The sequence below is a fragment of the Zootoca vivipara genome, chromosome 13 (assembly GCF_965207765.1).
Source record: "Zootoca vivipara chromosome 13, rZooViv2.hap1.1, whole genome shotgun sequence".
In the NCBI taxonomy this organism is placed as follows: Eukaryota; Metazoa; Chordata; class Lepidosauria; order Squamata; family Lacertidae; genus Zootoca; species Zootoca vivipara.
The window spans coordinates 46,178,193-46,250,281 of NC_142596.1; the positions used below are offsets into that span (position 1 = coordinate 46,178,193).

Consider the following 72,089-nt stretch of genomic DNA (forward strand, 5'->3'; position numbering starts at 1 on the left):
TGAGCACAAGAGCCCTCTCCCTTCCTTTGTTTTCCAGCAACTGGTATTCAGAAGCATTTGTTTCCTCTCATGGTGGAGGTAGAGCATAGCCATCACGCCTAGTAGCCACAGATAGCCCTCTCCTCCATGAATTTGCCTAGCCCTCATTTAAAGTCACCCAAGTTGGTCATCATAGAAATATAGAGTTGGAAGGGACCCCAAGGGTCATCTAGTCTAACTCCCTGCAATGCCAGAATCTTGGTCAAAGTATCCATGACAGATGGCCATCCAACCTCCACTTTAAAACCCCCAAGGAAGGAGAGCCCACAACCTCCCAAGGGAGACTGTTCCACTGTCAAACAGTACAGTACTTAGTGTCAGAAAGTTCTTCCTGATGTTGAGTCAGAATCTCCTTTCTTGTTACTTGAAGCCATTGGTTCGAGTCCTACCCTCCAGAGCAGCAGAAAACAAGCTTTCTCCATCCTCCATGTGACAGCTCTTTAGATATTTGAAGATGGCTATCGTGTCACCTCTCAGTCTCCTCTTATCCAGGCTAAACTTACCCAGCTCCTTCAACCATTCCTCATAAGGCTTGGTTAGCAGAACCACAGAGCCTAGGGCTTGCCGATCAGAAGGTCGGCGGTTCAAATCCCCGTGATGGGGTGAGCTCCCATTGCTTGGTCCCAGCTCCTGCCAACCTAGCCGTTCAAAACATATCAAAGTGCAAGTAGATAAATAGGTACCGCTCCGGCAGGAACGTAAACGGTGTTGCTGTGCACTGCTCTGGTTTCGCCACATGACCCAGAAAAACTGTCTGCAAATATACGTCGGCTCCCACGGCCAGTAAAGCGAGATGAGTGCCGCAACCCCAGAGTCATTCGTGACTGGACTTAACTGCCAGAGGTCCTTTACCTTTTCCCCGAGCTTCTTTCATCGTGGACACTTGCACGAAGCCTGAACGTCGTGAAAGTTCGGCAGATAGCACGTGATCCAGAGAGAAGTGCCTTTTTTCCACCCAGTGGAGAGACATAAGCTCATGCTTGACTTCTCTGTCAACGTACAAGAGGGCTCAGGAGGAGGAGCCGAACTCTGGGCTGGATCGTGCCCATCCTGTGTGCCATCCATGCGCACCCTCCTGACGGATTGGGACACATGCATTATGCAGAAGGGAACTGTCACGGCGGAAGCAGAGTAATTTATAAAACTTTAATCGGATGCTCTGAATAATTCAGCCCTGTACTATCCAGAAACACCACCCAGCCACCCAGCTCCGAGGGCCGGAGACGTGAGGTACAATGGCATCTTAATTCACACTGGGAACTCACAGTCCAGTCTCCCAACAGACCCAGCGCTGCGGATAAGGCATTTGAGTGCAAGGGAGAGAGGGGGAGAAATGCCTTGGTGGATGGTTTCCCAGCTCCTGCAGGGTTTGGGAAAAGAAATCCTTGTGCCATTTGCAATTGCAAAACTCGGCAGAGATGCCAATCGGGCGTAGAGACTTTTGGAGGAAAGATTGGGGTGTGTGTCACTATTAACTTCTTCAAACTCGGCATAAATGCCAGCTTTGTTTAGAGATTTGCAACAACAAATAGAATCAAATATTTAACTGTATCAATTATACAGAGGAACAAGGCAGCTCGACAGAAGTGCCTAATGCTACTCTTGGCTCCAATTCAGCACTTTTCTTCCAGCCTGAAGCTTGCAGGAATGCAGAACCTGGAACCGGGCATGCCGATCTTCCTGGAGTCATTGCAAGCCATATTTGCTAGAACAAATTAGCTATTTAAAATAAATTAAAATTACACAGATGCAAACATTGCAGCTTTTATCCAGACCATAGGAACACAGGCCACTGTCCTACAGAGTCTGATCTTTGGTCCAACTGGCTCGGTTTTCACATGATGATAATAATAATGTTATTATTATTTTTTGTTTTTTTAAAATAATTTTTATTAATTTTTAGAAAAAGAAAACACATACAAAGTATACAACATAAACTCTGTCCCTTCATTTTCCCTCCACCCACAAGCCCACCTCTGCCACCAGTGAGACCCATGGGTATTGGGGAACAAAGGGGTCCATTTTAAGCTGGGTTTGACCTCCCCCCTCCTTCCTCCCCCCTCATCCCCCCCCTGCCACTGAGAGGACAAAGGCGGAGGATCTCTGGGGATTGGCTTATCCCCCAGCTATTTCTTCACTGTACTGAAAAAAAGAAAAACAAGGAAAAAAGGGGGGAAAAAAGCAAAAATATAAAAAGGGGGGAAAAAGGAAAGAAAAAAAAGGAAAAAGGAAAAATATTAATGGCTTCCACGACTCTCCTCCTCCTGGATTTCCCAACCTCTTTACATAGTTATGGCGGGTTTTCTAATCCAATTCAGAATCTTATTCTTATAATATTAACACAATCCTCCTCCTTCTTCATGCTGTCCCCCTCTGAGCCCCCCCCCCTGCCACTGGGGTATGCCACCCATCTGACTGGGTTGCATCCCTTCAGGTGATGTCGGATCCCTTCAGGTGATGACTTCCTCCCACCTTGACCATAGATAAGAGAAACAGTCTCTTACCAGTAACAGAAATGTTTAATGAAGGCAGCAAAAGAACAAGCGACCATTCTCAGAGTGAAGGTGTTCCCAATTAAGTTCCACCCACTTCCCCCTAGTCCAAGCATCCCCAAACTTCGGCCCTCTAGATGTTTTGGACTACAATTCCCATCATCCTTGACCACTGGTCGTGTTAGCTAGGGATCATGGGAGTTGTAGGCCAAAACATCTGGAGGGCCGCAGTTTGGGGATGCCTGCTCTAGTCACTTCCGTCCTCTTGTCTCCTAGCCACCTGATCTCTCAACCACTGAGCCTTTTGCAAAGCTACCTTATCTAATCTCCTAGCCTTGGGACTGAGAAGCAGTATATTTTCCAGTGAGAGAGAGTCGGCCAGCTCTCTCTCTCTCTTGTTTTTCTTCTTCTTGCTGTTCACCTCCCAGTTCTCAGGGCTGTCTTAAGCTTATGCTGCGCCAGGGTGCAAAAATCTGCCCAGCGGCGCCCCCTGCCTTCTGGATGGAGCTGCTGCAGCCAGAGCTTGGTCGGATGCCAAGTGTTGGTGACAGGGAGGGGTTACAAATCAAATCAAATGGCCAGGGACTCCGCCGAGCCGATTTCTTTCTCACCTGTGTTGCCCTCCCTGCTCACATGTTGCCCTCCGTCTCCAGCAAGGCGCCTAAAATTTGGGAAGCAGAGAAAGGGAAGGAGGAAAGTTAAGGCTGGTGGCCGCTGGGCATCCACCTCTGTGGGTGGCTCATGAAACCCCATCTGGGGACCCGGAGTGCCTGCTTGCTTTGGTCCTGCGCCGCTAGGGCACTTTAAGACTTTGACGATGACTCCGCCATCAGGCGCTAGGCAAGAGGGCTGGGGGTTGGGGTGGAGAGCCGCCCGCAGCAGAGGAGCCTGCCATGGCACTCCGACCGACGGGCAGGCTCTTCCCCGGACTCAACTCTTGGGCACCGGACTCTCAGCCTGGCGCCCCTGAGAGCCCGGCACCCAGGTGCCCCACACCCTTAGCACTTATGAGTAAGACGGCCCTGCCAGTTCTGCCCAACAATTGTCTCTGGCCGATGGGCGGGCTCTTCCCCTGACTCAACTCTTGGGCACTGGACTCTCAGCCTGGCACCCCTGAGAGCCCGGCACCCAGGTGCCCCACACCCCTAGCACCTACGAGTAAGACGGCCCTGCCAGTTCTGCCCAATGATTGTCTTCTGAACTGTGTCCCTCAGCAAACCACTGTTCCAGGGCGAAAGTACTCCCCTGCTCCCTTCTTCCCATCTCACCACAAAGATGCTCTAGACCAGACTCGTTCTTTTTATGGAGAGCCTCTGTAGAGTGGTGGTTAGAGTGTTGAGCTAGGACCTGGGAGACCAGGGTTCAAATCCCCACTCAGCCATGAACTTCACTGTGCAACGCTGGGCCAGTTGCTTCCTCTCAGCCAAACCTACCTCACAGGGCTGTTGTGTCACATAAACGAGAAGAGGGAGGACCACATACACTACCTTGAGCTTCTTGAAAGAAAAGGTGGAACCAGGCAGAGGGCCTTCTCGGGGGTGGCACTCTCCCATCAGATGTCAAGGAAATAAGCAACTATCTGACTTTTAGAAGGCATCTGAAGGCCGGCTTGTCTAGGCAAGTTTTCAATGTTTGATGTTTTATTGTATTTTTAATATTTTGTTGGAAGCCGCCCAGAGTGGCTGTGGAAACCCAGCCAGATGGGTGGGGTATAAATCATCATCGTCGTCGTCATCATCATTGACTTATAGAGTTGGAAGGGACCATGCAGGTGATCTAGCGCAGCCCCCTGCAACGCAGAAATTTTTCACCTCAGGTAAGACTCGAACCCACGACCCTGAGATTAAAAGTCTCATGAATAAACGACAGGAGCTATATTGGCACAACTCTTCCCCCGAAAGCATCTAGTTGGCAACCATGGGGGGAAAAGCTGCCGGACCGGATGTAACAGGAATCCACTTTTGTTCTTATGCTCCCACACACAAATAGTAAGAAAGAGTCCGATTTTCCCTATAAAGCATTTGCAGTGGCAGCGAACTGCAATGCCACTAGAGGCAGCCCGGGGCAGGCTGCCCAATTAACTTTGCCCTTTGATGAGTCAGCCAGCCCATTACCTCTGAGGCAGTATCTCCTCTTGAAATGGATCTTGGTGGAAGGGGCGGGGGAGAGAGAAGAGGCACTTATTTCAGCTGCCTCTGCCGCGCTATCCGTGCCTTTGAGGCTGCTGCACGACAACTTTCGCTGCGATATCGTTCGTGGGCCCTTTGCCTTTCGGAGTTGGCCTGCTGCTGCAATGTCGTCAGGGAGAGCTGGGTGTGCGGGAACCGGAGCCTGAGACCTGTGACTCACACCACGACCCGGAGGAAACCAGAAGCATGTTGACAGTGGCAGATTAGGCACAGAGCCTTATTTAGGACGTGGAATTAGCAAACTGATTTTTTTGTGACGTCCGTTGGCTTTTAATACCAGCTAGCCTGGCAACTTCCCTTCTTTTCTTTTCTTTGCCCCAATTAACCATGCAGATCCCCCCCCCAGGAGACCCCAGAATGGGACTGAAACATATCTCCCACTTTTGACTCTGAACATCTGATCCTCAGTGCTACGAATGGAAGGAGCTTCCAATTTCCGCTCTGCATGCACTCAGCCGAAGATTTGTGCCGCCCCATTTTGTTTTTCAAACTGGTGTTTGATTTGTGAACATTTTCCTCTAAAAGAAGATTTCATTTTATTTGTTGGCTTTCTTGCTTGTTCTTTGTCATAAGTTCCCAGGGCAGGCTAAGACAATATCAACATTGCATATTAACATTAAAAAGTAACAATATTAACATCAAGTTAAGCCCCCAAACAGATGTGAACTCTTAGGGGGCTTTTCATAATATATATATGATCAAGCAATGTCATGGTTGGCACTAAATATGGTTTTTTTTCAGGCGATGTTTATGACTACTTGATGTATTTTGTGTATATACGAACCTTGCATTCCACCATGGAAATATATTTTACACTGTTTTATCTTGTGCTGTTATTCTCTTTGCCTTTATTGTTCTTTTTATGACGGATCTTAGCTCGTCGTTTCATTTGAGCTCCTTGGAGAGAAATGGTGGGATATAAATGAAATCAGAGACGGCTCTGCCATTAGGCAGGCTGAGGTGGCTGCCTCAGGTGGCAGAAGACCCCAAGGCAGCAGCCCCATGCCTGCCATGCCACCTCTGTCGCAAGAAGCAATGCCAACATCAGGGCCCGTTTCAGCAGAAATCGTGTGAGATCTTGTGGAGCGAGCAAGGTATTGCACTATTTTGGTAAGAACTTGCTCCAATCAGGTGAAATCTCACATGAAATTGGCGCTGATGCCAGTGCCATTTCTCCCCCAGTGGTGGAGGTGACAGGGCAAGCACAGAAACATAGAATTGTAGAGTTGGAAGGGACCCCAAGGGTCATCTAGTCCAACCCACTTCAATGCAGGAATCTCAGATAAAGCATCCATGACAGATGGCCATCCAACCTCTGCTTAAAAACATCCAAGGAAGGAGAGTCCAGAGCCTCCTGAGGAAGTCCGTTCCACTGTCAAACAGCTCTTACTGTCAGAAAGTTCTCCCTGTTCTTTAGTCGGAATCTCCTTTCTTGTAACTTGAAGCTATTGGTTCGAGTCCTACTCTCCAGAGCTGGAGAAGACAAGCTTTGTTCCCTCTTCCCTTGAGATATTTGAAGGTGGCTCTCATATCTCCTCTCGGTCTCCTCTTTTCCAGCCTAAATATACCCATCTCTTTCAACCGTTCCTCATAAGGCTTGGTTTCCAGAACCTTGACCATCTTAGTTGCCGTCTTCTGTCGAGGCAGCAGGTATGAGGGCGGCAGCGAAGGGCAAGGCAGCGCTTTGCCTCAAGCAGCATCACAAGTCGCTGCACACGATAAACAATAATGAGCACTCACACTATATTGTGGGTGCCTTTTGCGGGATCGCGTATTCCCAGGGAATTTGCTAGTAGAAGGGGGCTGGCCTGCTTCTCAGTGTATTATTCAAAGGTTCACACCCAGCCTCACCTTTAAGTTTCATTTCCTGGGAAGTGGGGCCAGACCCATCATAAATAGGGTCTGGCCCTTTGTTAATGTTTCTTGTTTACAGGTTAACTTTTTCTTCCTGTTTAGCGGGCGCTGCTCGGTCTTTGACTGGTTGCTGTTGAAGGACCGGGAAGAAATTTTCCTGCATTGGCAGGTTTTGTCTTCCCCATAGCAATCCGTCACAACGGGTTGGCGATTATGGCCTTGGGTGGAATCCTTTAGTCTTTTCTTCCCTATAATGCGTGTGTGCGTGAAGTGGTGACTCACCCCCCTGCGGTGGCGATTCCAGTGTCCCCTCTTAAAGGGCTTACACAAATGGGAGTCACGGGCCATACACTGAAAGGTGCATAGCTGCCAAGTCTCCCGTTTTTCGCGGGAAAACTCCAGATTTTAATCCGTTTCCCGCTGTTATCCCGAATAGAAAAAAATCCCCGTAAATCCCCCTATTTCCTATCTGCCAGGGAGGCTCCTTCTGCACCTGTCTGGACATGCACAGAACCGATTTCGGGTGCCACCCTGCCCATGTCTGGGCACCGGAAATCGGGCAGCGCCAGCACCGGAAGTTGCTTCTACGCATGTCCAGACATGCGTAGAAGTGACTTCCGGTGCCACGCTGCTGCTGATTTTCAACGGGAGACTTGGCAGGTATGGAAAGGTCGTCAGTGAACTACCCTGTGTGCGGGGATATGGGCTCGGCTGCCTGCCTACACTTGCATCACACAGAGCACCCCCATACCCCATTTACCCTGATGTGCCCCAGTCTTACCTTCCAAGTCCAGGACTGCAGAATCCGGGACCGGCAGCCATGTGACACCGGAAGTTGCGTCGACGTAACTTCCGGTGTCACTTTGCCCTTCTATGGGCACAAAAAATGGTCGCTGCCGGCTTCAAAAGTAGCTTCTACGCATGACCGGAAGTGCGTTGACGCAACTTCCGGTGTCGCCCTGCCCATCTATGGGCACCAAAAATTGCCGCCGGCGACACCGGAAGTTGCGTCTACGCACTTCAGGTCATGCGTAGATGCGATTTTTGAAGCCGGCGGCAGACATTTTTTGTGCCCATAGAAGGGCAAATCAGAAAGGAAAAAAAAAAAGGCCGCCGGCAGGAGAAAATAACGGAGAAAAACGGGAGATGAAGTGATACGGGGGACCACCGGGAAAAGGTAAGTAAAAACGGGGGTTTCCCGGGGAAAACGGGGTACTTGGCAGCTATGGCCCCAGTTCCCTGGCTGGGGGGCTGGGAGAGATACATGCCCAAGGCCTAAGTCAAGGTCTTCCTACATTCGGAAGTTTAATAAAGTTGTGGCCTAATTTTAATTCCGTAACGTTGTCAGAGTCTTTATTTCCTTTCCCATGTTCCCTGGGGGCTGGGGCTGTCGCCTCTGGTCACACAATAAATAGCAAATCAACAAATGCTCCACAAAAAGTGGACCTTGCCTAACTTCTGAATCCTCAATGAGCAGGCCACCTGGAAAAGCCCTTCAGGAAGAAATACAACCCCCCCCCCACTCCACACAGACACCAGAACCTCATCTCTCGCCCTGTGCTTGCACGCTCATGTTCACACATTGTAAAGGCATCGGTTTTTGTGTTGTTGTTGTTTTGCCAGCTCTTTCCTTTGCCGGCTCTCCACTTCTTTGATGCTCCTGAGGATTTTAAAGCATATGCCGTTTCCAGACCCCAGCCACCAAGAAACAGTAGGATCACGATGAGCCCGATTCGTGTCTGCACTGCCTAATCAATCTTGAAGTTAATTTAGTACTTGCACTATAAGTCTATAACCTTCGTATAGGCATGTTGAGTAATGAAAGGATGAAGTTTCTGCTGGCGTGCAGTGAGGGCTTCGTGCCAGATGTTAGCAGTAACAAGCGGAGGCAGTCTACAGTGATATCCGCGGTGTAAAGAATATTATCAAAGGGGATAGCTGTCAAATCTAATGAAGTCAGGTTATGCAGATTTATTTTTTTAAAAAAGAAGAAATATACAGGTAAGTAGAACAGAGGGTTTTGTGTGTGCGTCGTTGCCGCAGATCAGAATTAATTAGCCGCATTTAGTATGGCACGATGAGACTCCCCCCAAAGTCATTGTTAATGCAGGCTCTGTCAAATTACCAGAGTCACGGCCAACATTTTCACAAACAAGGCCCTACTAGAATCAAGACAATTAAAAAACGAGTCAACAAATCCATAGAGTGTAATGATAGATAGCACTGAAAACTATCATGGAACCTCCATATCCAGAGGCAGGATACCTGCAATATAGATCTAGTCACCTTCACACACTGCTTGTGAACGTCCAGACATCAGTAGCTGCTGGAAACATGAAGCTGCTTCCGATGGTGTGCTAATAATAATAATAATAATAATAATAATAATAATAATAATAATAACAACGAATCCTGTTTGCTTAGCTCTGACTCTTACACTTCTTTCCATGCTCCCCCACTTCTGAAATTTAGTCTAAAAGAACCTTGAGGCCAATCAGCTGGTGACTATCACATTGCTTTGATTGGCTCATGGCTAAGGAAAAAATGTCCTGTTCTGAGGCTTTTTGAGGTGGGAGCCTAGGAGCCAACTCCTAGGGGCTGAAGGGTCCTTAAAATATTTGAGTGGGCTGGGAGGGGGGCAAGTTGATGGGCATTGCCATTCAAGTGGTTTCCGTGTACCACAACATGCGATCGATTATGCATGGCACGACTTACTTGCCCCCCCCCAATAATTTATTCAAGTTGGCACCCCTGGGTGGGGGGATGATGGGTCCCACACATTTGGGGCGGAGGAGGTGCCAGCTGCCACCTGATAGGAGCAAGGACGCCTCTCCCCCCCATGAAATTGGCACATTCAATCACCCCCATAACAGCAGGAATCCTCCTCATAAGACTATGGAATTTACAGGGTTTGTGTGAGTGTGGAAGCTGCTTCAGTTGGGGAAATGAACTTCCCTCTGCTATTAGCCAGGCCACACCTACTGATATGCCTTCTCTTACTTACAACCCCCCCCCCTTCATGGATCAATGCCTTGTCATGGCGAAGGGGCTTGAATAACTCAGAGAAGCTATGAGAGTCCCATGGACTGCAAAAAGACCAAACCTATCCATTCTGAAGGAAATCAGCCCTGAGTGCTCCCTGGAAGGACAGATCGTGAAGCTGAGGCTCCAATACTTTGGCCACTTCATGAGAAGAGAAGACTCCCTGGAAAATACCCTGATGTTGGGAAAGATGGAGGGCACAAGGAGAAGGGGACGACAGAGGACGAGATGGTTGGACAGTGTTCTCGAAGCTACGAACATGAGTTTGACCAAGCTACAGGAGGCAGTGCAAGACAGGAGTGCCTGGCGTGCTCTGGTCCATGGGGTCACGAAGAGTCGGACACGACTAAACGACTAAACAACAACAACAACAACAACACTTACAACCCATCATAGGAGCATCACTGTCTGTCACCTCCCATCCCGCCCCCCGATCTTAAATTTGCCCATTGTAGAATTCAACAGCAAAGAGAACAGGGATAAAGGCAAAGTTACCTTGCTCTGCCTGTCATTGGCTTCAGTGCTGTCTGTCATTGGCTCAGGCCCCATCTGATGTTGCCTCCCTGCCAATAGCAGTCCTGTGGGCACCAACAACTCTTGAGTTCATCATCATCATCATCATCATCATCATCATCATCATCATCATTTATACCCCGCCCATCTGGCTGGGTTTCCCCAGCCACTCTAGGCAGCTCCCAACAGTATATTAAAAATATGATGAAACATCAAACATTAAAAACTTCCCTATACAGGGCTGCCTTCAGATGTCTTCTAAAAGTCAAATACTGTAGTTAAAGTTGATCTCCTTGACATCTGATGGGAGGGTGTTCTACAGGGCAGGTGCCACCATCGAGAAGGCCCTCTGCCTGCTTCCCTGTAACCTCACTTCTCGCAGGGAGGGAACCGCCAGAAGGCCCTCGGAGCTGGACCTCAGTGTCCAGGCTGAATGATGGGAGTGGAGATGCTCCTTCAGGTCTACTGGGCCAAGGCTGTTTAGGGCTTTCAAGGTCAGCACCAACACTTTGAATTGTGCTCAGAAACGTACTGGGAGCCAATGTAGGTCTTTTAGGACCAGTGTTATGTGGTCTTTGCGGCCACTCCCAGTCACCAGTCTAGCTGCCGCATTCTGGATTAGTTGTAGTTTCCAGGTCACCCTCAAAGGGAGCCCCACATAGCCTTAACTTAAACCTGGGTCTCCCTAGTCCTTGTCTGCCACACTCTTGCATACATCACATCCATTCAGCAAAGAGATGCTGTGGCATCAAGAGCCAAGGTTCCCCAATCTTCTCCTTTCACCCATTGCCCAATTTGCACATTCAGAGAGCCTGAGCTCACACAGGCACAAGCTGGGCCTTGCATGATTAACCTCCCCACCCGGTGGGCAGCTAGCTAGTAAACATTAATGGTCTTTCATTGAGGCCCTCAGTGCATAGATCATTTCCACTCTCCTGGACGTAGATGTCAAAAGCTCAGTGTCCATAAGCAATTAATAGCTTTGGTGCAGAAGAAAGGCAGGTGCTTTTGGCTGACCTCCAGTGGTTGAGCTGGCTGGTCGTTCTCCACAGGAATAACTCAACATTTTGGACAGGAAGCTGAGGGAAGGCATGGTTGCAGCTGGGAGGAGGAAAAAAAAATCCCTGCACCAACCTGCCAGCTTATCTGTTTCCATATTTCAAATGCTGGTGTGCATTAGAGCTTAACTGAAGTAGCTCCTATCTTTTAATGCTTTGCACATAGAATCATAGAATTGTAGAGTTGGCAGGAACCATGAGAGCCATCTAGTCCGGCCTCCTGCAATGCAGGAATCTTTTGCTCGATATGGGACTTGAACCCATGACCATGACATTAAGATTCTTATGTTCTACCAACTCACCACCACCACCTGCAAAACTCTGAGTAGGGGTATGCGAATCTGTCAATTTTAGTCTTTTTCAGTTCCCCCCTCTTTTTTCAGTCTTAAATTCAGTTTCCCACACTCCCAAATCAGTGTGTGACGATTATTACTATTTTAAAAAATGAATCACCATGAAAATTCATCTGCATTCTGGTGCAAATTTCTCCCAATTTATAATGTTTCGATGCAATTTCAAGCAATATGCACATGCCTGGCTGGAGAACTGCTCTGCAAAATTCAGAGAAGTGTGAATTTTCAAAGATTGGTGCATTTCAGTTTGCCTGTTATACATTGTACATTTGTTTTGGGGAGTTGGCCTTTGGGACAAAATTATTTGGGGTCCAGTGCTGGAGATTTGGGGGGAAGTTTATCAAGATGTTAGGTTTTATGAACCATTATAATTGAGGGTTAATAGTGTTATAGCCAGTAGGTGGCAGCGATAGGAACCCTCTGATTGGCTTGCAACACCATTACATTCCTAAAAGAAGAACTCTCTGAGGTCCTTGCCAGCTATCTTCTGCCTTGCCTTGGATCTGGTCTCACCTGCCTTGACTGAATGACTGGATTTCATCTTAGCCCTCCCTGGACTTGACTGGACCATGAGACTTGCCTTGCCTTGCCTTGTCCCTACTGTTTGAGACCTACTCCCCAACAAGATGCTCCATGCTTTCAACCCAGCATCCCCTGGGAGCCCACTTGAGTAGAAGACACCATCTCACTGAAATCTTCTTGTTCTCTTAATATCAAAGAAACGATGAACTTTGTAAACGATGCAACCAAGAGGAGAACAGAGGGTGCAAAGGAAAAGATCTTGAATAACAATTGAAATGGTTGCTGACCCTCATTTCCAATCCTTGACCATTGCTTCCCAGAATTGCTTTCGTTAAGTTCCGCTTCCGCCTGCAGGAATGGCTGACCCTTGTTCCATCCCTCCGACCTTCATGAGGAATTCGGCGGTTGCCAGGGGAGTTAAAGGCAACCCCCTTACCTCTCCGGGGGTTACGGAGAGGGCCCGCGGGCCCGCGATGCCCCCAAACCCACTCCGACTGTTCAAGGAGTGGGGGGGGGCTGGGCTGAGAGCACTCATGAAATGTCGGATCTCCCGGACGCCAACTTGCAGAGCGGGATCTCCATGATTAAAGAAGATAATTAGGCGTATTCATGGACATGCTTCGGAAGGAGGGGAAGAAGCTCTGTTTACTGCCAAGGAATTTGTGCTGCTGAGGGTGAGAAGTCAAAGCTGTATTTTATCTGGAAGAAAGATTGATGGGGACGTAACGAGAAGGGAAGCGAACTTTTTTATTTTTTTTCATATACTCTACGAGTTACTCCATACCTTCCCGGACGGGACGTCCTTGTTTGTTTGGAACAAATGAGAGATAAAGAATACCTGAGTGAGTAATGAACTATAAACTATTCTACTGAGCATATCCTTTGAAGTTGTAAAACTACTGAAGAGAGAGGCCCCCCCTTTAACTGGATGGTCGGAGTCCCTGGAATGCGTTCGGTGGATTTATGGTTGTGACGCACTTTGAATTCGAACAGCGATCTGAAGCTAAGTTCAGCTACAGGGCAAGGAGAGCCACAAACGTATCAAGAGTGACTGCTGTTTCTTTGCCTGGAAAAGCTGTAAATTTTACAAAGATCGGTGGTTTAAAAAATAAAAAGCTTAAGAAAACGAAAGTGATCTAAGCTTTTTAAGATGGTGCTGCTCCGTGTTGAAAGGCTGACGCAACAGGACATTCCAGACAGAAGATATATGGGGGGGGCCAGGACGATTAAAACTCACACAGGAGAAAGAATATATGTGAACTCTCGTTTGATACTTATTTCAGCAGCTGTGAAAAAATCGGATGAAAGAAGAAAATATTTTAGTGACTGGTGGGGAATGATCGGGATTATTTTGGATTTTGAGAGAAGATTTGGACTTTAGAAAAAGACGGCAGTAGACGGGTGCGAGGAATCCCCAAATTTTTGAAGCATGGGAACTCCAGAAAATATTATATGATTTGGCATAATATTCGGTTTAATTGATATGTATTTGTATAATTCGAAATAATGAATGTGATATAATCGTGTTTTAATTGGAAAATTAATAAAAATAGATTATAAAAAAAACAGAATTGCTTTCGTTAGGGCAGCAACACCACACATGCACATTTATAGCACATTGCTTCTCACAAAGAATCCTGGGAATCATAGAATTGCGGACAGGAATCTCAGCTTAAAGAATCCTTGACAGATGACCACCTGACCTCTGCTTAGAAACCTCCAACCAAGGATAATCCATCACCTTCCGAGTAGTCCATTTCACTTTCAAACAGCTCTTACTGTCAGAATGTTCTTTCTGATGTTTAGTTGAACCTTGTCATTTGAATCCATTGGTTTGAGTCCTTCCCTCTGCAGTGGCTGAAAACAAACTTGGTTCAGATTCCACATGTTGTCCCTTCAGATATTTTCTTACATAACTATCACGACACCTCTTGGCCTCCTCTTATCCAGGCTGAAAATACCCAGCTCCCTCAACCATTCCTCGTGAGGCTTTGTTTCCAAGCTGTAGTGGGGAGCTGTAGTTTATTAAGTAGGCTGCACATTGCTGCTATGTGAGGGGGAAACTACAGTTCCCAAGATTCTTTGGGGGAAAGTCATGAACTTTCAGTGTGTGTTGGGTGTGCTTGAAAAGTATGGTGTGGACCTGCCCTTTGCTTCAAAAACTAGCAGGATATTTGGGTTCCTCATAGCTTTCATATTCTGGCAGACAAAAAAAAAGGCAAGGGGAAAGAAAGAGAAAAGCCAGCTCTAGCATTTAAGGCAAGAGTTGGAGAGTTTCTCCAGCAAATTCATCTCCATGTGCAATAAAAAGGAGCCGCTTTCTGGAACAAAAGTTCCCCCCAGACTTTTGTGCAGAACAGGTGTTGTTATGCACTAATTATGCAAACCGGGAGCAAAAAAACCCCCACAAATGAACAAGCCCGTCAGCACAATTGACAATTAAGCCCACCTGTGCACCTTTCCAGTTAGTAGGAGTTGGAGCGACTTGTAGTTTGGCAGACAAGGGGAGGGGGAGGGGGCGTTCATGGTAACTATTTTGTCATTTCACAGATGGAACTTGGTGCATCTTTGTAACATCGCCCAGTTGTCATCCCACTCTATGAGACCCATTCCTCGCACCATGACATGTTTCTGAAGACTCTCCCCCACATGGACTGAGTAGCCCAACAGGGCGCAGTGCTCCCCTGACTTCACAGCAGCTGAGTTGCTGTTGCTTATTGCCAGGGGAAGTTGGAGGAGGTGGGGAGGTTGGCACTGTTGGACTCCAGCTGCCATCAGCCTGATCCAGCATGGGCAATGGTCAGATGATAGGCTTTGTAGTCCAAGAACTTCTGGTGGGCCAGCAGTACTCACTGTGGGATGGAACACTGGGGCAGACAAGTCACAACAGTTCCTAGAGTGTCCACTAACAGGAACTCACCTGGAGGGACACCTGACTGCAGGTCAGTTCCTGTTCCCTCAGACATGCAAATGAGTTGGATTAGACAAAAGCCCTAGCCTGCAATCACTCGCTCTCTCTTAGCTACTTCCTTCCTCGATGAGGACACATCTCCAGAGAATCTCTAGTTAGCATGGTTCTCACTCTAGGCCTGCAGCCAAGAGTGAGACCAAATGGAGTCTTACTTTACTAAGTAGTCTCTAGATGTATATATACTTGTAACTTTTCTAAGCAAGCCTGCCTTTCTGAGATTATGCTGTAACTCAGGATGAAACTGTAAGTAAACTCTATCTTATTTTATAAACACTGTGTTGTGTATTTCTTTTAAGAGGGACAAAGGGGACCTTTGCCAGGAAGTGTAATATTGAACTATAAAGTGTAATATTGTTATAGAGATTCTAGCGAATCTAACGCACATGCTTTGCTGCGCACAAAAGGGGAATGTCACTCTGCTGATATTGGAAGCTTGCTAACACAAGCTTGGATAGGATCTATCTAATAATATATCCTAATCCACATCCCTAACATTCCCATAAAGGGTTATTACGGCCCAGGACTGCGTATTTTTGTGTATTTTTGAAGGATTGCTTTGGATTGTGATTTTGAACTGAGTAGGATTTTTTCAGTTAGAACTTCCTGGTGAGCACATGGTCTATTGTTCTCCAGTGTGCCTAGGGGATTAGCTACCCCTCCCCTCCCTCAGAGTTTACAGCACTGAGAACTCAGAGGCAGTGAAGATTATTTTGCATTTTGAGATATTTTTAGAGATTTTGATTTTGGAATTTTTGGCAAATTTTTGAATTTTGAGAAATTTTTAGAATTTTGAGATTCCAAGATGGCTTTTGCAGATTTTGATAGTGGAGTTAAGCCAGGATTCATGGCTCTAGATGATGACAATTATGTATTTTGGAAACAACGCCTGATAGCATTTTTAGATGCAAGGAATGTTTTGGATGCCATTGAAAATCCTATGCCTACTGGCGAAACAGAAGAGGATTTAGCCAAGATAGCAAATTGGAAACGCATGAACAGCGAGGCCAGATACATAATTTTGAGTGGACTTCGCAACAGGCATCTAACATCAGTTAATAGCAAAGATGATGCAGCTAAAATCTTAAAAGATATTGAGCGCAGGTATGGAGCATCTACTAAGAACTCCTACAGGAATTTGATGAGCAAATTAACTGCGCTGAGGATGAATTCAAGAGAAGAATTCACTGACCATATCAGCAAATTTAGTGAAATTGTTCAGAGGATTGATCTTACTACTAAAGCCCTTGATGAAGAAACAAAGGTTTCATTCTTGATAGCATCTCTAGGACCAAGCTTCAGTTCATTCAAGAGTTGCATGGATCACAAAAGGGACCTGACTTTTGAAGAACTGATTGATCATTTGAGAGAGGAATGCAGAGATTACCTTGATTCTTCAGAAAGGAATACAGGGAGAAAGGACACTAATTATGCTTCCAAGCATTTTCAAAGGTCCAGACAAACGCCAAAGGAAATAATTTGCTTTAACTGCAATTTAAAAGGGCACATGGCGAAGGAATGCCGGGCACCTAGGAATAAATCCCGCCCCTTTCCACCAAAAGGCGAAAAGAAGGGGGGGCGTGGGCGTGCAATGATATTGCAAGAAAGAAATGTAGCTTTCCAGAGCTGTGAAGGAAAGCGCAATAAGTGGCTTCTGGACAGTGCAGCAAGCAGCCATTTCTGTTATAAAAGGGAATATTTCAATGAAATAGACAATAATAAACAGTCTGAGATTGAAATTGCTGATGGAAATGTTATAAAGTCAATAGGTGCAGGATCTTTGAATTTGAATTTCAAAGTGAACAATGAGTCTTTTGATACTACAGTGAGTAATGTTAAGTATGCACCAAAGCTGAACTGTAATCTAATAAGTGTGTCTAGTTTGGACAAGAAAGGTTTTGAAATTATATTTAAAAATGGACAATGCAATGTGATAAAAGATGGTGAAGTGTTTATTCAAGCCAAACTAATCAATGATGTGTATGAGATTGATATTTCAGAGAATGAGTCTGCAAGGGTTGCACAACCCAGCAGAAAGGATCAACCAGATCTGGAACTCTGGCACAAAAGGCTTGGACACAGGGATACCAACCTTATCCTGAAAATGCAGAAGGAAAATCTGGTAAAAGGTCTACAGGTAAAGAATTGCAGTACACCAATGCCAAACTGTACAACTTGCATAACTGAAAAGGCAGTCAAGCCTTCCTTCCCACGTTGTACAGAGAAGAGAAGCACAAAAGTCATGGACACTGTTCATACTGACCTATGTGGTCCACTGAATGTACCTTCCCTAGGAAACAATAAGTACATTCTGATATTTATAGATGACTTCTCAAGATATTGTGTTGGATATTTTCTAGAGGAAAAGAGTCAGACACCGGAATTGTTCAAACTGTACTTAAACATGGTGAAGAACAAATTCCAGAGAGCTCCTTCCACCTTAATTTCGGATAATGGTGGAGAGTTTTGCTCACGGCAGATGAAGGCCATCATGGCACAAGAAGGCATAGCACATGTAACTACAGTTGCTTACACGCCTCAACAGAACTCCATTGCTGAGAGAAAGTTTAGGTCTATTATGGAGATGACAAGGTGCATGTTAAAAGAGGCCAACTTGTCACAGAAGCTATGGGGTGAAGCGGCGAATACGGCGATTTATTTGCAAAACAGATTGCCTACAAAGGGTGCAGAACGCACACCATTTGAACTTTGGCACGGGAGAGTCCCAAGTCTGCAGCACATACGTGTGTTTGGAAGTGTCTGTTATTACCACGTGCCCAAAGAGCGCAGACACAAGCTTGACTCCAGAGCAAAAGCAGGTATCCTGGTTGGATATGCTCCTGGAGGAAAGGGATATAGAGTTCTAGATCCAAAGAGTGGCAGAGTAGACCCATACCATGTGGTTCATTTTGATGAACTAGGAAAGTTTGATACAAAGAACACTGTTATTGACTGTTCTAGAGAGTCACCAGATGAAGAGTTTATAAGTTTTCCTTTAGCACAAGGAACTAATATACCTTCTAGTGTCACAACACCCCCTACAGGCGACACCCCAGAAGGCGCAGAGGTCCAGACCCCTGGCGGCACCAGAGACGAAGAGGAGGAGCTGTACGTGGACATGCCAGCGTTGGAGGAGGAGGAGGATGCTGATGCGGTTGCACAACCAGAGGTCAGATGCTCATCCAGAACCAACAAGGGCGTTCCGCCACTACGACTGTCCTACTTTGCAGGGTCGGCGTCTCCACCAGAACCTTCCACTTGGGAAGAGGTAGAGCAGATGCCAGCCACCGAAGCCAGTCTCTGGAGGAAAGCCGCGCAGGAGGAGATTGACGCACTGCACAAGAACAAGACCTGGACACTCACAGAATTACCTGCTGCTTTATCGTCTACAGAATCGGAATATGTTGCGGCTACAGAAGCGTGCAGAGAGATTTCCTGGCTGGACCAACTCCTAACAGACTTTGGCGTGGAGAGAAAGGAACCTATAAGCCTGCTGGAGGACAACCAAAGCTGTCTAAAGCTGGCGCAGAATGAGAAGTTCCTAGCACGCTCAAAACACATTGGGGTCAGGTACCACTACGTTCGCCAGATGATACAAGATGGACTTGTCGAACTGTCGTACTGCTGCACATCGGAGATGACAGCAGACATCCTAACAAAACCCCTGCCAAGACAGAGTTTCCAGAACCTGCGTGTCAAGCTGGGACTCTTGGGTGGTTGAATAAAGTTGCTTATGTTTTGTTTTGTATGTAATGAATGTTGTGAATTGCCTGAGAAGGGGTTTGTGGGATGGAACACTGGGGCAGACAAGTCACAACAGTTCCTAGAGTGTCCACTAACAGGAACTCACCTGGAGGGACACCTGACTGCAGGTCAGTTCCTGTTCCCTCAGACATGCAAATGAGTTGGATTAGACAAAAGCCCTAGCCTGCAATCACTCGCTCTCTCTTAGCTACTTCCTCCCTCGATGAGGACACATCTCCAGAGAATCTCTAGTTAGCATGGTTCTCACTCTAGGCCTGCAGCCAAGAGTGAGACCAAATGGAGTCTTACTTTACTAAGTAGTCTCTAGATGTATATATACTTGTAACTTTTCTAAGCAAGCCTGCCTTTCTGAGATTATGCTGTAACTCAGGATGAAACTGTAAGTAAACTCTATCTTATTTTATAAACACTGTGTTGTGTATTTCTTTTAAGAGGGACAAAGGGGACCTTTGCCAGGAAGTGTAATATTGAACTATAAAGTGTAATATTGTTATAGAGATTCTAGCGAATCTAACGCACATGCTTTGCTGCGCACAAAAGGGGAATGTCACTCTGCTGATATTGGAAGCTTGCTAACACAAGCTTGGATAGGATCTATCTAATAATATATCCTAATCCACATCCCTAACATTCCCATACTCACATGACCAACCAACAGCTAAATTGCAGCTACTAATAAGGAAGGATAGTTGATGGGGTGAAATGGTGAGGTCAACACTGTGAAGATGCAGTGGTGGAGCCAAACCAGTGCTATTGCACAGCACAGCCTCCCCATCACCTCTCCTTCAGACGCTCCTCAGCAAACCCAGAGACTTAGGTGTTGCAAGGTCAAGTGATCTGTAGCCACTGCTGTAGCCCTCCAAGATGTTGTTGGTCTACAATGCTCATCATCCCAGCCATTGGCCATGCTGGCTGGGGCTGATGAGAGCAGGAGCCCCAAAACATCCGGAGGATACCAGGTTCCCCATTCTTGCTGCACGCATGGAGCAGGACCAGTTAGAGGTGGACCGCGGGGAGGGGTTTCATCCAGGCAAAGTCCTGAGGGCCAGGCGGAGAGGTTTTGCAGGCTGCATTCAGCCCCTGCACCTGAGATTCCCCGCCCCATCCTATGTGAATGCTGGCATCAAGATACATACACCCTGCACTCAAAAACTTAATGTAAAAAATTAAGAAGAGCCCTGGTGGATCAGACCCGGTCCACCTCTGGAATTTGAGATCAGCTGGGATGTGGGTGGCACTGTGGGTTAAACCACTGAGCCTAGGGCTTGCCGATCAGAAGGTCGGCGGTTCGAATCCCCGTGACGGGGTGAGCTCCTGTTGCTTGGTCCCAGCTCCTGCCAACCTAGCAGTTCGAAAGCACGTCAAAGTGCAGGTAGATAAATAGGTACCGCTACAGCGGGAAGGCATCTTAAAAAGCAGAGACATCACCTTGCCGACAAAGGTCCGTATAGTTAAAGCTATGGTTTTCCCAGTAGTGTTGTATGGAAGTGAGAGCTGGACCATAAAGAAGGCTGATCGCCGAAGAATTGATGCTTTTGAATTATGGTGCTGGAGGAGACTCTTGAGAGTCCCATGGACTGCAAGAAGATCAAACCTATCCATTCTTAAGGAAACCAGCCCTGAGTGCTCACTGGAAGGAAAGATCGTGAAGCTGAGGCTCCAATACTTTGGCCACCTCATGAGAAGAGAAGAATCCTTGGAAAACACCCTGATGTTGGGAAAGATTGAGGGCACTAGGAGAAGGGGACGATAGAGGGTGAGATGGTTGGACAGTGTTCTCGAAGCTACGAACATGAGTTTGACCAAAATGTGGGAGGCTGTGCAAGACAGGAGTGCCTGGCGTGCTATGGTCCATGGGGTCACGAAGAGTCGGACATGACTAAACGACTAAACAACAACAACAACAGCGGGAAGGTAAACGCCGTTTCTGTGTGCTGCTCTGGTTCACCAGCAGTGGCATTGTCATGCTGGCCACATGACCTGGAAGCTGTACGCCGGCTCCCTCGGCCTATAATGCGAGGTGAGCGCTGCAACCCCAGAGTTGGTCACGACTGGACCTAATGGTCAGGGGTCCCTTTACCTTTATGACTGGGCAGCCTACAATCACTCATCTTTGGAGTCCTGGTTGTTTGTACCAGAGGTTCCTTAGATCCCTAGTTGGCTAACTCTGAAACTTCCAAAACCTAATGCCATTCTATTTATAGCAATATATATTTCAAAATAATGAACAGATGGGAAATGTTCAATTTGACCACACACATCCCCATTATTCAACCATAATGAGCAGAGTCATTTTTTGAGCAACAGTCTTTGCCATGTCCTTTCTATTTTCCTCTCATTTATTATCATTTGCTCTTACTGTCAATTCTAGATTTTTCTCCTTTAGGTGTTAATAAAATAATAATAATAACCAAGCCAGGAGGTGTTGATCTCTCCCCCCACCACCACCCACAAAAAAAACCAAACTCCCCCACAACATTTAGAGAGTGCAGCTATCCAACTCCTGGCAATAATTTAAATATTTTAGAAGAAAGATTAGGCCAACTTCCCAATCTTTTAGAAAATGTGACAGGCTGGTTCTTCTTCTTTGATATATGGGATTCATTAAATAATTTGAATTAAATATGAAATTGTGCATTGGTATTGTTATTTTCTCTCTTAACTCTACATTTGGGGCGGGGAGGAGATCACAATGTATGAAAACTCTGGATGTATATCACAAAAATAAATGAAATAAACCTTCTTGGAGCCAAATTCTAAATATGCTTACTCTTGAGTAAGCCCCATGGAGTTTATGGCACCTAATTCCTAAGACTGGACAGGTTTGTTTTTCTTCTTCTAGCTGTTGGTCTACAGCAGACATGGGGAACCAGTTCTCTGCCTGTGGGCAACCTTCTGGGAGCTACATGCCATAGAGCAGTGGTGGCCAAATTTGGCCCGCCAGCTGTTTTGGGACTACAATTCCCACCATCCCTGACCACTGGTCTTGTTAGCTAGGGGTGATGGGAGTTGTAGTCCCAAAACAGCTGGAGGGCCATGTTTGGCCATCACTGCCATAGAGGGTAGGGCCAGAGGCAAAAGTGAGCAGATCAATGGAGGTGGCTCTTACCTTTCTAGATAAGGCTACTTTCTGGCCACACAAAGGTCAGAAGTTTCTACAAATAGCCTCTTGTCAGCCTTTGGGGAATTGGCTCCCTCCCCCATGGCAGTAAATAAGCAGATCAAACAAAAGGAAATTCTTACCAGTTAGCTTCTTTAATAAACACAGTGAGGGACAAAAGAAAGCGTCTCCCTAGAATGGCGGTGCTCCCAATTAAAGCTTACACACCCCTCCGTCCCTATTAATCTATGTCACTCCTTGTAGTCTGAGATTGTACCCTCTGTGCTCTCTGTTCTAAAACTCTTTGAGCTCTCCGTGTCTTTGGAGAAGGGGGTGGATGCTGTCCAGTGACTGTGAATCTGTTGCCCCTCTCTCTTCTAGTGTTTCTTCTGCTAGCTGTTTGCCATCCAGTATTTCCCAGCTTCTGCCTCCTGAACTATGCCCCTCTGCAAGCCATTGTTCTAAATCTATACTGTCCTCCTGCTCCTGGGAAGATTCAGGATGGGGCGCGCGGCCCCCACCATTCCTTCTCAGTGCTGTCTCCCTCAGCACAGTCCCTGACATCTCTCCTCATCTCTCTGTCCACAACGCTCCAGGTGGGCATTGAGCAGGGTAATGAAAGCATTGCCTTGAGAAGTCCAGAGGGCCAGATAGAGAGCTCAGAGGGACACATTGGCCCCACTGCAAAGTCTGAGATATAATAATAATAATAATAATAATAATAATAATAATAATATGCCACCCATATGACTTTTGTTACAAACACAATAAAATATCAACCATTAAAATCTGCCCTGATCAGGGCTACCTTCAGATATCTTCTAAAGGTCAGTTTATTTCCTTGACATCTGATGGAAGGGCGCTCCACAGGGCAGGTGCCACCACCAAAAAGGCCCTCTGCCTGGTTCCCTGTAACCTCACTTCTCACAGTGAGGAAACTGCCAGAAGGCCCTCGGAGCTGGACCTCAGTGTGTGGGCTGAACGATGGAAGTGGAGATGCTCCTTCAGGTATAAAAGGGTGGAAAGCATATATTTGTGTTTGCATATAAACTGTGAATCCATACACATTAAATCACACATTAAAACTCTCTCAGACTGGCGGTAAATTGACACCTTTTCACGTCTAGCATTCCCACGGAGTGCTTCAGGGATTGCTTTTCCTATCCAGCTCACGGGTATAATTAACAATGTAATAAAACTGACTTAAGGGCTTTTAAATGCTCCTCTAAAACATATTTGTGTGGTGCCAAAGTCAAGAGCCTCAAAACAGGAGAGTATTTTCCAAAGGCAGAGAGTGGATGGATGGGCTTTCATTCTGAATGCCATAACACAGGAGCACGGAAAATCCCCCTCTTCTTGCTTGGCTCCTCACGTTCTTGAATCAGAGGACAGGGAATGTTAGGGTAGCTAATCACAGGGTTGTCATCCAATCAGATATTTTGGGCTTATGCAAGATGCAATCATATTCATGCTCACATGGGAATAAACCCCAGGAAGATGATGATTGGAAGTCCATCTAGCTCAGTATTCCCTGGCCAAGACTCTCCAGAGTTTCAGGCAAGCGTCTTTCCCCCAGCCCTACCTTGAGGTGCTGGCGATTGAACCTGGGACCTTCTGCATGGAATTCAGTTGTTGGACCACTGACCTTTCAATGGACTTCTGAGTAGCCATGGCCACTGGTCCCATCACCTCCTGGCAAATAGAAGGGGAAGAAATAGAGGCAGTGAGAGATTTTACTTCCTTGGGCTCCTTGATCACTGCAGATGGTGACAGCAGTCACGAAATTAAAAGACGCCTGCTTCTTGGGAGAAAAGCAATGACAAACCTAGACAGCATCATAAAAAGCAGAGACATCACCTTGCCTACAAAGGTCCGTATAGTTAAAGCTATGGTTTTCCCAGTAGTGATGTATGGAAGTGAGAGCTGGACCATAAAGAAGGCTGATCGCCGAAGAATTGATGCTTTTGAATTGTGGTGCTGGAGGAGACTCTTGAGAGTCCCATGGACTGCAAGAAGATCAAACCTATCCATTCTGAAGGAAATCAGCCCTGAGTGCTCACTGGAAGGACAGATCGTGAAGCTGAGGCTCCAATACTTTGGCCACCTCATGAGAAGAGAAGACTCCCTGGAAAATACCCTGATGTTGGGAAAGATTGAGGGCACTAGGAGAAGGGGACGACAGAGGACGAGATGCTTGGACAGTGTTCTCGAAGCTACGAACATGAGTTTGACCAAACTGTGGGAGGCAGTGGAAGACAGGAGTGCCTGGCGTGCTATGGTCCATGGGGTCACGAAGAGTCGGACACGACTAAACGACTAAACAACAACAACAACAACAACCATGTATAGGATTGCACCCTAAGCCTCTGCCTCTCGGCCAATAAATAACTCAAAAGGAAATATATTTACCTATCGTCAAAATCTCAGTAGGTCCAGCTGAGGTCCAGCTCCAAGGGCCTTCTGGTGGCTCCCTTACTGCAAAGAGTGATGTTCCATGGAACCAAGGAGAGGGCCTTCTTGGTAGTTAAATCACGCTTCGTGCGTGCACAGAGCGGTGCTTTGCCAAGCGTCCTTTTCGTCGAGCGTCTGGGGCTGTGGAACGGATCCCGGGCTCAAAAAAAGGTACCACTGTATTATTAAACAGAACACACACACACAGAGGGAGAATATAAGGATTTTATACATGCAATTGTTTTAACTTTTTATATAAGTAACTGTTTAAGATTTATATATAGATATATATTGGAAATTACTTTGGGATGCCTCACGGGAAGTGATTTATAAATGGAACAAACAAGCAAACAAATCACTTCGAGCCTTGAAAGCTAACCGACTAAGATCTTTATCACCATGTTCAATGGAAGCAGCAAACTGGGAGCAGAATCCAGTGAGTAAACATTCTACTTGTGTTCTGGACAAAGTAATAAAAATGCAGGTATTTTAGCCTGGAGACCCATCTCTCATCATCGGCTGACAGGAGAACCTTCTGTGGAACTGGCAACAAAATACCCTGCTCCACAGCTTGCAACCTCTTCATGCTTTATTGGCAAGTTAATTATTTGACTCATCCAACCCTATTAAAGACCAGGCACCGATTAATTTGCATGAAGCTTGCCTGCCTCTCTCCCTCAGTAGCTATCACTGACAGGGTGTGAAACTGTAGTGAGGAATCCTCGAAGAATGTCCATGGCAGGTGGAGAGTTCGATCCAGGTCCCACCCTGCAGGCAATGCACCTGCCAGGATCTCCTATGGTGCCCACAGAAGTTTCAGTCAATCTCCCACGACACATGATAGCTCTCGTTGCTCTGTTCCTGTTTGCATTGGCTCAGCCTTCCCTGCACTGAATGTTGTTGTTGTTGTTTAGTCGTGTCCGACTCTTTGTGACCCCATGGACCATAGCACGCCAGGCACTCCTGTCTTCCACTGCCTCCCGCAGTTTGGTCAGACTCATGTTCGTAGCTTCGAGAACACTGTCCAACCATCTCATCCTCTGTCGTCCCCTTCTCCTTGTGCCCTCCATCTTTCCCAACATCAGGGTCTTTTCCATGGAGTCTTCTCTTCTCATGAGGTGGCCAAAGTATTGTAGCCTTTACCTTTACCTAGTGAATATAATTCAAGGCAGCAGGAGATAGTGGTCGCACAGGCTTCATTCGACAACCCCAATTTAGGTTTAATTTTTTTAAAGTGCATAAAAACATTACACATAAATTCTCATGGGACCAAAACACACTTGAAAGCGAGGAATCAGAGCATAAATGCATGTGAATTATGGGGCAGATTTTTATGTCCGCTGCAAGGCCATAAATGCTGTGCTTCTCTCACGTAGCTCTGTTAATGCTGGCGTTGTGGCTGGCTGCATCTAATGGTCTGTAGGGGGACATTAAGATTGCCTCTGAAAAGGTTGCTGTTGCACGTCAGAACTAAAGGTTTGGCAAATCCAGAGCTGCAGAACTTCATTTATGTAAAACTCTTATGGAAGGTTAGATTCCTTAGACTAAGGATGGGGAGGAAATTAATTGCAGTTTCCGAAACAATACAGGAACCGAAACACAGCCATCTTTCGAAATTCACAGTTCTCAAAATTTTGCCATCCCATTCTCCAGTCAAGTCATGTTTCACAAACTGGATGCACTAGGGCAGAGTGTGCACGAAGAATACATTAGTGAAATATGCAAAAAAAAAAGTATTATATTAGGGGGAAATGCTTGCAGAAATGTGCATCTTAGATGACTGATTGATTGTTCAAGAATGCTAATGAGTCTTCATGAGCATTTTTTTAAAAAATGGGGCAGAAATGTGGAAAATCAGATTTAAAATGGGGGGGGGGAGAGGAACTAAGAGAACTGAAATTTACAGGTTCAACCATTCTTGCCCTAGAATGTCTTTGATCCTGATATCAAGAAAGCTGTTCTTCCAGTGACTAGAATGGAGTCAAAATTACTCAGTGGCTTTGGGGCAACCCAGCCAGATGGGCAGGGTATAAATTGCAAAATTATTTTAAAATTATTATTATTATTACTCAGGATTTGGGTGTTCTTTTGCAAACAATTCTAGCTGAATATATATAAAACCACACCCACACCCACAAACAAACAAACACAGTGTCTTCAAAATATTTGGTCCAGATTTATAGCCCAGGCTTGGCCCAAAGTGAGCATGTTTTGACTGATCCACATCAGAAACCCTCTGTGGCCATTCCACACTGATTTGGCCCCTTGGTAGCTTGAGTTGCTGCACCATGTCCTAGGCTGTACGCCAACCATAGGAACCAACTCCACAACAATATTTTATTGTGGGGGCTGAAGCCCCCACGGCACCCCATTAAAATATTTGAGGGAGCCAGGCTCCCACAAAGTTGATGGCGATTCCCATTCACATGGTGTGTGTTCACTGCATCATGTGATTGATTACGTGGGGCGGGGCTTACCTGGGCCCCCACAATATTTCATTCAACGCCAACCTTCACCAACCTGGAGCCCTCCAGATATTGATGGACTACAACTCCCATCAGCCCATGGGTTACAGGGAACCAGGCAGAGGGCCTTCTCGGTAGTGGCACCCACCCTGTGGAAAGCCCTCCCACCAGAGGTCAAAGAGAACAACAATTACCAGACCTTTAGAAGGCATCTCAAGGCAGCCCTGTTTAGGGAAGCTTTTAATGTTTGATGGATTTCTGTATTTTAATATTTTGTTGGAAGCCGCCCAGAGTGGCTGGGGGAACCCGGCCAGATGGGCGGGATATAAATAATAATAATAATAATATATTATTATTATTATTATTATTATTATTATTATTATTATCATCCAGGATACTGTGCTAGGCAGGGCTGTCTTAAGCATATCTGGCGCCGTGGTGCAAAGATCCCTGGCATCCCCCCGGCAACTCCAAAACAAGGGAGGGGGCGGTGAAAAATGTCCTCTGCCTCCCCCCCCCCCGCCCGATCCCTGGCATGGTGGCGGCGATCAAGCAGGAAAACGTGCTGGCGGACATGCTCTCTGGCGTCAGGGCGCCCGAGGAGGCAGCCCAGGAAGGCTGTGTGCCGCCTTCCGTCAGGAAGCAGGAGGAAGACAACGACCAGGAGCAGGGCCGCCTTTAGCAGATGCAGAGGCTTGGGAGGAAAGATGCACTCAGCTTCCATCCTAAGCCTCTGCAGGGATCGCTCTCCTCCTGCAGAGGCTTGGGAAGGAAGCTGCATGCCCGCCAGCCATATAGTTGGCGGGACACAGCTGGTGGGCATGCAGGGAAAGGGGAGGCTGCCTGCAAAGCTGCGCCGCGCCCCCACTCGCTAGGGCGCCCCTGAGAGGCCAGCGCCCTGGTGCAACAAACCACTAAGACCAATGGGAAAGATGGCTCTGGTGCTAGGAGTTGTAGTCCAAGGAAGAGATGAGACAAAGTCTCTGAAATAAACTCGGAGTCCTGTAGTGATTTCATGCTCTTTATTGCAGCTTGTAAAACAGTGAATGAAACTTCCCCCAAAACGTCTGCTATATATACATTATTTACACAATGGGCCCTGTGTGATTGGCTATGTCCGGGCTGCTCCTGTAGGCCAATCAGGTTGTGGATTTACTTCCTCCAGAAGCCTGATTGGCTGTTCCTGCAGGCCAATCAGGTTGCTGATTCACTTCATCCAGGAGCCTGATTGGCTGCTTCTGCAGGCCAATCAGGTTGCTGATTCACTTCATCCAGGAGCCTGATTGGCTACTCCTGCAGGCCACTCAGGTCGCTGATTCACTTCGACCTAGAGCTGGATTGGGTGGCTCCTGCAGACCAATCAGACTGCTGCATTCTGGATCCTATTGTTCTAGGATTCAGCTCAGTACATAACAGTCTCCCTCCCAGAAAGAAGGGAACAAAGCCCATTCTGACTATTCCCATTCAATGGAGGCTGGTCCCACCAGTAGGATGGGAAGTTGTGAGGTCATCAGTTGGTGGATCCAAAGCCAGTGATTGGTTGAGCTAAAGCCAATGAGAAGCTGGGAGATGTATCTTCTGTTCCATAGGCTTATCACTTGGCAATGCCTTGGCTAATATGACAGGCTGACCTTCTATGCACCCTTAGTGGGAAGTAAGTTTCGACTTACAGTACTTCCGAATCAATAAACGCTACGAGGATTGAGCTGTTTGGAGTAGTTGCTTCCGTCGCATGTCCCATATGAGATCCACCACCACCCCGACACCTTCTTCATCATGAGCAACGTAAGGCCCCCATTCGCTTTGCAGCTGCACCACTGACCCTTGGAATCTCCCATGCATGGGAAAGGCAGGTCGGAAGCAGGGGGCGGGGGAGGGTGAGAAGAGCTGCCACATGGTGCGGGTGGGTGCCTGTGGAAATATAAATAAATAAATAAACCCTCAGCGTGATCAAGTAAAAGGTTAGGACTGTTGAGTGCTTTCATCAATAATGCATGGCGTAGATGAACAGTATACTGTACTTTGCAGGGCCGAATCAATAATACATTTTCATGCTCAACTTTTTAATCCTCAAAACAACTACATCAAAAATTTCACACTAGGCTGCCTTAGGAAATCAATAATAAAAAGCTCTCTCTCTCTCACTCACTCTTCCTCTCCTTCGCTCTTTCTCCTTTTCTTTTATTTAGTGGGGTTTAATTAAAGGCAGGGCCAATTTGCTTGCCGGGCGACAAGTAGGAAACAATGACATATGACTTTGTCCGAGCTGAAACGAGGATAGGAATTCTCTCTTGAAACGCAATCTGGGTCCAAATTAAGGTCATTATGTCCTGTAACGTTTGGTGCATGCTTACAGCTGGTTCCATTGTCCTGAGCATGCAAGATATTCATAAGATGAGGTCGAGGGAGGTTGGTCCTAATTGGGACTGGTAGGGTGGGAGGTGAGGAGGCCAACAGTAAAGCTAAAGGTAAAGGGCCCCTGACCATCAGGTTCAGTCGTGTCCGACTCTGGGGTTGCAGCGCTCATCTCGCTCTATAGGCCGAGGGAGCCAGCGTTTGTCTGCAGACAGCTTCTGGGTCATGTGGCCAGCATGACAAAGCTGCTTCTGGTGAACCAGAGCAGCGCGCGGAAACGCCCTTTACCTTCCCACCGGAGCAGTCCCTATTTATCTACTTGCACTTTGATGTGCTTTCAAACTGCTAGGTGGGCAGGAGCTGGGACCGAGCAACAGGAGCTCACCCCGTTGCAGGGATTCGAACCGCCGACCTTCTGATCAGCAAGCCCTAGACTCTGTGGTTTAACCCACAGTGCAGCAAATGGATTGCAGAGGAAGAGCCAGTGAGTGGCAGAGCCAGCTAGGGTCCCATCTGCATTATAAATTTAAAGCAGTATTGTACCACTTTACGCAGTCATGGGAATTCTGGGAACTGCAGTTTGTTAATGGCACTGAGAGTTGTCAAGAGATTCCTATTCCTCTTACTGATCTACAGTTCCCAGAGAAGAAGAGGAGGAGGAGGAGTTTGGATTTGATATCCCGCCTTTCACTACTCTAAGGAGTCTCCAAGCAGCTAACAATCTCCTTTTCCCTCCCTCTCCCACAACAAACACTGTGAGGTGAGTGAGGCCGAGAGACTTCAGGGAAGTGTGACTAGCCCAAGGTCACCCAGCAGCTGCATGTGGAGGAGCTGGGAAGCGAACCCAGTTCACCAGACTACAAGTCCACTGCTCTTAACCACAACACCACACTGGTTTAACCAGTAGCGTAGTGCCAAATACAGTTGTCCAAGGTTCCTTCATGATACAGTCGTGCGCCCTTACAGCCACACCTCCTTCTACGGTTATATAAAATATCTCCATGTGCCTGAGCATGCAATAGTTAGAACCCCTCCCCCATCGTTCAGCCGAGACACTTAGGTCCAGCTCCAAGGGCCTTCTGGTTGTTCCCTCACTGCGAGAAGTGAAGCTACAGGGAAACAAGCAGAGGGCCTTCTTGGTAGTGGCACCTGCCTTGTGGAAAGCCCTTCAATCAGAAGCCAAGGAGATAACAAACCACACAACTTTTAGAAGGCATCTTCCTACATCAGGAAGTTTTTTTATAAATAATAATAATAATAATAATAATAATAATAATAATAATATATTAATACCCCGCCCATCTGGCTGGGCTTTCCCAGCCACTCTGGGCGGCTTCCAATGTTATTAAACATTAAAAGCCTCCCTGAACAGGGCTGCCTTCAGATGTCTTCTAAATATTAGCTAGTTATTTATCTCTTTGACATCTGATGGGAGGGCGTTCCACAGGGCTGGCGCCACCAGTGAGAAGGCCCTCTACCTCGTTCCCTGCAACTTGGCTTCTCGCAATGAGGGAACCGCCAGAAGACCCTCGGTACTGGACTTCAGTGTCCGGGCAGAACGATGGGGGTGGAGACGCTCCTTCAGGTATACTGGACCGAGGCCATTTAGGGCTTTAAAGGTCAGCACCAACACTATGAATTGTGCTCGGAAACGTACTGGGAGCCCACTGGCAATGGTGCCCACCTGAGTGGTTTCAGAACTGAGCTCCAGTGAGTTTCGGTTGGGGGCAAAAAACCAACCAACCATGCTGTTGCTGCTGATTAATTTGCAATAAGAACCTAAGAGCGCACGAAATAACTGCTGAATCAGCCCCTCTAGTCTAGCATCCTGTTCTCGCCAACCAGGTACCCCTGGGAAGTTCGCAAGCAGAACATGAGCTCAAGAGCACTCTCACCTCCTGTGGTTTCAGAAGCACATTGAAAGTTGCTCCTTTCAACTGTGGAGTCGGAGCATAGTCATCATGCCTAGCAGCCATCAATAGCCCTTGCCTCCATGAATTTGCCTATTCCTTTCTTTGAAGTCCAACAGAGTCTACGGGTTCACAAGTTGCTCCATCAGTGGAGGAGACAAGGCTGCCCCCTGGAGAAGGGTTATCTGTGCCTCTGCACTGAACTCATTGTTCTGCCTTCTCTGCCTCTCCAACAGAGTGTGATATATATTTGGACATCACATATTAAATGCAGGCATTCCTTCTTTCGGAAAACGAATTTGCTGACAAAGGAACTTTAACTTTGACAGCTAAGGTAGCAAATTAATCCCCTACATGATCGCTGGAGAATTAATCACTCTCCTTCATCTCTTGCATGATTCCCGGGCTGATTTTTTGGCAGATACACACTATGTTTCCTATTATGCACTGTCAGATTTATCTTGGTCAGAGCGAAAAGCTGATATTTAACCAAGTTATTTGGATCCAATCATTACAGTGCCGTTTGAAAAGGAAAAGGAAAGCTGCCTTGAAAACTGCCATTGCCCATTGCTGAAAACTCCAGAGAATTCATGTGATTAAATTGTCATGACAAATCTCTCTCTCTCTCTCTCTCTCTCTCTCTCTCTCTCTCTCTCTCTCTCTCTCTCTCTCTCTCTCTCTCACTCCTATAAACAAACTGTTGTCCAATCTAGTCTATAGAAGGAATGCATAATATTTTTCTACCCAAGAACTGCATTCCCTTGTGGTGAGCCTTCTGCGGGTTAGGGGTCTGCATGTCAGTGGTGGGTAGGGCCAGAAAGTGCATGTGACATTGATTGATTGATTTCAGGCCCAATTCAAAGTGTTGCTCATCTGAGGCCCTTCTTTGTGTGCCCCCTCCATGGAAGGTCCAGAGGGTGGCAATACAAGGGCATTCTTTTTCAGTTGTGGCTCCCCTCTTGTGGAATGATCTCCTCAGAAAGGCTCAGCTGGCACCATCATTGCATATCTTTAGGTGCCAAGTGAAAACATTTATTTTTCACAAGGCCTTTGAATGGGTAAGATGTTTTAATCTAGTTTTTTTTTAAAATAAAAAAATAAAAAATAGAATTGCCTTTTTGGTTTTTCTTTGTGTATATGTTTCTATAATGTATATGTTTCTATTGCCACAGGATAGCTGTCAGGAATGAGCCAGCTCCCAGCGGAGGTTTGCAGCCAACTGCAGAAACAACCAGGGACAGAGAGGCTTAGATGTTAGTCAGGCAGGGGAGAGCTGGCAGCTGCAGATGTCGGCTCTTCCTGACATTGACGGGTGGTTGATAAGGCAGTAGCTGAGAGCAGGCTAGAACACAGCCAAAGCTCGCAGGAAGCACAAATGGGGACGAATAGACTCAGAGACAGCCTCTCAGAACAGGAAGAGGTTGGAGCTGATCCACTAAGTCCAAAGAGTCGGCGAATGGGAGGGCTGCTAGATAGGAAGCAAAACAAGAGACGTAAGGGTCGTAAGTTCAATATCTTCTGTTGACGCCGGAAGGCGTCTTCAGAAGGGTCACCTTGAGCAATGATGCCAGAGGCTTTGTCAGAGCTGGCTGTAGCTATGTTTGCTTTTTGCAATAAATCCTCCTTTTTAATCACTTGTGCTTACTGTGTTATCAAGCTGGGAACCTGGACTCCTGAAAATAGCTCAGTTGGTTGGAGCATAGTCATGATAACACCAAGGTCACAGGTTTGATCCCCATTTGGAAGTGGTTTACAATCAGCATGCTGTGACACCCTGGCGTGCCTTGAACGGTGGTCAGGGGTGCCACGGGCAACACTGGCCTCTGCCCCTCTTTCCTTCCCTCCGATGCCCTCTTGCATCTCTGCCTCCCAAAGGCTTGCATGGCTGTTTGTTGCAGCAGCCCTGTCTACAAGCTCCCCAGGTGAATGGTGCCTCCGGGGCTGGCCAGGGGCTGAGGAAGCCTTGGCGTAAGCAAGCAAGCGGGTGAGGGAGCCCAGCCAACCAGCCAGTTTGCCAGCCCTTGTTGTTGGGAATGGACAGACAAGTCCCAGGCCCCTGTGGGGCAATGTGAGGAGGCACCTCTCCTTGGGGCAGGGGGGCAGCTCAGAGATCAGGGCTGGCAGCAGTGGCTGCCTGGATGACTTCAAAGGGGAGAGGAGAGGAGAGGAGGCTGAGGGAACACTCCACAAGGGAGGGGGTTCGAAAAAGGGTGAGAGCAGGCCCGGCTCGCCCATTGACTCTAGTGGCGCGTTGCACCAGGGCGCCTGGGCGATCAGGGGGGCGCTGAGGGGCGCCCCAGCAAGTGGGGGAGTTGCGCGGCGGCCTCCCTTTTCCCTCCACCAGCCGCGCCGGGAGAGCAGGGAGGTAAGTGAGCGGAACAGGGGCACTAGGACCCTGTTCCGCTCTGCAGTGCCAGGGTCATCCCTCACCCCAGCGGGGCGTTTCATTGGTAGAGGCGATGCCACTTGGCAGCACCTCTACCAAAGAAACGCAGCACCCTTTTGGTGGGAAGGAAACGGCCGTGGACCCAGCAAGCGCTGGAGTCGCGGGAGACGGCCAGGAAGGCCCCGGCGTGGCGCGGCCTGCCCAGGCACCCCAGCTCGCTGGGAGAAGGGAGGAAGGGCGCGCAGAAAGAATGTACTTGGTCAAGGGAGCTGTGGACTCGAAAAGGTTGCAGGGGGTTGGACTAGATGGCCCGCAGGGTCCCTATCAGCTCTATGAGTCTATGATTTGTTTATATAGTGTAAGACAAATCTATAAGGACAATGTGGCAGATTTAGCTCCCCACCCCACCCACCGGGTAGTCACTTCCTAGCTTCAGATGAATTAAGGATGGTTGCCTTTGTTCTGGCACTCCTCCATCTTCAGCCACCACAGGATTTCTCTCTCTCTCTCTCTCTCTCTCTCTCTCTCTCTCTCTCTCTCTCTCTCTCTCTCTCTCTCTCTCTCTCTCCTTTTCCTCATTCACCCTTGGAAGGAGAGGAAGGTTGGGGGCAGCGATCACGCATAATGGGCCTTTTTGTGTGTGTGCAACTGACTGGCAGCCCAGATCCGGATTACCATCTGCCTCCCACCGCCCCCGCCAAGCTTTTCGGTCCAGATTAAAGGCCTTGGCTGGATCAGCCTGTTTCACCGGCGAGTCTTTTGACATCCCCGTCATTGAAGAGCATTAGGAGTTGTAAGAAGGACTTACATATATTTTATATATCTATATAAAAATAAAGTTGTGCGAGTGTTTTATTATAAAAGTGCAGGGGGCGGGGGAGGAGAACGGGAAGGGAGCAAAATTAGAAACAATTATTCTGCTCTTTCTCCCACCCCCTCTGCAAGGCTGCAGAGGGGGGTGGGGGTGGAAAGGGATATCTATCTATCTATCTATCTATCTATCTATCTATCTATCTATCTATCTATCTATCTATCTATCATCTATCATCTATATTTGCCACTGCTGCATATTAAAAATGGGGCTATGATGTGTCCTCCCTGAACATTTTTTGCTAGTCTTATCAAAACTAGGGTTGCTTCCCATATTCTTCTCCTCTAAATGCCTCCCCCAATTTTCGGAGTTCTAAAATACCTAGTCTTTTTTTTGGGGGGGGTTGGACTGAAACCAGAGCAAACAGGGTGCTGCCCCACCAGCTTCAGACCACATTCACATCCGTTATATTTAAAGTGTTGTGACACCACTTTCAAGGGTCATGGTTTCACCCAAAGAATTCTGGGAGCTGTAGTTTGTTCAAGGTGTCGAGAGTCATTGTGGGGGCCCTGTTCCCCTCCCAGAGCTCTACTTTCCAGAGTGGTTGAACAACCAATCCCTCTTCACAGGGAACTCTGAGAAGTGGACCTTTGGGAGGGGGATAGGGGTCTCCTAACAACTCTCAGCACCTCTAACAAACTACAACTGCCAGGAATCCTTCAGGGGAAGCCATTACTGTTTAAAGCGCCATCATAGCGCTTTAAATGCATGGTTTGAATGTGGCCTTTGTCTGCCCTATACCAGCTTTACCTTGCCAGCCTTCATACTTACAATCACATTTGGGGGTGGCCCGGGTTGACAGCTCCCTCTGCAGTCTTTGTTGGGATTTCATTCCTCCCATTGTTTTCATCACATGTCTGTGTTGACATTCCACACTGTTGGAGTCATGAGAACAGAAGTTTCAGTGAGACTGTTCCGTTTTGTTATGCTATTACATTTTTCTGTTCTCTCTCGGACAAGAAGGAGAGAGGAGCCATGATTTCTTTGTTCTGTAACACTTGATCTTGTAGATAATAAATTAGCTTAGTATTCTACACCTCAAGTCCAGCTTCTGCTTTAACTCTGCTATGTTTGCATGTGGATATATCTTTGGATATGTGTTGCAGTAGTGACTCGGGACAGAAGAGGGATGAATCATTCCGAGGGGCGCTTTGGAGGGAAAGACCCAGTTCCCTGCCGTTTTCCTAAGAGTCTTGGTGTTGCAGAACTCAGCAGGCATGAGGATGATGGATACAAACCTGCCATTGGCTCTGGCGCCACCTACTGTTCAGCTCCATGCCTTCCTCCCTATCAGCCTCGGCGAGGACCATCCACCACTGGGTGGAACTAACGCAACAGGATTTCTCCAACGTTCTGAACGCTTTCTTTGCATACAGGTGTTTCCCAGAGAGCATCCTGACCAGGCACCAGCCAGAAGCAGACCCCTTTAGCTTGATGAACTTAGAGGTGCTTCAAATCCCAGAGGTGCTAAGGAAAACGGTGCAAAGGATTGGACCATCAACAAAATCAAATCCTTTCCCCATGGAAAACAGCAGGGTTTAAAGTGTGGTTGAACCACGCTCTATTTTTATAAAACACATTGGCAGTGTTTTATGATGTTTTGGTATCTAACTAAAGATTAAAATGAATCAACTCAATTACACACATACAGAGAGGGAGGGAGGGAGGGAGGGAGGGAGAGAGAGAGAGAGAGAGATGTAATAATTCTGGCTTCCCAAGCTATTGCCAGCCATTGATTTTGTTTAAAATGTTTTTATTGCAATAACTTCTCAAATAGAATAAACTTATCTGCCAAGAAAGAAAGAAAGAAAAAGGAAGGAAGGAAGGAAGGAAGGAAGGAAGGAAGGAAGGAAGGAAGGAAGGAAGGAAGGAAAAGAAAAGAAAAGAAAGAGTTTTCATAGCACAGGTTTAGGGCAGTATCATCTCAAGCCTAGCTGGCTTTGAAGTGTTGCCTTAATGGGATGAATCCTCTGATTTTGAGCTGAGCACACTTTTGTTTTGCTTGTAAAGGTCTGGCTCTTTTTGTCTGTGGAGAGAATCAGACAAGAGTGTGGGATGTGAAACACAAGAGTAGTCAAGAACAACATCCCTAGAGTGGACATAAAAGGGGATGTCTGGACCAGCCAGTCGGAACTTCCTGCTTCCCCTAAGCTGGGACAGACTTCCTCTGCATGTGACTAGAGGTGGGCGTGGCCTCACCTGTGCAGGTAACAAAAGCATAGGACTGGCCTCCACCTCTCTCTCTCAAACATTAAAAACTTCCCTAAACAGGGCTGCCTTGATATGTCATCTAAAAGTCAGGTAGTTGTTTATTTCCTTGACATCTGATGGGAGGGTGTTCCACAGGGTGGGTGCCACCACCCAGAAGGCCCTCTGCCTGGTATTTATGTGTATGAAACTCACACAATTTTTTATGCACACTAGGAGGGTGATGACTTTTTCATTTTTTTTCTCAAAAATTATTTCCTGTAGCACAAATGGATGAACTCTTGCCTATTAATGACTAAAATGAGGTATATTCCATTGAAATATTTAAAAAGGTTACGCACAAACCGTTTTTAATTTTTTTATGCCGTTTTACCATTTCATAAAATTGTATTAACAATTCTATATATATTTCGTATTGAATTTGGACACAATGCCACATTCTACAATGGGGAGTGTTCTTGGCAACATAGGGTATACAAATGTCACACCTGGGGACCTCAAAACTCAGACAGCAGACCCTCCCGGGCATGCTGGGAAAAGAACCTACAGGAGAGTTAGAAAAACATCGTCCTCTAGCGACGTCTATACTGTTACTGCAGCTAAAAAAAGCTCCCTTGTGTGTCTGATGGCCCTATATAATGTTGTATATATGTGACTCTATATAATGTTGTATATATGTGACTCTAAAGCTTGGGTTCAATGTTATATCTGCTTACAGTGACTTCAAAAATGGTCAAAAAAATTTTTAAAATCATTTTGTGCGTGAGGTTTTTTTTAATCAAATCTCTTTGAAAGTAAGATTTTTATCTAATCTTTAATGAAAGCTCATCAAATTATGATACAGGGAAATGAGGTTGTAAAAAAAGTCATCACCATAATGCACGCTTTCCCATAATATACAGACTTCAGACACGGCATATGAGACACAGCCTTATAGTCTTCCCCACTAGGGTGACATGTCCTGTAGTTCTATTTAAATTATAGCTCCCCCCCCCCTAAATCAGCATATGGAGAGAGAGAGAGAGAGAGAGAGTGTAATGTGAAGTGGTGTTCTCTTTCATCCTCTTTTCTTTAGCAATGCCTCCATGACGACCCTAATTGCAGCCTAAATTGTTTAAAAACACATCCGTAATTAATCAAACACATTTTGTTAAAAAAAGATATTTTAAATATAAATGTACTTACAAAGGCTGCAGCTGGCAGGGACCGTCGCAGGAGGGGGATGCCTCTCCTACGGACGGCCTTTTCTGCGACATAAGCATGCCTTGTTTAAAAACTATTTTGAGACTCATGCAAATCTATATGCAGATTCAATTGATGAATTCACTGACGGGTCAATGAAAACACAACGGATGAATCAGCCATAAGAACATAAGAAAAGCCTGTCTAGGCTAACATCCTGTTTTCACTGTGGCCCACCAGCTGCGTATTGGAAGCCTGGAAGCCTGAGGGCAACAGCACTCTCCCCAATTGTGATTCTCAGTAACTGACATTCAGAAGCATGCTACCCCAAGTGTGGAAGGGAAACATAGCTATTGAGGCTATTAGCAATCGCCCCTTCTGTGGCTTCCAGAAACTGGTATTCAGAAGCATTGCTGCCTCTAACTTTTCAGGCAGAGCATAGCCGTCACAGCTAGTAGCAGGCAATGGTGTCGTCCTCCATAATTTATTCTAATCCACTTTTAAAGCCATCCAAGTTAGTGGGATAACTTGGCAGCTATGCCTCCCCCCAATACCTGCCAAGTTGCTGTCAGAGAAATAAGGGACCGGGCCGGAAATAGCAGACCGGAAGTAGCGCTGCCGCCATTTTGGAACTGGGCGGGGCATGCTCAGAAGTGACTTTTGATGCTGCTTTGCCCAGTTCCAAAATGGCCGCCGCGCCAGAAGTCGCACTGCAGCCATTTTGGAACTGGGCAGAGCAGCATCAAAAGTCGCTTCTGAGCATGCTCCACCCAGTTCCAAAATGGCCGCCGCGCCAGAATAAACCGGGGGGAAACAAAAAAATCCATTTTTTTTCAGCTAGGAACAGCTGGAAAAAATGGGGATTTCCCGGGAAAAACGGAAGACTTGGCAGCTATGTATCCCCCCCCCCCCTGTCTTGTTTCTTCCAATATCCAGCTTCATTTGGTGTCTCTGGGTTCTTGCATTATGAGACAGTGAGAAGAACATGTCTCTCTCCAATCTTTGACTGCATGCCCCCTATATCATTAAACTCATTCGAAGCGCAAAGGATTCTGGGCACTATTAGTTGACCCCCTCACAGAGTTACAATTCCCAGCAACCCATAATGAAGTGTCGTGGGTCACCACGAGGCAAGACACAGTGATAACAGCAAGATCCTTTATTAAAGTAACAGAACTAGACAACAGGGACAAAGCAACATTTCTGAAGGTCTGTGCCACTCCCACTCCCAAAGTGATTGGCTGTCTATCTAAACTTCCAAGCGGCGAATCATAACTCAGAGTTTAAGGACCAATGGCAGAGACCCAAGTCCTGAAATGTTCTGTGACTGGGTATCATGAATTGAATCAGAACACAGGGGCTCAGAATCCTGAGACCAGACTCAGGCTCACCTGAATCGGAACAAATGTCAGCTGGTTTTTCTGTGGATGGATTTTGTTCCAATGAAGCGGTAAACAGTTCCTGTGGAAAGTGATAGGGCAAGCAGAAAACCTCACACATCCATGCTTTCTAGTGAAAGTGTGGGCTCTACCTCTCTTTCAAATCAGAACCAGTGAAGGCAGTGAAGGTCCTGTGTGAGTGCTTGGAGGCGGTTGGAGGATGGATGGTGGCTAACAGATTGAGGTTGAATCCTGACAAGACAGAAGTACTGTTCATGGGGGACAGGAGGCAGGCACATGTGGAGGATTCCCTGGTTCTGAATGGGGTAACTGTGCCCCTGAAGGACCAGGTGCGCAGCCTGGGAGTCATTTTGGACTCACAGCTGTCCATGGAGGTGCAGGTCAATTCTGTGTCCAGGGCAGCTGTCTATCAGCTGCATCTGGTACGCAGGCTGAGACCCTACCTGCCTGCAGACTGTCTAGCAAGAGTGGTGCATGCTCTAGTTATCTCCTGCTTGGACTACTGCAATGCGCTCTACGTGGGGCTACCCTTGAAGGTGACTCGGAAACTACAACTAATCCAGAATGCGGCAGCTAGACTGGTGACTGGGAGCGGCCGCCAAGACCACATAACACCGGTCTTGAAAGGTCTACATTGGCTCCCAGTACGTTTCCGAGCACAATTCAAAGTGTTGGTGCTTACCTTTAAAGCCCTAAATGACCTCGGTCCAGTATACCTGAAGCAGCGTCTCCACCTCCATCATTCTGCCCGGACACTGAGGTCCAGCACCGAGGGCCTTCTGGCGGTTGCCTCGTTGCGAGATGCCAAGTTTCAGGGAACTAGGCAGAGGGCCTTCTTGGTGGTGGCGCCTGCCCTGTGGAACGCCCTCCCAACAGATGTCAAAGAGGAAAACAACTACCAGACACTTTCCTTTCACCAGGATTGGAATACGATTCACCTACCAGTCCCACTGGCTTCTGTACTTGTCTTGGAGGAGGGCAACATCTTGAGGTCCAGTGCCGAGGACCTTCTGGTGGTTCCCTTGCTGCGAGAAGCCAAGTTTCAGGGAACTAGGCAGAGGGCCTTCTTGGTGGTGGCGCCTGCCCTGTGGAACGCCCTCCCAACAGATGTCAAAGAGGAAAACAACTACCAGACTTTTAGAAGACATCTGAAGGCAGCCCTGTTCAGGGAGGCTTTTAATGTTTAATAGATTATTGTGTTTTATTTTTCTGTTGGAAGCCGCCCAGAGTGGCTGGGGAAACCCAGCCAGATGGGCGGGGTATAAATTATTATTATTATTATTATTATTATTATTATTATTATTATTATTATTATGTGTGGGACCAATCAACATGCCCAACACCAGGTTCTTGGGGTCAGGAGTGCAGTCTCATGCCTCAGTGAGTGATGCACCTTTCACACAAGTAGCCCATGAACAGGGTTCATGTTGGTTGTAGACCTGAGGAATGGTTGGCCACAGGGTCCAAGGAACTTCCTGTAGATCACTATGGTGCAACACTATGCGGGGCTTTCTTTGAAGATGATCTGGAAGCTGCAACTTTTGCAGAATGTGCCGGCCAAAGCAGTAAGTAGTACTGCATCAATCGTACTGCATCAATTCTATGGGATCTGCACTGGCTTCCTACCGGCTATTGTGCTCAATTCAAGCTGCTAGTTTCGACTTAATAAACCCCGAAGGGACAAAACAAAGAGGAGGACGCATTCTGGAGTGGAATGCCACTTCTTCGGCAGCTTGAAAAGCTTGCAAGTTCTTCAGATGAGAGGTAGAGGTTCTGTATTTTTAGAACCCACCTTATTTCTGTAATTCTAAGTTGCTTGAAACGGTTTTTAATATCGAGTTGCATTGTGTTTTAATATTAGTATTGTGCTTTGATTCCTGTAACCTGCCCTGGGACCTTAGAATGAAGGACTGGTAATAAATTGCAATTAATAGAACATTTTTCTCTCCCACGTTTTCAAGCTGGTTCCTGAGCTCAAATCGGAAGAACAGGGAGTCTTTCATTTGAAGACGCTGCTGAGCATGGAGTTGATCTCTGGCTCCACCCACCACTGCCATGTGGCCCTCAGAAAGTTGCTCAGAAGGTAATGTGGCCCTCAGACTGAAAAAGTTCCTCACCCCTGGGATAAGACAGCTTTCCCTGAACTTTTGCATGTCTCTATATGTCTTCTTCTTCTTCTTCTTCTTCTTCTTCTTCTTCTTCTTCTTCTTCTTCTTCTTCTTCTTCTTCTTCTTCTTCTTCTTCTTCTTCTTCTCCTCCTCCTCCTCCTCCTCCTCCTCCTCCTCCTCCTCCTCCTCCTCCTCCTCCTCCTCTTCCAAAAAGTGCAAATTTCCACATAGTATATGTTGGGAAAGCACATCATAGCATGCCAGCTGAGAGTCTCTGAATGCTGAATGAAGTGCAAAGCTATGCAAATTGGCATCTAATTAAACAGCATTAAGTGACGGCCAGTGGAGTTGCTGTAAAATCTGACTTGCTGACGCTAAAGGATCGGGTGCTGAATCAGCAATGGAGGCTGGCTTGCAATGTGATAAAGAAAGACCCCACGTTTTGGAAGGGGCAGAGCAATAAGCTGGGAAATATGGATCAAGATTCCCACCGGACCTTGCTCAGACCAAGAAGATACCATTCCGAAATGGGGGTGACAAGATCAGTGCTGACTTAAGAAATTTCACGGTGCAAAGGGCAACACCACATTGGACCCTGGGCCACATTTACATCATATGTTTAAACCACTCTGATACCAGTCATGGCTCCCCACCCCCCAAGAGTAATTCTGGGAGCTGCAGTTTGCTAAGGGTGTGCGGAGTGGTTAGGGGACCCCTGTTCCACTTACAGCTACAATTCCCAGAGTGGTTTTGTTGCAAATATTTTAGACTGAAGGTAAGACACCATGCGGGTGGTGCTGTGGGTTAAACCACTGAGCTTAGGGTTTGCTGATCAGAAGGTCGGCGGTTTGAATCCCCGTGACGGGGTGAGCTTCCATTGCTTGGTCCCAGCTCCTGCCCACCTAGCAGTTGAAACCACGTCAAAGTGCAAGTAGATAAATAGATACCACTACAGCGGGAAGGTAAACGGCATTTCCGTGTGCTGCTCTGGTTCGCCAGAAGTGGGTTTGTCATGTTGGCCACATGACCTGGAAGCTGTACGTCGGTTCCCTCAGCCAATAACGCGAGATGAGTGCCGCAACCCCAGAGTCGGTCACGACTGGACCTAATGGCCAGGGGTCCCTTTACCTTTACATTTTAACACGACGCAGCAATGGGGAAACTCAGAAAGATGATTGTAAAGTACTTGCTAGCAAGTTGACTTAGAGGAATAAGTTCCAAAGTCTGAGTCCTGAACGTAGGGCTCAGCAAATATTTATAGGACTTTTTACATCATAACACGCCAGAGAACATTCAGCAAATCAGAATCCAATAACACTCTTCCTCGCCTTGCAATACTAGGAAAAGGCAGGGTGTTGATCTATGATACTAAGAAATGGCAGGGCGTTGCCTGTATCACTAAAAAATAAATAAAAATGCATGCCATGAGGGTAAGTTAGATGCCTCAGGTTAGCAACCAATCCCTCTTCCCAGAGAGCTCTGGGAATTGTAGCCTTGGGAGAGAAATATTGGCCCATATTTCTCAATATTGCCTGCACTGACAGGCACTGGAGATGCCACTAAGTATTGAACTCGGGACATTCTGTAGGCAAAACAAATGCTGTACTCCTCAGCTGTGGTCCCCTCCCTTTGGAAGGAAAACTTGGGACTCACCCAACTTCCATCAGTCTGGGTGACGTCCATGCCAGCAAGCAGAAAAAGGAACATACTTTTTCTAGTCTTTTTTTATCCTGGCTTTTCTTTGTCGAGAGCAAAGACAGCTCCTGTTTGGAGTCATCTTGGCATCTGTTTCCCTTAATTCAGGGCATCCTTCTTTGGACCTGCACCAAGCAGACTCCAGTCTCAGAGGGCTCCCAATGAGGCAGTAATTCAATATTAAAGGGATAGATTCCCATTGGGAGAGCTACAGAGTGCTAATCGGAGTTCACATATGGTAGACAAGCTAGACATTCATTCCCACTGTCCCATAACTGTAGCCTGCTTTCTTTCTTTTCTTTTTGGGAAGTTACAAGCCTTGACATTTATTTAAGTTTCCCCATTCCTGGCAGTGGTGCCAAGCCCTTTTTTTCTGCAGATGCAGACATATGCCGATGGCCTGTCCCTAAACTTCCTGCATTAATTATGCCCCCTTGAGCTTACATGCATTTAGAGGTGGTTAAAAATAATAATGCAAGAGGTTTCTGAACTAGCTTGGTCCTCTTTTCCCAAGACACTCAGCTCCTCCGTTTTCCAAAATGCCAAATGCCAGCTTTTGCAGAATTTGCATTCAAATCCTCCAGCCGAGTGACTCTCGGATACAGCTCATGATTTCCCATCAGCACATTGCAGGGGAGGGGTAAATAGTGGTTCTGGACTGAATTAGGTTGGCTAACAGTATAAAGGAAATAAAATCACTCGTCATACATAACTGGTAGTTCTGGGCTGAAAGTTTTCCACCCCCAGAGATTTTGTTAATATTCACTTTTTAGCAAAACACAAAAAAATTCTAAGTCTCCTCTCTTGTTGCTTGTTTTTCTTTCCCCAAATGAGTCACATGGGAAGGGCCTGCTCAAGACATTTTGCTGCCTAAGGCAAAGGATAATAATAATAATAATAATAATAATAATAATAATAATAATAATAATTTATTATTTATACCCCGCCCATCTGGCTGGGTTTCCCCAGCCACTCTGGGCGGCTTCCAACAGAAATATTAAAATACAATAATTTATTAAACATTAAAAGCTTCCCTAAACAGGGCTGCCTTCAGATGTCCTCTAAAAGTCTGGTAGTTGTTTTTCTCTTTGACATCTGGTGGGAGGGCGTTCCACAGGGCAGGTGCCACTACCGAGAAGGCCCTCTGCCTGGTTCCCTGTAACTTGGCTTCTCGCAGCAAGGGGACCACCAGAAGGCCCTCGGCGCTGGACCTCAAGATGTTGCCCTCCTCCAAGACAAGTACAGAAGCCAGTGGGACTGGTAGGTGAATCTTATTCCAATCCTGGTGAAAGGAAAGTGTCTTCCATTGCACTTGAGGGCAACAGGCTAGCATAGGGATTGCAGGACTGGCCACATGGGACCCATTCCCCCCTCACCTCAGAACCTGCCACCTGAGACATCAATCTCATCGCAGGGCTGGCCCAGCACATGGGCAATCCCAAGCAATCAGGATTCTCTCAGCATCTAGGATGCTGTCGCAGAGGAATGCAACAATTGGCTTGTGGTGGGATCTCTGGGAGGGGCAGCTGAAGTCAATCAGCTGAGTGTGAGTGCAGGAGAGGGCAACGGGCTGGATCTAATGCCAGCCCTACTCAGAGTAGATCCATTGAAAGCAATGGACATGGTGAACTTAGTTCCATTTGTTTCTGTGGATCTGCCCTGGGTATAACTTAATGGCTACAGCTTAATGGAAATGAGGAAGGCAGGTGTGTTTTTTGTAGAGAGTGATAGATTATTATTATTTTTTGAGGACGCTTTTCTTCTTCTGAAAACATTTTCAGGACACCCCCCGCAAATAATTGGGAGAGGGGTACTTTTGGTCCAGCTCTCATAACAGTTTATAGCTGCTCATTTTTGGGTCAGTAGGTTTTGCATGGCTCTGGTTGGGCGCTACTCCTTAAATTATAAAAGAGATCTGAGTGTGGTGTGTCTCCAACGATCTCCTGGACCTGTCTTCAGTGTTTGGACGGCTGTGCCTTGCAAATCACCGCCTGTAATTTCTCCTATCATTGCCTTTTTTTTGGAGGTGGTAAAGATTTGTCTAACAGAGGTCTTACTGTTCACCTATTAATACCTGCTAATCTTGTTATGGGACCCAGGTGGCACTGTGGGTTAAACCACTGAGCCTAGGGCTTGCTGATCAGAAGGTCGGCGGTTCGAATCCCTGTGACGGGGTGAGCTCCTGTTGCTTGGTCCCAGTTCCTGCCAACCTAGCAGTTCGAAAGCACGTCAAAATGCAAGTAGATAAATAGGAACTGCTATAGCGGGAAGGTAAACGGCGTTTCCGTGTGCTGCTCTGGTTTGCCAGAAGCTGCTTTGTCATGCTGGCCACATGACCTGGAAGCTATACGCCGGCTCCCTCGGCCAATAATGCGAGATGAGCGCGCAACCCCAGAGTCGGTCACGACTAGACTTAATGGTCAGGGGTCCCTTTGCCTTTACTAATCTTATTATAGCCAGATACTGGGAAACGCTTAACACAGGCCTTTTTGAAGCATGGCTGTCACAGATACGGGACATAATTCTTATGGATAAATTAACAACATCACAAAGAGAAACACAACTTTCTATACGACATGGTTTAATTTTTATTGAATATATGCATTCTATTGAACATGGCTTCCGTCCACTAGGCTCTCATGGGATCCTATGGAATGATACATTTGTTTGATCTATTCTCACTGTATGGCATCACTGTAAGTCTTGATTTCAATGTGCTACACTTTAATGCTGCATCTGGAATTTAGGGAGCGGGGGTGCTTCCTGGTTTGTCTTTTAGTTCTGGCTGGCTCGTCAGTCTTGACCCCTGGCTCTGGCTCACATCTCCCGGCACCTGGCTTTGGAAGTGCAACAGCAGAGATAATTCCACGTGTTAATTGTGAGTTAATTCTATTACCAGTAAGCCTTCTAACAAAGGAGTGTGGTGGAGGTGTTGCTTAGTCTCTTCACTGATGTAGCACATTTTCTTATTGGCTGCGTAGTTCTGAGGGGGGGGGGTGCCCTCTGTATGTTTGGTTGAATGCCTCCCTGCTACTTACAAGGCCTGAACTAGGAAAGCCAAAACCTCTCTGTTCCTTTCTCCACAAATCTTACACTGTTTTCGTTCAGTGGTATCTGTTATTCGACAAAATATTATCCCGCCTTTTGTCTCTGGACTCTGCCTGCATTATTGAAGTGGCTTGGCTAGCACCCACCTCCCGGCTCTCCTCAGACTGTTGCCCGCAAGCCCAGCTCTGACCCAGACTCCCATTTCGCACCAAGCAACCCCAGGAGTCTATTATCCAACTCTTGATGGTGTACTGCAGGTGGTTTGTATTTTTCTAGCATATTTTTTCAACAGAAAAAAAACCTGCCTTCTCATCTGTTAAATCAACAGGCTATTGAACCCTCCTCAGGCTATTGAACACAGCATTCCAGTAGGCAGAGGGAAGCCTTCAACGATATACTATAGTGTGCAGCCTCCAGCCTCCGTCTGATGAAACTGGCCTGTTACAGGCATGTCCCCATTCTGGTCGGGGAAGCCTTGGAATATATTCTGCTGTTTTATTTTTTATTCTCCTGGTTTGGATCCTTAGCGTTTCTTTCTTTTCTTTTTCACTGATTTCAAGAAAGTTCTGTTGAAAGTATTGCTCGTCTTGAAATTATGCTGGGTGGCCTTGAGGATCAGTGCTAGAAAGAAAGACGAGAAATCTGTGGGGGGAAACCCAGTGGGTGAAACCGGCTAATTATGAATCAAGCAGAGACGGATACAACATATGGAAACTGTTTTCCTTAAATTAAATATATATATATAAATATTTGACTTTTGTTTTCATAGTGCTTTCATACATATCTTCCGGAGTGCGTTGCTGCTTTTAAGACAGAGAGAGAGAGAGAGAGAGAGAGAGAGAGAGAGAGAGAGAGAGAGAGAGAGAGAGAGAGAGAGAAAGAGAGAGAAAGAGAGAGAAAGAGAGAGAAAGGGACCAGACTGTAGATGATTTTCCTTCTGGTCTTAAGAAAATAAATCATGTTGGGTTGTCAAAGGCTGAGCAACACCAACGGAAAGAATTTCTTTTTAATAGAAGCTGTCCATCTCGACTCCTCTTTATGGCAGTCTTGGGAGAGAGGGAGGGGAAGGAGAGAAATCGCACAAGAGGAAAAAAAAAAGCTGAAGGGATGCAGTTTCTGCTGGAGCAGCATCCAATAGAGATTGGCCTCCTGCCAGGGCTGCAAAGGAATCTTGATGAGACAGAGAAGATCTATGACTATAGCCGGGAGTGCCAGCAAATCGCCCACACAAACATGCCAGGGCCTTTCTGTCCAGAGCATCAGAACATAGGATGCTTCCTGCCTTATGCTAAGTTAGGCCGCCAGTCTATCTAACGCTCTGCTGATTACACACACTAGCTGGCAGCAACTCACAAGGGCCCCAGGCTGGGGAACATTTATCCAGTCCTAACTGGGAATGCTACCTTAAAGCTATGGTTTTCCCTGTAGTGATGTATGGAAGCGAGAGCTGGACCATAAAGAAGGCTGATCGCCGAAGAATTGATGCTTTTGAATTTTGGTGCTGGAGGAGACTCTTGAGAGTCCTATGGACTGCAAGAAGATCAAACCTATCCATTCTGAAGGAAATCAGACCTGAGTGCTCAGTGGAAGGACAGGTCCTGAAGCTGAGGCTCCAATACTTTGGCCACCTCATGAGAAGAGAAGACTCCCTGGAAAAGACTCTGATGTTGGGAAAGATGGAGGGCACAAGGAGAAGGGGACGACAGAGGACGAGATGGTTGGACAGTGTTCTCGAAGCTACAAACATGAGTTTGACCAAACTGCGGGAGGCAGTGCAAGACAGGAGTGCCTGGTGTGCTCTGGTCCATGGGGTCACGAAGAGTTGGACACGACTAAACGACTAAACAACAACTGGCAATGCTGGCATAGTCTCCAGCTCCCCTGAAGATCCTGGGACGCCATGAAAACCTTTAAGCCACAATGACTTCTTGCTCTGTCATGAGCTCCAAAGACCTTTCTCCCCACCCTTCAAAAAACTCAAATCATCTTCCACCTTTTCATACATCACTCCTTTCATCTCCTGGCCAGGGAAAGAGAGAAGCAGCAACCTGCTTCGGTTTCTCGTTTGCCTGCTCCTGCACGGCAACATCAGATACAACGGGGAGGACCTGCTTTGTGTTCAAACCTCTTAGGTCTCTGCCCAGTTTCTTTGCATTGCCAGTTTCATTGCCAGTTTCATTTGGGAGCCTGAAGTGTCACTGAGCTGCCGCTTCCTGTGTGTGTGGTGGGCGTTTCTTCTTTGGCTTCTGCTTTGAGAGAGATGCTGAGAGATCTGAATCCTGCAGCTCGGCTCTCTCCGTGGCTTAAAATGAACCAGACTAGATTCCTAGAGAGGAAGAAGATGGAGGGAGATGGAGAGGGGTCTTCTGGAGGAAAACTCCCTCCCTCCAAAGCCCTTCCCTGCCTGGCTTCTCATATGGACAGGGGAAAAGAATTGATCTCTTCCATGAGCTGAATTGGTGGTGTTTTCTGAAATCTGATGAGTTTCCCCATTTTGTGCATTTGGGTGAAGGTGAGTCCCAGAGCAGCTGGGGAAGGGGATGCTTTCAGGGATATCTGTGTTTCAGGAGTCCAGGTTCCCAGCTTGATAACACAGTAAGTGTAGGTAATTAGGAGGATTTACAGCGGTACCTTGCAAGACGAATGCCCTGCAAGACGAATTTTTCGCAAGACGAATGTGTTTTGCGATCTGATGGTGACTCGCAAGACGAATTCTTTTTGCAAAAAATTCGTCTTGCGAATCGCGGCTTCCCATAGGAATGCATTGAAATTTAATTAATGCGTTCCTATGGGCAAAAAGAAAAAAATTCAGTGCATTCCTATTGGAAACCGCGATTTGCAAGACAAATTTTTCGCGAAACAAATTGACTCGTGGAACGAATTAAATTCGTCTTGCGAGGCAGCACTCTATTGCAAAAACAAACAGATAGCTCTGGACGGCTCTGACAAAACCTCTGGCATCATTACTCAAGATGACCCTTCTGAAGACTGCTTCCGGCCACGACAAAAGATATTGAACTTACATCTCTTACGTCTCTTGTTTTGCTTCCTCTCTAGCAGCCCTCCCACTCAACGACTCTTTGGACTTAGTGGAGCAGCTTGAACCTCTTCCTGGTCTGAGAGGCTGAGTCTATTCATGCCTATTTGTGCTTCCTGTGAGCTTTGGCTGTGTTCCTGCCTGCTCTCAGCTGCTGCCTTATCAGCTAGTAAGGAGAAGCTGAACTCTGCAGTTGCTGGCTCTGCCCTGTCTGACTAACATCTAAGTCTCTCTGTTCCTGACTGCTTTCTGCAGTTGACTGTAATTCTTCTCTTAGAGCTGGCTCATTCCTGACACTGTGCATCTGATCTATCCATAATTCACCACAGCACCAGGATGCTGCAGTAGCTTACACATTTCTAATTTACTCAGAAGTTTGAAACACTAAAAAAACCTGAAGTTTATGTATCACCAAACTCAAAAATTGGGGGACACTCCCCAAAAACATTGGGGTACCCCATATCATGCACCTACACAATCACAACAATAATAGTTGTTCAAAGCTGACATGCTTCCAAAATACTTATAAATGCAGGATGTTATTGCATAGTCTCAACTCATGCACATATAGTTAACTGCATTTATTGATTTGGGCTTTTCTTTCCCCCCCCCCCCCGGGCTTCCCTAAATGCAATACAGTACATAAATTCAAAGATTTATTGGCTTAATATACTGCAGTTTTGTGAGTTTCCTCTAATATCTTCTGTACCTGACTGGGAGGAAATGCTCAAGCAGTGATACTGATATAGAATAATAATAATAATAATAATAATAATAATAATAATAATAATAATAATAAATTTATACCCAGCCATCTGGCTGGGTTTCCCCAGCCACTCTGAGCGGCTTCTAACAAAATATCAAAATACAATGGTCTGTTAAACATTAAAAGTTTCCCTAAACAGAATAGAATGCCCCTATGTTCATCTGAGGAACGTTGGAGGCTATGGGGCCTGAACCTAGCTCACGATTGTCTACACCAACTGGCAGTGGGTCAGGCTGCAAAAAGTTCTCTCCCCTTCCTCCTTCACCCTCGCCACTACTGCTGCCTATACAAAAGAAATCACCTTCACACCTTGGCTCAGCTTTGCGGTAAGAATACTGAAACATAAGAAGAGTCTGCTGGATCTGGCCAATGGCCCATCTAGTCCTGTGTCCTGTTCTCACAGTGGCAAACGAGAATCCCCAAACAGAAACCCACAAGTGTGACCTGAGGACACAAACACTCTCCCTTCCTGTGGTTTCCAGGAACTTGCATTCAGTAGCATTGCTGCCTCCAACTGTGGCACCATGGCTAGTAGGCATTGATAGCCTTCTCTTCCATGAATTTGTCCAGTCCTCTTTTGAAGCTGTCTGGGTTGGTGGCTTTCATTGCCTCCTGTGGGACCAAGATCCATCATTTATGAGCTGTGTAAAAACAAAAACAAAAACAAACACCCCCTATCTTTTCTATGCTTTTTATTGATTTTCTTACATGGTAGAAATTATACATTCCAAATAAAATACAAAAGAAACAACAGATTGCCAAATAAACAAATATGTATAAATCCTTAAATTCTTTAGATAGCCAGCCTGGCTTCTTTAGGCACCTTCCATGTTTCCGTCTCATTGGTATTGCCTGAAGTTGTGCTTTTAATATCTCCCTTTTAACAAACTCCCAACCATCATAAACTCCCTTCCCTTTTAGTATTACTGTCCATGGGATTTCACCCAGCGTTTCCCTAAGTTTTCTGAAGTTGGCTTTCTTAAAGTCTAGAATTTGGACCTTAGTATGCTTGGTTGCTCCTTTCCGCTGGATAATAAACTCCAGAAGAGCATGGTCACTCCCACCTAATGATCCTGCCACTTCTACCCCACTAACCAAGTCATCACTATTGGTTAGGACCAGATCTAAAATGGCTGATCCTCTTGTTGCTTCTCCCACTTTCTGGACAATGAAGTTGTCTGCAAGGCCAGTGAGGAATCTGTTTAAAAACAATACTATCTTTTATGTGCCATTAATCTTCCTACATCCAGCTTCATTTTGATTGCCCTCTCCTGAACCTTTCCCAACTCTATGGGTCTACCAGGGGTCTGGGAAGGTCTACCAGGGACAATATGAAATACATATGGCCTCTGGGTCTCCAATCCATCACCTCTGGACTAACATTTCCTTAGCATGTATTAATCCAGCCCTGCTTCATCAGAATCTCTCTCTCTCTCCCTCGGTTCCTCCAAACAACAGTTTTTGCAAACTCTCTCGCAGCTGGTCCTTCTCCTTTTGCCATCCTTCCTGCTGAGATTACAGCCCAGATGCTTGTCATCAAGAGTGCTCTCAAAGACTATTGATCTTTTGATGGATTTCAGGCACTTGATCTAGTTTCCACTGTAGAAGAAGAGTGTTCTGTTAGTTAGAGCTCTGGGGTGAGGATCGCTAACTCAGGAAGAGCTGCAGGTCTTCCTCCTCCTCTTTACTTATTTAAGAGATTTCTGTTTTGTTTCAGCGTCTCACTTGGTCTTGTGAAATTCAAGGCTGCTCAAAATTGCAAAGAAGCAGCAGAGAGAACCCGGCATCCAAAACAACGGCAATGTTGAAAACCATCTATTATTACATTACTATTATATATTTGTTTATACCCACCTTTTCCCCTCCAAAAGTGGATTGCAGATCATAAAAAGAGATAAAAACATGGGGGGGGAAGCAACCATTAAGAAGCAATTATGTGCTTCAATGGCCAACCACTGCCACACGCCTCTGTGCTTAAAATACTACAGTACATGCATATTTGTACATTTATACATGGCATGGAGAAAGTGGAGAGAGGAAAGTTTCCCTCCCTCTCTCCTAACACAAGAACTCAATGAAACTGAATGTTGGGATATTCAGGACAGATTTTTTTTAAAGTCCTTTATGCAGGGCATATTTAAACTATGGAACTCACTCCCACAAGGGCAAGTGATGCCCATCAACTTGAATGGATTTAAAAGAGGATTAGAGAAAATTCCTGGAGGAGGGTGCTATGTGTGGCTAGTCACCAAGATATCTATTCTCTGCCTCCACAGTTGGAGGCAGAAATGATTTGAAGAGCAGCTGCTGGAAACCATGGGAGGGAGAATGCAGGGCCACCTCAAGCACATCGGGCGCCCTGGCGCTGTGGTGTGGAGATCGCTCTGGCGCCCCCGCCCCACTCCGTTTCTTGCCGCGGCTGGTGGGCGGGCTCGGCACGGTTTCCGTGCAGCACCTGCGCCCCACACCACCCAGACTACCCCTAGAGCCGGCCCTGGGAGAATGCTGTTTTGCTCAGGTCCTCCTTGCAGGTTTCCCACAAGCATCTTGTTGGCCACTGTGAGAACAGGAGGCTGGACTAGGTGGGCTACTGGCCTGACTTTTCTTATTTTCTTATGCCAAAGATCTTTGAAGGTGACCCAGAAACTACAACTAATCCCAAATGCGGCAGCTGGACTGGTGACTGGGGGCGGCTGCTGAGACCACATAACACCGGTCCTGAAAGACCTACATTGGCTCCCATTACGTTTCCGAGCACAATTCAAAGTGTTGGTGCTGACCGTGAAAGCACTAAACGACCTTGGCCCAGTATACCTGAAGGAGCGTCTCCACCCGCATCTTTCTGCCCCGACACTGAGGTCCAGCTCCGAAGGCCTTCTGGCGGTTCCCTCCCTACAAGAAGCAAAGCTACAGGGAACCTGGCAGAAGGCCTTCTTGGTAGTGGCACCCGCCCTGTGGAACGCCCACCCACCAGATGTCAAAGAGATAAATAACTACCTGACATTTAGAAGACATCTGAAGGCAGCCCTGTTCAGGGAAGTTTTTAATGTGTGACATATTAATGTATTTTTAATCTTTGATGGAAGCCGCCCAGAGTGGCTGGGGAAACCCAGCTAGATGGGTGGGGTACAAATAATAAATTATTATTATTATTATTATTATTATTATTATTATTATTATTAGGAATCCACCTTAATTCACCCTCCCCAGCAACCATTTCAGGCTTTAGGGAGCAGAGTAGCCCCTGCTGCATGCGCAGCCTCAATGTGCTTGGTGACCAGGGCAAAAGGTAGTGGTGATGAGAGGACAGGCAGAACTCTGCGCCACCCATGAAGGTGTAACAGTGGCCAGGGCCCTTCTCTGCCACCAGAAAGCCCCACTTTGGTGAATGGAAGGAGGGTTCTGCACTAGTGGAGCAACAAAGATGTCACTCAACTGGTGGTAAAAAGGTAAAAAGGACCCCTGGGCAGTTAAGTCCAGTCAAAGACGACTATGGGGTTGCAGCGCTCATCTCGCTTTCAGGCCGAGGGAGCCAGCGTTTGTCTACAGACAGCAGGGCCGTTTCTAGGCCCAGGTCCGGTGGCGCGGGGCACCAGGGTGCCAGGCCACCAGGGGCGCCACTGCACCCGCTGCGCTCGTTGAGAGGTGCGGCGGAGGCCGCCCCAGGCACGCCAGATGCAGCCCCAGGTGTGCCTCTCAGCTGTTCAGCAGCTTCAGGCCACTCTCCGGAGGCGTGCGGGCCTGGGACCGCCTCCGCCGTGTGCAGGGGCGTCGCAACAGGGGGCGGGCAGCGCCCCCTGGCCCAGGGCTGGCCCTATGGCCAGACTGGGTGGTGCAGGACGGTGGCCCTCCAGGCAGCAGCCGCGCTGCGCGCTGCACCCGCCCACCCGCCACGCTGGGAAATGGGGGGGGGCGCCGGAGGGATCCGTCGCACCACGGTGCCAGGTATGCTTAAGACGGCCCTGACAGACAGCTTTCTGAGTCATGTGGCCAGCAGGACTAAACCGCTTCTGGTGCAATAAAACACCTTGACGGAAACCAGAGCGCTCGGAAACGCCATTTACCTTCCCGCTGCAGCTGCACCTATTTATCTACTTGCACCGGTGTGCTTTCGAACTGCTAGGTTGGCAGGAGCTGGGGCAGGGCAACGGGGATTTGAACTGCCAACCTTCTGATTGGCAAGCCCAAGAGGCTCAGTTGTTTAGACCACAGCGCCACCCACGTCCCTGGATAAGCTGGTGACAGCAGACAGGAGACTGGCGGATAACGACAGGGTTGGGAGCAGCCCACTCCTCTGCCCAGTCCACTCCCACCCTCAGCCTGCCAAAGAGCTAGTGTTGAACAAAATGCCTCCCAGCCAAGCAATCAGAGAGAACATGAAATATCCATTTCCACTGCATTCCCCCATTCCAGTAAATTTAAAGCAGCTAAAGTATCCTTTTTAGGAAAACATAAAACCTCTGCTTTTTTTTTAAGATCACCTTCCTTTCTCTTCGGTCCCTATTTTCACCAAGCCTGGATGTATAGGTTCCACAAGCGTCCAATACAGCTAGAAGATAACGAAAATGTGTGTGGCTATTTTAGTTTTATTTTAGGTTTTGTGGGGGGTTTTTTGGTTTAAAATGTAAAGGGAGAGAGACCAGCATGCTTTCAGAACAGAGGCAATGCTTATGCATTATATAGCACAAATACATAATGCATGAGGATGTACAAGAGGCATCTAATTTGCTTTCCAGCTGGTGACATTGCAATAAAGGTGGAAACATTGTCCCAGCACTTTCCCTTCTGCATAAAGAGCTGCTCCTGCTTCCCTCCCACCCTTACGATGCCTCTGCTCTTTCTGACTTGAGCTGCTGCCCTAACTGTGAAAAACGGGAATCCAGGTCAGCTATTACAGGTCTGTAGCCTCCAAATCCTCCCGCAAGATGTCTGGCAGGCGTTCCGGAATGTTCTCTGCTTTCGACAAGTGGTGTTCGTTTGCAAGAATTAGCATGACACATTTCTATATAATATTCATTTGGAGTCTTCTGCACTCAAGCGTCTGTCTTCTCGCTGCTAACAGAAAGCCATCTCCCTTCTGATGAGCCGGGCACACAGAAGACTACAGAGCTCATGATGCAGTTGGACCATGAGTTAAGCAAACATGGGGTGGAGATAGGGATGGCTGTGAATTGAAGGGAACAGTCGCCAGCCCTGAAGGAAAGCCAGTCAGAAAGGAATAGCAATGGTCCCCGAAGGTATTTGATGCTGAAGCTAATCAGGTCTGGGTCCAGTCAGTGTCCGAGTGCCTGACTGCCTAGAAACCACATATATGTTATCTTGAGTTATATGATAGAAGAAATTATACCCAGTATAGGCAGAAGAGGGCCTTGCTTAGCCTTGCTACTTGATCATCTTAACTGGAGGTTCTGTGGACTGAACCTGGGACCTCCCCCTTGCAAAAATGGGGGCCCTTCCCCTAGTGGTGGTGGGGGCACAGGGGCAGTTGTCCCAGGCACAAAATTGTTAGACGGCACAAAGTTTCAACCCCCGGTGCTGCCTCAAGACAGCTGCTAGCTTCCGTCGCTGGACTCTGTTGAAAATGACTATTCCATGAAACCAGGAAGTGACCTCTCCAGACAATGAAACGACTCTCCTTTTCTTATCTCTGTGACTGCGATCTCCTGGGTGACGTGGACCCCATTAGGCAGTTGAATGTGCATGCATACTCTGCATGTTTCCCACCCACCCACTCTGTGCAGCCCCGGGCTCTGGCAACCCATGCTATGCCACTGCCTTCCCCACCCCTAAAGTCATCTTCTACTGCAGGGATGGGGGGGACCACTTGCGCTCTCCATGCCATTGTACTCCACCCACCCCAGACAACATGCCCAACAGATAGAAGTCATAATCCAACAACATCTAGAGAGCTATAGGTCCTTCCATCCCTGCTCTCCTGAATGAAATCACTTTGGCCAGTGCTGTTGATTCTTTTGGGCAGAATGGCACCTTTCCCCAACACTTGCTACCTGAGATCCTTCAGCGAGCTAGCCACAGGCACTGCTACAGAATTGTTGCCCCCCTTTTCAAGGCTGGGGGGCACTGCCCTCTCTGCTGGGAAATAGCTTATCAGCAAAGGAGAAAAAAATGAGCCTTGTCTCTTCCTTCCCCTAATTCAGGGCTGAAATTGTGGCCTGGACGAGGTTACTGTTCAGTGGATTTGTAGCTGGTTGACTGACCCAACCCAAAGAGTGCTCACTAATGGTTCCTCATCATACTGGAAAAAAAGGAACAAGTGGAGTGCTGCAGGGTTCTGTCCTGGGCCTGAAGTTGTTCAGCATTTTTATAAACGACTTGGATAAAGGAATGGAGGGGATGCTCATCCAATTTGCAGATGAAACCAAACTGAGAGAGGTAGTCAATGTTGCAGAAGACAGAATCAAGATTCAGAATGAACAGAAGAGAATGGAGACTAACTAACGAAATGAATTTTAGTAGGGACAAATGTAAGGTTCTACACTTAGGGAGGAAGAACCAGCTGCACAAATATAAGATGGGGGACATCTGGCTTGCCTGTACATGTGAAAAGAATCTAGGGGTCTTAGCAGACCGCAAGCTTGGCATGAGTCAACAGTGTGATGCAGCAGCCAAAAAGGCATACGCCATTCTAGGCGGCATCAACAGAAGTTCAGCGTCCCGATCAAGGGAAATAATAATGCCGCTTTCTTCCGCCTTGGTCTGGCTACACCTGGAGTACTGTGACTAGTTCTAGTTGGCTCTGGAGACCAAGCCTTATGAGGAACGGTTGAGGGAGTTGGGTATGTTTAGTCTGGAGAAACGGAGAACTTAGAGGAGATATGATAGCCATCTTCAAATATCTCAAGGGCTGTCACATGAAAGATGGAGCAAGCTTCTTTTCTCCTGCTCTGAAGGGTAGGACCCAAACCAATGGATTCAAGTGACAAGAAAGGAGATTCAGACTAAACATCAGGAAGAACTTCCATTATTTATTTTTGTTAAAGATTTTATTGATTTCCATTTTTGAAACAAATATCCAATATCAATACTAAACATTAATTTTTCACACACACACACACCAGGTTGACTTCCCTCCTCTTCCATTTCTGGTTTATTACATCAGATGATACGTTCTGCTGTTTATATACAATACTATGTTATCCCAGTGTTATATTCCTTGTTTTATGTAAATAAAATTGTAAATGTTTATTTAAATCCTGCCAGCGAGTCCATGTTTGTTTGTTTGTGGTGTTTCTGCAAATATATTGTAAAAGGTTCCCATTCTTTTTCAAATTCCCTGTTGTCCTTTTCTCGCAGTTTGTCTGTTAACTTTGCTAACTCTGCATAGTTCATCAATTTTTCTTGCCATTGTTATTTAGATGGTACTTCTCCAGTCTTCCAATTTTGTGCTATTAGAATTCTTGCTGCTGTTGTAAAGGTGCCCCTGACCATTATGGTAGGTCCAGTCATGGACGACTCTGGGGTTGCAGCGCTCATCTTGCTCTATAGGCCGAGGGAGTCGGCGTTTGTCCGCAGACAGCTTCCGGGTCATATGGCCAGCATGACTAAGCAGCTTCTGGCGAACCAGAGCAGCGCACGGAAACGCCGTTTACCTTCCCGCCAGAGTGGTACCTATTTATCTACTTGCATTTTGAACTGCTAGGTGGGCAGGAGCTGGGACAGAACAACGGGAGCTCACCCCGTCGCGGCGATTCGAACTGCGGACCTTCTGATCGGCAAGCCCTAGGCAATGTCCATTTTTCTTTTGGCAGTTCTTGTCCTAAAATACCTATGAAAAAAGCTTCTGGTTAACATCAGGAAGAACTTTTTTACGGCAAGAGCTGTTCAACAGTGAGATGGAGTCCCGTGGAAGCTGGTGAACTCTCCTTCCTTGGAAGTTTTAAAGCAGAGATTGGATGGCCATCTATCATGGATGCCTTAGTTGAGATTCCTGCATTGCAGGGGGTTGGACTACATGACCCAGGGTGTCCCTTCCAATTCAATAGTTCTATGACTTTATTATTATTTTTGAAGAAATTCTGGCTCGGCCTGAGTCCTAACCGCCAATGGCTAATTTCCAGTTGGGTGCTTCTTCCATTTCACAACCACTTCATGCAACTGGCGTTAGAGGTTGCTGTTGCTGCTGTTGCTGCCTATGCTTTTACTGCTTTGTGTTGAAGCCTCAAATTGAAAGATGGAGGTTGGTTGGTCTTTATTGTTTTTGGCATATCTTGTCTCAGCTTATAACCTGATCTCAGGTGACGGAACAAAAGCCTCTTCCTTCTTCAACTTACAGATTTCAATTTTATTTTATTTTGCTTTTAGAGGAACATGACACCTAGTAATTGGGTCAGAGTGGTGCTAAAACTCCATTTATTTGATGGGTGTGCTACCGAAAAGCACCAGTTAGTAGTGTTGGTTTGTAGCATAGATATGACCTAAATTGAATGGTGCAAAAACATGAACAGCAAAACCATCTTAACAGTGCATTTTGTGTTCTTGAAAGTTGGTGGTAAAAGCTTCTGCTGTTGATTCCAGACTGCTGCCAGAGACTGCCCTAGTTGGTTTATTTTAAAAAATAATAATTTATATTCATAATTTTCATTCATGTACATTTCAACAATCATTTAACCATAATTTTAACGCTTTCAATTTCGACTCACTCTATTTCTGCAGTTCCTTTGCCTTAACTTACTATTTTATCATCTATTCTCATATATATCTTGTGTGTGTGTGTGTGTGTGTGTGTGTGCGCGCGCGCGCGTGCGTGCGTGCGTGCAGGATTTTACAATAATCCTGCCAATGTCTTGATCTGTTTTCAGTTTGTTTGTAACTACTCAATAAGCCATTTCCATTCCTTTCTAAAAAGTTTGTTGTCTTGATTTCTTATTATTTCGGTAAATTTTGTCATTTCTGCATACTCCATGCATTCTTCATTCATCTGTTGAGATTGAGTAAGTTAGAAAAACATGAATGTTACGCTTTGACCTTGAAACTATGAAACTATGAAGCTGATGAAGAATAAACCGAAACAGGGTCTTGTCCTGGATTTCTAAAAACTGGATTGCTACTGGAATTTGTCTTATTATTGTCAACTTAAAACTTTCTAAAAATTAATCTACTACCTGGCCAGAGCTCTTGAAATCTTTTCATTTGATTTCCACTACTGATGGTCAACATCCTGCCCAGCAGTGAAAGTTTCATTCTATCCCATATTTGCAAATTTCTTTTAATATCCTCCCAGGTTTTCAAATAATTATCTTTATATAGATTTATACTCTTTGCTGTTAACCATACACCTAACGTCAGGAGTCAAGGTATGACCAGCATAGCTGTCAAGTTTTCCCTTTTCTCGTGAGGAAGCCTATTCAGCATAAGGGAATTTCCCTTTAAAGAAGGGAGAACTTGACAGCTATGATGACCAGTCTTGTATTGACCTGACAATGCATTGAGGACACCTGTCTATTCTCTTGTTTGAGTGCCATCAGAGGTGAATGTTGACCAGATATAGGATACTTTTGGCTGTAGCATCCGGTTTTGAAACTCCGTCACTAAGAAGGCTTAACCAGCACCTTATTTATTGCTATTCAGGGGGCACTGTTGTTGTTCTTGTTGTTGTTAAGCCCTTTATCCAAAGATCTCAGGGTGGTGTACAACATTAAGCACATACTTTATGCAACATAATAATAAAAGCATAATACACAACATAACAATACAATAAACCTAATAACAGTCCTCCCCACATTTAATAGGCTAGAGATTATTTTAACCTGCCAACTAAATCAATGGCTTTTTAAATCTCTATCAAGCTGTTAGAGACATTGGTTGATTTTAAATGAACTTGGAACTCTGTATTCTGATTTTGCATTGTAGTATTAGTAGATGTGTAGTGTATTTTTTATTTATTTTTTAAAAACTTGATGTTCTTATATCATTGTAAAGCAACCAGACATCAACTAGATATAGGAAGTTATATAAACATTTAAAATAAAAGAGGAGATAGCAACAACAGCAACTTTTAGTGGTCAGGAGAGCAATCAATCTCAGAAGCATATTAAAAAACATGTGATAAAATCCTTACAATATGTAGAGCATATATAGACAGGTGACTCAGTGCGGTAGGGTAGACTCATGAGCTTTCCTGAGTTGGGAGGCTTTTATCGCAAGCTTACACTTACCTGGCAGGGGAGATGCCTTAATCACGAAGAGCTAGCAGATCATGGTTGGCTAACCGGCGTCCCTCTAGATTTTGTTCCACTCTGATCAGTCCAAGCCAACATAGAGAGTTGCTGCAGATTATTGTGGATAATAGTGGGCTAGATCAGGGGTTCCCAACAAAATTTTCTCGATGACCCCTCATCGAGCCGCTATTGTGACAAGGACCCCCATTGCTTGAACATCAAATGCATTATCTTCCTCTTCATCTGTAGGCCTTTGTCGTTTTAACGAACCACCTTTTTCCATTTTTAACTACGCGAACTGTAGCTTCCGCGAAAAAATGCTTTGTTTACAAACACTACTGTTTTGCAAAGAGGCAGCGCGCGCCAGGGAGGAGGGAGTGGAATGGAGAAGACAGGGTACCTGCGCAGTAGCGCACAAATGAAGCCGACGCGCACAAAGCATCTTGGGGGGGGGGAGGTGAGCGTTGGTAGAATGCGCGCGCCGCCTCTTTGCAAAACAGTAGTGTTTGTAAAGCGCCACCTAACGGCATACAGCAGAACTACTGCCTCTATCCAATTCTAGTTTTGCGTTAGACTCTGCTCATGCAGGAAGCGGCCAAAACAAAAAATCTGTTATCATACGAAATATATTTAATATATTTTTTATTCTAATAGCATCTTGTGGACCCCTCTGGCATAGCTCGCGGACCCCTGGGGGTCCCCGGACCACCTGTTGGGAACCACTGGGCTAAATCAATCAAGGATCTGATTTCAGGAGGGTCCACATCTTAATGGTACAGCACAAGATTCGGAAACAGAAGATCCCAGCTCCAATCTCAAGCATCTCCAGATAGGATTCTTGGAGTGCAGTGATGTCAATGCCAAGGTTGTGGGTTCAATTTCCCCCTATTCCTACATTGCAGGTGGCTGGACTAAATGACCCTTGGGGGTCTCTTCCAACTCTACGATTCTGCGAAACCCTGGAGAGCGGCTGCCATTCAGTGAAGGCAATACTGAGATAGATGGACCAAGAGTCTGACTTGGTATCAGGTATTGATCACATCAAAAGTCCACCTTTTGTTTTAACCTGCCCTGGGACTCCTGGTGAAGGGGCATGGCGATGATAATATTCACCCTCCAGGATTTTAGCAATAACCAGCCTGATTTTGTATCTCAAAAGCTCAAAGCGGAGCATGAAGGCATCCATTTTAGTATGATTTCCACATAGTGCAATAAAAATAAAATAAATGCTAAGCCATTTATAACTCAGCACTGCATAGCAATCTGTAAGTGGGGAAAATGTAAGTGCTAGATGTGTTTGATTCTATAATCTGTTGTCTCTGATGACAAGCTATCATGTTGGTCTGAAGATTATCCCCAATTGATTGCTTGCAAGCGTCGACTTTGGAAATCATACCAATTCAATTTGCAGCTCCGTCAAGAACTCACTCGGTTGCCTGAAACACATCATCAGCTTTTCTGTAGCCGAGTCTGCTCGTTTTTGTTCTATCAATCCTCCACCAAGGTGGTTCTACTTTTGTTTTCGTTTTAAACATTTCAGTTGCTTTGTTGCTGATGCAAAAAGTGAATTATCACCAATAGAACTGAAGCTCTGAATTGCAGCATCGGAAGCTTTGTTTAAGAACCAACATTCAAAATAGTGGCAGTAATACACAAGATGATGATTCAGTCAATGGAGATTTAGTAGAGCACATTTGTTTAGTGATAAATTAAATAGCACTGCAGTTTTCATATTAACTTTGTTTTAAATGAGATGGAAAGGAGGAAGGGCAGTGGAATTTGCTACCAAGGAGTGTGGTGGAGTCTCCTTCTTTGGAGGTCTTTAAGCAGAGGCTTGACAGGCATATGTCAAGAACGCTTTGATGGTGTTTCCTGCTTGGCAGGGGGTTGGACTGGATGGCCCTTGTGGTCTCTTCCAACTCTATGATTCTATGAATCTAAGGGCAATAAGATGTGGCGGCCAAGTTTATTCAGATATTTTAGGGGAATGCAGATATCACAGGTATCATAGGGATTTGTGGGGTGTTAGGCCATGACCTGGAAACTATACGCCGGAGGTCACCTCAGTGCTGGTAACACAGCAAAAACAACATGAGAGGCAGCAGTTATGAGTTACCAGTCTCTACTGCAGGCATCCCCAAACTGCGGCCCTCCAGATGTTTTGGCCTACAACTCCCATGATCCCTAGTTAACAGGACCAGTGGTCGGGGAAGATGGGAATTGTAATCCAAAACATCTGGAGGGCCGAAGTTTGGGGATGCCTGCTCTACAACCATGGGAATTCTTCAGCTTTTTGACTTCACCCCCAGGAGGTGCATTCTATTGTCTTTCAAGACAGACAGACACCAACAACATCCCTGTATTTGACCTTCCTCCAGTTCCACAATCTTCAGCCATCTGAAGGTATTCCGCACCCTCAAACAGGGATGGGCAAACTTATCTTTTTCAGTTATCATTTTTTCTGATGTTACATTTAGTTCACTGCATCTTTGCTTTTTATATATATAAGAAAACCTCATGAATATTCATTCATATTTTTGTGTGCATTTTCCCCAATATGCATTTTTATCTAACAGAGATTTTTGCAAGCAATTTCTCAAAGTTAAGGTGCTTTTTGTATTATTTTCAATACCTGCATGCCCTCAAAAAGAATATTGTAGCGTTGGAAGAAGGTTCAGAAAAGGGCAGCCAAAATTATCAAAGGGATGGAGAAAGAAAAGGTTATAACATTTGAGGCTTTTTCAGTTTAGAGAAAAGGTGAGAAAGAGGTGACATGATAGAAGTTTATAAAGTGGTGCAAGGTAGGGAGAAATTGCATGGAGAAAACTGTTTCTCGCTCTCTCATAACACTTAAACTCGTAGACATCCAATGAAGCTGAATGCTGGAAGATTTGGGACAGATAGAAATAAGGACTTATTCATGCAGCACATAGTAAAATTATGGAACTTGCTCCCACAGGGATCATAAAATTGTAGAGCTGGAAGAGACCCCAAAGGTCATCTAGTCCAACCCCCTGCAATGCAGGAATCTCAGCTAAAGCATCCATGACAGACAGCCATCCAACCTCTGCTTAAAACCGCCAGGAAAGGAGGCAATGGTGTCCACCAGCTTGGATGGTTTAAAACAGCATTAGACAAATTCATGGAGGAGAAGTCTATCAGTGGTCACTAGCTGTGTTGGCTATTCTCTGCCTTCACAGTTAAAGGCAATAATGGTCCTCAATATGAGTTGTCTGGAATCTCAGATGGGAAGAGGGTTCTTGTGCTTGGGTCCTGTTTGTGGGTTTCCCACAGGCATCTGGCTGGCTTCTCTGAGAACATGATGTTAGACTAGATGGGCCACTGGTCTGATCTTGTGTTCTTAATATATGTATTTTGATGCACAATTTCCACTAATTTATGCACTTCTGATCATTTTCCTAGTTGACACGCCCCATCATAAAATGCAAGAAGTGTGAATTTTGGAGTACAGTAGGTGTGTTTCGGTTTGCATATAGCTCCAGGAAGTGTGAATTAAGTACGGTTGATTTAAAATGCAGTGAAAACAAAACCCCTTCTCCCTCGAATGACAACATCGCCTCTTCTTTGCTGCTCCCTATTCCTGGGACACAATCCCAAAACATCTACTGTACATGTTACATGTTGCTGTCCCCCCCCCTCTCCAGATCCTTCTTTAAAGCTCCGCTTTTCCATGAGGTCTGTTGTGCCACCGCCCCCCTTATACCTGAAAGCCTTACTTTAGTATTAGATCACATGTTTTTCATACTGTAAGGGTGACTCCCTACAGGGAGCCAGCCCCCATCATCCTGACGTCCACCTCATCAAGTACAGAGAGCACCAGTGGGTCTGAAGCAGCCAGAGGGGAAGGGAGAGTCTCGGAGGAGGAGAGAAATCAGAGGGAGGAACAATGAGAAAGCCTGGGGGCGGAGGGATGCAGGCAGGTGCTCAGGGATGTTGGAGAGCCAGGGCACTGACTGCTCAGGGAGGAAGCTGAGAGGGCATCACTCCTTCCGGTGCCAGAAGTAAGGAGAGCACCGCAATGCAGGTCAAGGGGGTGGCGTTTTGGGGTGCCCCGACTACTATGCTGGCGTAGGAACAGACTTACACCATTGCCAGATTCTGATTCGGGATGAGAGGTCATGTTTTAAGCTGTCTCTACACTGTAAATAATTAGCACAATAAACATCTTTGAAGACAAACTGGACTCAAGCGGAGTTACTCTAGAGTAGCCACGACAACCCTCTGACACATACTAGGGTTCTAGAGTTAGTACCCAGGTGGGACTGGGAAAAGACCTCCATCTGAAATCCTGTGATGACCTGGGACTTGAGCTTGGACTCTGAGCTGGAGGAATCGCAGCCTGCACCGGACCCTCTGCCTGGGACATTGACTGAACCAAGTTTGGGGCCTGTCTCCTGAGGAACCTCAGTCCACTCAAACTCCTTTGCATCAAGTATCAGCTGAGCTGAGTCTGGGGCCTGAGCCTGCCTTGGTTCCAGGTGCAGAAGATACCTCGTTGCCATCAGCCGGGTCGTCACTAGCAGCTGGCCCACTGCTGGCTGGGGCTGAGGCAGCTCCTGCGTCCATTAACCCACCGGCATCTCCCGAGCTGCAGAGACTCAGGGCTGATAGAAGGAGAGCACTCGCAGGAGGAGTGCTCACCTCCAGGCGAGGCGACGAAGTGAGTCGCCAGGGGATCGGGGCCGTCCATTACCCCATTCTAGATAAAAGGCGGCCAAACCCCGCCCCTGGTTGTGGGAGCAACATTGTTGGTTGCTAGACCCTGCCAGTGTTCCTGTCTTCAACCTGCCCTGCTTTCCTGCCTGTGCCTCTGACCTGCCTTAGTTCCTGATCCATGTACCTGTTCATGACCTCACCTGATGCCCTGCCCTGCACCCAGCTTCGGCTACTTTGGACTGTCTTGACCCTGAACCTATGAACCATGGACTGGACTTCACCTCTAGGATAACCCAAGGGACCAGCACAAATCCTGAAGAACCACAGCCAGCCAATTTGGACAATGACCTTTCATCCACAAGCTCTGTGTCTGAGCATGGGATTCCAGCTCCCATCAGCTCAAGCCAGCATGGCCAATGATTGATCAGAGATGATGGGATCTGTAGTCCAAAACATCTGAAGAACATCATGTTGACTACTGCTGTCTACTTTGACTGCCAGAAGCTATGGCTGAAGTATTTCCCATAACTTCCTGTCTGAATCATAGAATCATAGAGTTGGAAGAGACCACAAGGGCCATCCAGTCCAACCCCCTGCCAACCCCCTGGTCTGCCCTCTCCACTTTTACTGGAGATGACAGTGGTGGAACTGACTGAATACAAAGCATGTGATTACCTACCCTGTTTCTCCTAAAATAAGACATCCCCTGAAAATAAGCCATCGGTTGTTTTTTAAAGGAAAAATAAATATAAGGTGGTGTCTTATTTTCGGAGAAACACAGTAATTAACTTGAGAGCCAGTTCCATGCCTGGTTTTTCTTCCTTGTAGCTCTGCTCCAGCTTGCCTCATATCTTGCTATTTTGGAATATATGTGGTGCCTTAAAAACGTAAGAGCTTGCTGGATCAGGCCAACAGCCCACCTAGTCCAGCATCCTGCTCTCACAGTGGCCACACAGATGCCTCTGAGAAACCCTCAAGCAGGACCTAAGTGCCTTTCAAAACAGATGTTTTCTCAGGGTGCCTTAATGTTAATTTACCGGGTTTAAAAAATATGCTGTGACTCTTAGAACCTGGCATGCGATTGCCTTTGCCTTTAGATCAGCTTTTTAGCTCTGGGCCTGCATGGAACTGAATTCTATCAGGATCTGCTGCGGGACTCTTCTAACTCAAATTGCTGGCACAAATCATATTGCCACTCACTCTGAGTTTTGGGACTGCCTATATCCTGATGTTGGGATGCAGGTGGTGCTGTGGGTTAAACCACAGAGCCTAGGGCTTGCCGATCAGAAGGTCGGCGGTTTTAATCTCTGCGACGGGGTGAGCTCCCGTTGCTCGGTCCCAGCTCCTGCCAACCTAGCAGTTCGAAAGCACCTCAAAGTGCAAGTAGATAAATAGGTACCACTACAGTGGAAAGGTAAACGGTGTTTCCGTGTGCTGCTCTGGTTCGCCAGAAGCGGCTTTGTCATGCTAGCCACATGACCTGGAGGCTGTACGCTGGCTCCCTCGGCCAATAACGCGAGATGAGCGCCGCAACCCCAGAGTCGGTCACGACTGGACCTAATGGTCAGGGGTCCCTTTACCCTTTACCTTTATATCCTGGTGTTAACACTCCCACCCATGGAAGTTCTGGGTGTATGTGTGGCTGGGGAGAGACATATGTGAGGTGCTCCAACAACTTTGATGTTCTTATGAAAGATTCATGCAGCTGCTGTTGCTGGAGATGACTGGCCAACTCATCCAGGTGGATATTCTGTTGAGATGCAAAAATTCTGGTTGATGCAAGACACATTGAACATCACAGAAATGTTCTTTGTCAGCGCACCTGGCTCCTCTCTCTCCCTTGAGAATTCGAAACCTCATTCCTGCCCCTGCCCTTGAATGTTGCCACTGCAAGCATGAACTCCCCAACCTTCCACTCTTAAGCTACCCAATGAGAGACGGAAAGAGAAAGTGAGTTATTTCAACACTGCACAGGTAGATTCAGGATTGCACGAATGCCAATGGATCTCTGCCTGCTCCTGCTGGACTAATGGTCATGCAAAGTCCAAATAAGAATCCTTTCAGGATCAGAAACACTAGAACTCTAGGAGATGCAAACAAGCACTTGCTCTCATTTTCCCCAGAAGAAGCAGGAAGGCCTGGGAACAGGCATACAAAGCAGGCAACTCAGGTTAGAAGAAGGGAGATTCTTAAGGGAGGGTTGCAACATCTGGGGCGTTTTTGCTTAAATAAAAGGTAAGAAAGGAGACATGATAGAGGGGTCTAGAATTATGCACCGTGTGTAGAAAGTAGATAGGGAGACATTTTATCTCCATCTCTCATAATACAATAACTCCATGGTGTTGTGCAGCTAAATGAGGAGAGACAAAAAAGGTCCTCCATGCAGCACATTGTTCAACCATGAAATTTGATCCCACCAGGTGTACTGATGGCCACCGTCTTGGACAGCTTCAAAGAAGATGTCAGAGCTGCTCCTCTTCTGCCATTTAGCGGTTTCCTGGTGAGTCTGGGAGGGTTATCTAGAACCTCAGAAGATAGAATCAGGATTCAGAGTCACCTTAAGAGATTGGAGAACTGGGCCAAAACTTTAACAAATGAATCTCAATAGGGACAAATGTACGGTTCTACACATGGGGATGCGGGTGGCGCTGTGGGTTAAACCACAGAGCGTAGGGCTTGCAGATCAGAAGGTCGGCGGTTCGAATCCCTGCGACGGGGTGAGCTCCCATTGCTCGGTCCCAGCTCCTGCCAACCTAGCAGTTCAAAAGCACGTCAAAATGCAAGAAGATAAATAGGTACCGCTCCGGCGGGAAGGTAAACGGCGTTTCCGTGCGCTGCTCTGGTTCGCCAGAAGTGGCTTAGTCATGCTGGCCAAATGACCTGGAAGCTGTACGCAAGGTCCCTCGGCCAATAATGCGAGATGAGCGCCGCAACCCCAGAGTCGGTCATGACTGGACCTAATGGTCAGGGGTCCCTTTACCCTTTACCTTTACACATAGGGAAGAATAACCAGATGCACAAATATAGGGCGAGGCTTGACATCAGCACATGTGAAAGGGATCTAGGGAGTCTTAGTAGACCCCATACTGAGCATGAGTCCCCACAGAGGTGTGTCTGGCACCTTTGTTGCACAACTTCCAGTGAATGCTGTTTTTTTAAAAACAAAAAACAAAAAAACTTGAGGTGCATATTTTTAGGACTCACCTTAGTTTTGTAAGCTTTTATATTTTGTTGTAATGTTGCTGGGCAAAGGGAAATAAATAAATCCATCCCAATTCTTGGTCTGCTTGCTCCTCCCCAGATATCCTCCTGCCTTTGGTTTATTTGGCCTTTCTCTCCGAGTAACTTCATCTTGCCACGAGGTTCATTTTCTAGCTGACTTGCTTTCCATTTTGCTTGTTAAGCAGCTTGTTTTACTAGTTCTGGTGCAGGGAGGCTGAGAGACAACATTTGCATACCTTATTGATCCTGGCAGAGTCTCCTGATGCTGCCTTCATTTCAATGTGTGTACGTAGAGCTGGGCACAGCTGTGCATGTTTGCGCTCAAGGGTTCAAGTGCTCCTTGGCTCAATCTGCAGATTTAGTTAATCCCACTCCGTGTTTCGCTGATTCAGTCTGATGCGACGGGAGCTGGTTTGCAAGGGGGTTGGGGAGAGCCGGGGGGGGGGAGATATATTTATACGTGTGTCACTTTGTAAAATAAGCTGCTGATTAGACCACAGACGCGGCATCCAAATTTTTAAGAGCTACAATTTGTATTCTATAATTATCACATTGTTTGCAAAAGCAGCAAAAAGTGCCCTGCCTGTCTCATTTCACATCACATGAGCAATGCAGGTTGCCCGGTCCCATAGGTACCAACTCCCAGGAGCCCAGATCTTTTGTCCCCTCATTTTTTGGTGAGTGCCCTCCCAATGTTCACATCAATCGGGGGTGGAGGAGGCCAAGAGCAAAGCAAGCATGGCACGGTGTGGCTTCAATGGCTGGCAGCTCCTCCTCCTGCCACATAAGGGAAAGACAGGGGAAGCAGGCCATGGCCAATGGCAGCAGCAGCAGGAGGAGGCTGAGCATGAGAGAGGAGGTGGTGCTGGCCACTGAAGCTGTGCTGTTGCGATGTGTAAGGGTGACTCCCTACAGGGAGTCAACCCCCATCATCCTAACATCCACCTCGCCGAGCACAGGGAGCATCAATGGGTCTGAAGCAGCCAGGGGGGAGGGGAAAGACTCAGAGGGAGAGAGAAACCAGTGTGCGGAACAATGGGAAACCTCGGGGGCGGAGAGATGCAGGCAAGGGCTCCAGGATGCTGGAGAGCCCTGCCACCGCCCTGACAGGGAGGAGACTGAGAGGGCATCGCTCCTTCCGGCGCAAGAGTTAAGGAGAGCACCGCGATGCAGGTCAAGGGGGAGGCGTTTTGGGGTGCCCCAAATACATTGCTGGGGTAGGAACAGACGTACAGCATTGCCGGATTCTGATTCAGAATGAGAGCTCATGTTTTAAGCTGTCTCTGCACTGTAAATGCTTTGCATAATAAAAGTCTTTAAAGACTGGACTTAAGCGGAGTTACTCTAGAGCAGGCACGTCCAACAGGTAGATTGTGATCTACCAGTAGATCACTGGATGTCTGTGGTAGATCACTGCTAGATCACTGGCACTCCTAAAAAAAGCTCACCCAAAATTTTTCTCCTCCCTAAAAAAAGCTGAACTATGACCTGAAGCCCTAAACAAAAATGGGCCTCCCTCCCTCCTAAAAGAAGCTCAACAAGTTTGACCTAAACCCCAAAAAACAGGGCTTCCCTTCCTTAAAAAAACTCAACAGCTTTTAACTGAACCCCCCAAAAGGGGGTAGATCACTCCCAGTTTTTAGCTCTGTGAGTAGATCAGATTCTCTTGGGAGTTGGCCACCCCTGCTCTAGAGTAGCCATGATGACCCTCTGACACCATGTTTCACTCTGCCCCTGGCTTCTTCCAAAGCCCTGATGTCACACACCTGACTCCCTGACATCAGAAGGCATGTCATCAGTCCCCTCAATCTTTGGCTCAAATTGACACCTCTGCCAGGTCCCATCAGACACGTTTGAGAAAAGCTTGAAAAATCAAAAGTATCAGGGGTAAAGGAGAGAGAGAGAGAGAGAGAGAGAGAGAGAGAGAGAGAGAGAGAGAGAGAGAGAGAGAGAGAGAGAGCATAACCAGGCAAAGCAGAAAATGAAGCCCACAAACAGAATATTTGTAGTACATTAACAACTTTGTTTGTCCCTTAGCAAAGGAAGAAAAAGACTCAGCTGTGTTGGGTTGACCCAATCAAATTGGCTGTATTATCACACCTGGATTAACCAATTTCCAGACATCTGGATGGGTAAGAAATTGCTCTGGGCTCTAGCTTGGGTCTGGAGGGGACTGGGTTCCACCAAGACCCTGCTGTGAACCCAACATCACTGCATACCAACCCCTTGCGCAGGACTCACTAATATGATATTCCTGAGCACAATGGCACAATCTCTCTATGCTACCCACAAAGCCTCTGAGCCTCCCCACTCTTTCCCCCATTCAATCATAGGGAGGTGGGGTGGTAAGCCTTCAAAACAGGTGTATTTTGATCAGGTGATGGAATTTCATGAGTGATGTGACCATCCATTCATTCAAGGGGAGGGAGATCCATAGTCAGAGTACGATTATCACAAAGACCCTATGCTGTAAACATGCACAATAGGCAACTGTTGATCGTGTCAGGAGATGAGAAGGGCCCCTTCCACCAGTCTGAATGGCTGGGCTGACTATGTCATATATAAAAGTATTTATAGTTTAATGGATTAACTGGTTAAAAGACAGGTAATCAATCAGCCAGGAAGTGTTCTTGGTTGACTTGGCAATTCTTTAAAGAACAACCTCTTTTGCAACGAAGTCATATGAAGTCACAGAAAGATGTAACATATGTGCCTCAAGACAAAATAATTATGCAGGCTGCAAGCCCATGATGAACTCCCTAAAGGAGAGGACACAGTAAGATATGCAAATGCCAGAGACAAAACTCCAGCGGAGAAATCTTGGCTTAAAAGCATTCCAAGATTCTGCTCCTCTGGCTAAGCAGCTGCTCCCAGACTGAAGAGACGGGCCAAGTCTCAGGTGCAATAATAAAGGCCTTTTCAGATGAAGGGAATGGGAAACAGATTCTCTCCCCATCTTACTGTTGAAGTCATGCCAACCAGAATCCAGTGTTCATGGTGTACTATATCTGTGAATGTTTGAGGAGGCAAACCATTAGAAATTGTTGGAAAATGAGGGAGTTAAGTAATCTATCCTTTCTGCCAGAAGTAATGCACAGCCTTTGGGCTTGACTTGGGTTTTTTTTTAAAAAAAGTAGAGGAGAGGGAAATGTGTGCAACCAACTATAGTTTCAACCAGAGTTGAGCTTTGGACCTTGAAGAAGCAAATCCTGCGTTCCCTGAGAGCTGTCCTTGGTCCTGAATCTGATAAGCTGCCTGTAACTGAACCTCGTTTTTCTCTTCCAGGTTGGTTCTCCCTGTACCTTGCCTGGCTCTTCTCTGTGGACACTTGGCCTGGCTTGAAGAGTACAGGAGGTTTGCTGGATGTGAGAAAGACATTTAGGTCAGCTGGAAAAACACAACAGCAAAACCCTTTATTAATTGTGCAATAGAAATAACTGTCTGGGGACACAATTACCCAGGAAGTTCTATTGTTCATCAGAGTTGGGCTGTCTGCTGCTATTGAGTGGAATCTGAGCCAGTAGTTGGAGCTGATAGATATTAGAATTGTGCAGGCATAATCAAAGCTCAAGCAGTTAACCTTTTGTCACTGTTCCTGATTAAGGGAGACAATAGTTAGCCTAGTTAGGATGAGTCAACCCACTACCCATGAGCATTTTACTACCAAAGGAGACAGTTCCCACTGCAGTTCCCTTGGCTCACTTCATGGGGCTGTTGTGCGCAGTACTGTAGAAGCTGGATTCTCTCTCTATCAAGTCCTGATGCAGAGGGTGGGGCAGACACAGAGGGTGGGTATGGGTTCACTGTCGTGAGATGAATATTCAGCCTTGAGTTGTATTCTGCGCTGGCTTCTTCTGCAGCCTGCTCCATTGTTCTGTTTTTAATCTCAAGCATCCGAGCTTTGCTTCATAACTTCCATAAATCTCTAACCGTGGAATTAAGCTACATTAAAAAAAACTTACCCGCATGGCCTTCTGGGGTCAGCATTTTCAATCGAAGCACATGTCATCTTTGCCAAGTTTAATTTGGGGCTTGAAGGGAGCCCATTCGTTTTTAAAAAAACCAAAATTAAAACCATTTCCCTCCCTTGCATAGCTTCAAGCACAAACATTTGTCTTAGCTTCAATGCTAACAGAATCAGAATGGGTAATGGCCTGATATCTGGAAAGCCTCATGAGCCTTTATAATGAGTCTTAATGGTGGTGGTGGTGATAACAATGCATTGGCCATGTTTA

The 72,089-nt window shown here is 46.5% G+C and overlaps 1 long non-coding RNA gene across 1 annotated transcript; it reads right to left on the bottom strand.

The window, feature by feature from the left end:
* Positions 1-22,031: 22,031 nt before the first annotated feature.
* Positions 22,032-24,511, bottom strand: LOC148683716 (uncharacterized). Its single transcript, XR_015946868.1, has 3 exons — positions 24,305-24,511; positions 23,478-23,587; positions 22,032-22,897 (listed from the first exon to the last, which is right to left on the bottom strand). It is a non-coding gene; the product is annotated as an uncharacterized LOC148683716 (long non-coding RNA).
* Between the last annotated feature and the right edge of the window lie 47,578 nt (positions 24,512-72,089).